This window comes from Populus alba, chromosome 14 (assembly GCF_005239225.2).
Source record: "Populus alba chromosome 14, ASM523922v2, whole genome shotgun sequence".
NCBI lineage: Eukaryota > Viridiplantae > Streptophyta > Magnoliopsida > Malpighiales > Salicaceae > Populus > Populus alba.
The window spans coordinates 16,780,731-16,852,183 of NC_133297.1; the positions used below are offsets into that span (position 1 = coordinate 16,780,731).

Genomic DNA, 71,453 nt, shown 5'->3' on the forward strand with positions numbered 1-71,453 from the left:
TACAATTAAAAAATAATATTAATATTTCACAAATATTTGTATTTGTAAGTTTAAAAACAATGTTTTCACCATAAATGACACCGCTACTTTGGACAACAATTGACTAGATAATTGAAATAGTAGTTCAAAAGAGTATTGTTTGGGGTACTCTTAAACACACAAGTTCAAATTCACACACAAATAACAGCACAAAGCAAATAAAAAAATTAATAAATACATAAAAATGCATGAATGAATAGTAATCATGCATGAATATTAACATATGCATTATTTATATTTATGAATATTAAACTATGCATATCTTTCAGGAAAAGAAAAGGGGAAAAAAAACAGAGAGAGATGGGAGTTGGCCTTAAAGCTTGCTGAAGACGGTGAAGAAGCTGGTATGGTGGCAGATATGGTAGTGTGCTAGTGATGGTATAGTTTTTAAGAGGAAACTTAATGAAAAAATGACTCTAACTTGACGAAAACTCATTAATGTTGTTTTTTTTTTTTTTTAAAATAAATATTTGAATGCACACATATATATAAAAACAAAAGGACCTTGTTTTATAAAATGTATATAACATCAACACAAAGAAAATAATAAAATAAAATAAAAATGCATGAATGAATAGTAATCATGCATGAATAGTAGTAACATTTGCATTATTTATATTTGTGAATAGTAACCATGCATAACTTTCACGAAAAAAAAAATAGGAAATGAGAGCTAACCTTAAGGCTCATTGTAGATGGAGAAGGAGTTGCTAAAATCTTTTTTTTTTTTTCCTCTACCATCTTATGAATTAGGCTAGCTTAACTTCTCTTAACTCAATTTCTGTTTTTCTCTTCTCTCATCATCTTAAAAATTTTCTCTCTCTAAGATGGTTCAACTTGTTTCTTGCTTTGCTACTATATTTATAGGTAAGAATAAAGCTCTTGAAACCTTTCTTGGTGGAATGATCATGAACATTAATTTACTTGGGTCAATCTCAATCCTTTACCATTGTTGTATACTTTGGACAAACATGCATGGGTTGGTTTATTTGCACCGGTTTTGCAATGGTATCAAAGGGTCAAAACATGTATTTTTTTAAAAAAAAGAATTTAGTACACATGTAGAGGAGAGAAATGATTTGTTGTTTAGAAATTTTGAAAAGAGTGGGAGAGAGAAGAAAATGGATGAAGGATTGTCAAAAGCCATGAAAAAAAAAAAATCACAAGCTGTCATACATGGAAGAAGAAGACATTAGTCATCTATGCACCAAAACAATGTATTTTTTGGTGCATTTTTTGTTATTTTGAAGTGTGGAATGGCATTGTTCCACTTAACAACATGAATTCAAAACAACATCATTTAAAGATAAATGAAAGTTCTATTTTTTAAATAGGTCCTATGAAAGTTCTCTTTTTACATGAAAGTTCTCTTTTTCCATTTAAGTCATTGAACTTTTATTTCTTTTATTTTTAGACAATTTCAACTTTGAAATAAATTTTCTCTTTGATTTCATCATTGGTTTATTAAAATGGTTCCTCAATATTGGCTTCTTTTCTAATTAAGTCCATGGCGTTTCAATTTTTAATTATTTATTCAATTTCAACATTTTTTTCCTCTTAATTTCATCATTAATTGTGTTACAAAGGTCATTCTATTTTGCCACATTTTCCAATGTAGTCCTTAATTTTATTTTATTTTAATTACTTAGCTAATTCCAATCATCTTCTCTCAATTTCTTCTCAATTATGTCTCTAATTGCATTTTCTTTTTGTTCTTTTTCTTTTTTTTTCAATTTTTTCCTTGAAATATTTAGTTTTCCTTTTTTATTGAAATACTTTTTTTTAGAGGTGAAAAATTAGATTGTGACAATATTTGTAAATGAAGAAGTAGGATATGAGCACAAAGACGTACTATATATAGATATATCCAAGAGAGTACGTCAAATCTCGATGGCTTCTTCACTTTTGATCACTTATGATGTTTTATAGACTTTTTCTCAGACTTAATTATGATATTTTTTGTTTTTTCTCTTATACACAGAGACATGCTATGTTGGCATTTGCCGCTACTACACTATATAAATGATGTTCAAGGTTAGTTTTTGTATATTGCTAGTTTACTTTTTGCTTTTCTATATAAGGAGTTTTTTTTTTCTTTAGTAATTTTGTTATTAGTGACCTTAGTAGTTCAACATAATAAAGTATATTTTTTTTAGTGTTTATTGTCTCTCAAAGATTTATAGAGAGATGATGACTTAGTGGATTATTACATCATGTTAGGTTTTGGCTTTAAACCTTTCTTATTAAAATACTATTAGATTTACTTAGCTAATTAGTGAACATGATGTCTTGAAATATCTAATCTTTTTATATAAATCAAGCCAATAATACTCATATAGTTCTCTACATTGAGATTTCTTATGATTTTCACAATTTTGTTTATTTTGACCCTGAACAACTCCCAATTTTCTGAGTGCTTAGGATTCAGTCTTTTATAAAATATCAAAGAAAAGGCTACATTTATTACTTATATTAGTGATCATTCATTAAAAGTATTCTAATACACGCCTCTTGATATACTAATATATAAAAGTCATTAATAGCATAACTCACCATTTATTATGTTGTAACTAGTATCTTTTTCATCATGGGAATATACAGAAATTAAACATTTTCAAGTACTACTATAAATATTATATGTCTTAGTTTTTTCTATGAACTTAGATCTTGAGATCTTTAGTCAACTAGATAGGGTTACCATCATTAATAATCTTTTATCTTTAAAGTTTTTAAACTCATTCCCCTCAATAAATTATACATAAGCTCTCTTGACAAACCTTTAGTTAACAGGTCCATAATACTTTTCTTTGACTTTAAATAGTTCATGTAAATAATCTCATTCAAGAGGAAATGTTTAATGGTATTATATCTACAATGTCTATGTTTCGATTTACCATTATACATTGTAATTTGTGTCTTTCCTCTTATTGATTGATTGTCATAAAAGACTCAAATTGTTAAAACTGGTTTTGGCCAACAAGGAATATTCGCTTATAAGTTTTAAAGTTACTCAGCTTTTTTTTTTCTAGCTATATAAAAAGAAATAAACTTTGATTTCATCATGGATCTTTTAATACATATTTTCTTAAAGGATTTTCATGATACAACTGCTTCACCAAGTGTGAGACATATCTATTAGTAAAATTAAATTCTTAGTGTCAAATATTCAATTTGTATCAGCATACTCTTTTAGTACTGTTAGGTTTCCAGTATATTATAGCTCTTAGGATAAGGTGTATCTCAAATATTTTAGTACTTTATTTATTATTTTTCAATTATCCATACTTGGATTACTAGTAAATCTATTTAATTTACTAATTAAGTATGAAATATCTTGACTTTTGCAATTTATAATATACATCAAGCTTCCAATTATTTGAGAATGTTCTAACAAATTTATTCCATTAACTTTAATTTTTTATATAGATGTAAACCTATGTCCATATATTAGTGTTTTGGTAATGCTATTATCATCTTTAGAAAATATGTCAAGAATTTTCTTAACATAATGAGATTGAGACATACTAATTCATTAAATGTCCTGATAATTTTTATTCCTCGTATGACATCTATAACACTTAAGTCTTTCATATCAAATTTATTAGTTAAATTTTTTCTTAATAGATTTGCTCATGTAATAATTGATATCTAAAATTAGCATGTTGTTCATAAAAAGACATATAATGACATATTCATTTTCTATTTTTTCACATAAACACATTTATTAACTTCATTGATTTGAAACTCATTTAACAAAATAACCTTGTCAAATTTTTCATGTCATTGTTTAGGTGTTTGTTTTAAACTATTTAATGACATGATAAGATTATAGACTTTCTTTTCTTATGTTTTAATAACAAACTTCTCAAGTTGTTCCATATAAACCTCTTCACCAAGGTCATTATTTGAAAAAGTTGTTTTATTTTCATTTGATGTATTTCAAGCTCGTTAATCATTATGATTGTTATTAATGTTTATATCAAAGTTATTATTGACACATGTGAATATGTGTCAAAACGGTCAATACCTTCTTATTGTTTGAATTATTTAATAATAAATCTTGTTTAATACTTTTAAAGATCCATTTATGACCTAATGATTTACTTTCATATGAAATAGATATTAGTTCCCATGTGTGATTATTTATAATGGATTTGATTTCATTATTAATTGTCTCATTCTAATAGAAAGTTTAAAGATAGGATAATGCCTTAAAGTAGCTCTAAGGTGTATTTTTTTTAAAAAAAAAAAAAAAAAAGGTATGTTAGAAAATAATGACCAAATATTTTGGTCACTTTCCCCCTTTTTACTCATTCTTGGTTCAACTTTATCCCATTTTTAGTGAGCACAAATTTTTCACTCTCAAATACTATCTTAAAACTATTTTTGCTCAACAATGAGTCATATACTAAGTTCTTCCTAATATCAATAACACAAAGTATATTGTTAAAGGTGAGAAATTATTCAAAAATATTCTTCAGAACCTTTCTACCACTAAGTACCTTGCAGATTGTTGAATTCCGTATGCACAAGTGTATATCATCCAGTTCTTTGTAAGTGAAAAACATCATATTCTTAATGTATACATGTCTTGTTATATCAGTGTCAACCTTGTTGATAAGATAAATTTATTTTTGAAATTTCATTTATAAGGTGATTCACCTTGGTGATATTGCCTTGAAAAATCTTTTATTGTTTTAGGGTTTCCTTATTAAGTTTTATTTCCACAATTCTTGGTTTGGCATCCAATATATATATAAGGACCACATGTATGAAGCTAGTGCTTACTTACGCTTCAAATGATGATCCAAACGCACTTGTGCTTGCAATGCTAAGTCTAAAAGGAAAAAACTTAGGCACACCTAAGCTTGGAAAGGCAGGCTCACACGTCTTCTTTTTTTTTTTTTTTAAAAAAAAAATGAGTAGATGACAAGTTGTCCACTAAAGTTTTTATAATTTAGATGAATGATGTGTTGTCTTTCTAGTGACTAAAGAAACCAGGGTTCTTGTTTTTGAATATTCAAAACATAAAATTTCTACTTTTTTTACCAAAAAACACAACAAAATTCTAAGAACCTCAATAACCCCATTTTTAACCTTTAAAACACCTTTTAGTCCATCTAAATGTCAATAATAAAACCAAAAAAAAAAAACTTATAGGCCCAAATCTTCATGTTTTTTTTTTTGTATAGTTAAAGAGCAAAACCACCTTCATTTAACTTTCCTCTCCAAGATAAATCCATTGACATAAATACGAATCATTCTTTATATCTAAAATGTGATTGGTCAAAATCATTCTCTCACGTCTCTTTTTTGGTGACTTTTTCTCTCAACTCTCAATATCCAGGGACTTAAATGTGATGAAAATGAAGTTTTATAATCAAAACATAAATAAGTAAAATTACAAGGATAAAAAAATGTTAAAATAAAATACTTTAGGGACCAAATTGAACTTCTACATAAACTTCAATGATCAAAATAAACTTTTTCACAACATCAAGTGAGGAAAATGAATTCCTAAGATAAAAAATAAATACTCAAAACCACAAGGAAAACAAAAAAAAACACTTAAGGACTAAATTGAAATTCTTTTAAAAATACCAAAGATCAAATTGAACTTTTTCGCAATATTAAGGACTAAATGTGAGAAAAATAAAGTTTTATAGCTAACATAAAAACAACTAAAACTAGGGTATTTATGAGATGCTTCACTATTTATATAAACAGAAAAGCACCTTAAGCTTCTTCTTTTTTCTTCATTTTAAAACTGTTTTTTTCTTGTAATTGAGTTGTTTTAAGTTAAAAGATAAAGGACTCGAAAGTAAACTAATAGAGAAATACATGGCTCACTCAAAATTTTTGACTTTTTTTTATTCCATAAGTTTATTTGTTTATTTTCTAGTTCATTCGTTTAAGAGAAGAGAAAGAAAGTCACTGAAAAATGATGAAAAAAAGAAAGTCATAATTTTAGCAACAAAAATAGCCAAACATAATGTTAAAAGGTTTCATTCGACAAAAGAAGTTTAGTGGTAATAAATTTTTCCTATTAAAATAACGGAAATGACAAATCATGTTCGTTCTTAATTGTTGGGATTCAATTGATTTTTTGTTTTGTTCTTTGCATGATTTTAAGGATTTTTTTTAAGGTTTGGGGTTGGTTTATATTTGCTTTTTAGGGGGGTTTTAGATGAAAATAACTTGAAAATTAGAATTTTGAAAAGTCAGTGGTGCCTCATTTAGAAATGTCAAGTGACAAGTCACCTACTTCATTAAAAAATATAGGAGCACAAGATGCTTTTAAGGAATAAACAAGCCCCTGCATGGGCCTAGGCTTTAAGGCCTAGGCATGCCAAGGCTTCTTAATCCAAGTCAGGCTCGCGTATCTTATTTTTTTAATTTAATTAATTTAAATTTATTTTTTAAAAAATAATTAATACATAATATTTACAAGAAATTAATTTATTAAATTCCCAAATTAATTAAGAATAGATCTTATATGTTATTTTATAAAATACCATTCAATTTTTCCTTTATTTTTGAAAAAAGAGAATAAGAGTTGTTTTATAATATTATAAGGGTTTTATTCACAATGCATTATTATTATTTTTAAAAAAAATTAGGTTGTTTTTTAGAGTATATTTTTATTTTTATATAATTTAAATAAAAATTTAATGATTTTTAAAATTTTGATTTAAGTAATTATTACCTAGGGTTAATCGTTGTTTAATCAAAGATATCATTTAAAAAAAAAAAAAAACACAACCTATTTGACCAACCTTATAATCCAAGGTGGAATGTTGCCCTATGTAAATATAAAATTCCTTATAATTTCGGGTTGAATTTTCTAAAAAATAGTCATTGAAGAGAAGAGAAAGAAACAAGAAAATGATGAGGATGAGGTTGGCGTGGTTCAAGAGCATCTCTAATAGGAAGATACTATATTAAAGAGCCAATTATATTTTAATATATTTTATGTTAAACTAATTTTAATATAATTATATAACTAATTTAGCTATTTTATATATAATATAATCATGATGTTATTAATTATATAGTTAATATGAGTAATTTATAAAATTAAATATAAAATTAATAAATTAACATGAAAGTTAAAAGATATAATTTTAAGTTCAAATTTAAAAATTTTAAATTTTAAATTTATTTATATAAATATTTCAAGTTTTCAGTTTTATATATTACTGCTAAAATTGTTGATTTTTTAAAAGTAAATTCAAATTTAAACTTTGAAAAAAATCCGCCAACATTTTAAATTTTGATTTTTCAAATATTTTTTTTAAATCAAACTTTGAAAAAATGACCACCAACATTTTAAATTTTAAGATTTTAAATTTTGAAAAAATAACCGCCAACATTCTAAGATTTCAAATTTTGGAAAAAAAATCCATCTATAAATATTCTCATATATCTAAACATTTTTTCTCATCATTTTCTTCTCACCAATCTTTATTATATTTCATTAAAATTAATCATGAATTATTATAATTTTAACTTTTATGATATTTTTTATTTTGATGATGGCACTCCCATGTTCGCCTTTCAAGTTGCTATCGCAATGGTTGTTGAAGAAGAATCGAATAATCAAGGGTGGAGAATAGAGTAACGTAGCTCTATTCTTGGTCACAATTTTGTCAATCGTAATAGAAAGGAAGGTGAGTTAAGCTTATATAATGATTATTTTGCTGAAAATCCTAAATTCACTGGAAGTCAATTTCGAAGAAAATTTAGGATGAGTTGTCGTCTTTTTCTTCATATCGCAAATGCAAGTGGAAGCTTCACAATCCATATTTCAAACAAAAGACAGATGCTCTAGATGTTCTTGGTTTATCTTGCCTTCAAAAAGTAATTGTAGCTTACAGGATACCTATATATGGTATCCCTGCAGATCTTACTGATGAATATCTTTGAATTGGGAAAACCACTGCAATAGAAAGTCTTAAAACTTTCATTCATAGAAAGTTGTTGGTATCTAAAGGCACCAAACAAGACTGATATTTGTCAATTATTATCAATTGGAGAGTAGTGTAGATTTTCATGGATGTTAAGGAGCATTGACTATATGCATTGGAAATGGAAGAAATGTCAAACTGCATAGCATAGGATGTATATTGGTCATTATTGTGAACCAACTATAATTCTAAAGGCGGTGGCTTCACAAGATCTTTGGATATGACATACCTTTTTTTTTCGAATGCCTGGATCACTAAATGATATTAATGTTCTTGATCAGTCACTCGTCTTCACTACACTTACTAAAAGTCGTACTACTCATGTCAATTATACAATCAATGGGCATGAATATACAATAGGATACTATTTAGCAGAAGAGATTTATCCTAATTAGTCAGCCTTGTTTAGACAATCCCAAGGCCATTAGGAGCGAAGAGAAAATATTTTGCAAGTAAGCAAAAGTCTGCAAGAAAGGATATGGAGCATGCATTTGGGGTGCTGTAATCTTGTTTTGCAATCGTACACGGATCTGTGCAATACTGGGATGAAGAAACGCTTACAAATATTGTGAAAGCTTGCATAATAATGCATAGCATGATTATTAAGGATAAAGGAGCAATGAACCTTGGATTTGATCATGAATGTGAAGTCAATTTCTTTATATCAATGTCACATGGTGAAATACCAGAACTATATAATTTTCTTCGAATTCATAATCGAATCAGGGATAGAACAACTAGCTCTCAACTCCAAGAAGATTTGATTGAATATTTGTGGGAACAATATGGCAACGAGTAGAATCATTAGATTTGAGCTTCTTATGTTATCATAATTTTCAAGTATTTTATGTTTTTTATTCATTATAGTTGTTATCTTTTAAGTTAATTAATCCTAATTATTGCTATTAAGTGTTAGAAGAACTTGAAAAAAGTATTATGAATTGATATCAATTTATAATAATATATTTAAAATAACCAATAAATTTCTACATATTTAATTAAAAATACATTACATTAAACAATAAATCAATCAAGTTAATTAAAAATTAAAACCTCTCTTTTACATAATTTCTAACTTTCTATTCTAAAAATACACTGCAGAAATTGGATTCAAATTAGAAATATTCATTTTCATAATTTATTCTTCTTTCTCAATCCTGTCCAATTCTTGTTTCTCTTGACTTTGTTGAATCATCATAGCTTGTTGCTCTAACATAATTTTCTTATCTTGTTTCTTCTAATCCTCAATTTCAAACTAGAGTATCTCTAAATTATTGTAAGAGATTTGCTACAGTTATTTCCCCAACTTTATCTTTTTCTTGTCTACATTTAAGTCGTTCATTTGCAGCCTTCTAACCAATTGGTCTATCTTGATAAATCAACGGTTCACTATCTTTTTTTAAACTAACAGAATCAGGGGTAGATGGAGCTAATGAAGCCAGACTTGCATTAACATGACTTTTTTGTTTTTTATTTGACCTTTGATGTTGTCTTACATGCTCAAATTGCCATTTAGATTCTTTTTTTTAAGATAACCAAACAATGTTCTAGTTGAAATATTTCCTAACATAATAAGCATATATTTGTCGAGCATCATTAATCTGGTAAAAAATTAGAGAAATTCAATAATGTTAAAATATGTGTTAAACAATTAAACATAGAAATGAATATTAAAATTACCCTTGATTCTTCGGTCATTCAATTTTACTGGTGATTTTCAATTTGAATAACAAATCCAACAAATTTACCAACTTCTCTATTTATTTATTTCCATCTACTTGAGATGCTTATTTGGGAATGATTATTCAAGTTTCCTTCATTCTTTACAAAGTAAGCATGTACTCGAACCCAGAATTATTTTGTTTGTTGTTCAACTCCTGTAATTAGACTTTGCTTGTATTTAACTATGCAAACACAAGTAAACAATCTTCTTCTAGTGAGAAGTTTTAGTGAATTTTTTTATTGTATGGACATTTAAATTCGAGTATATTAAGTCATCAATTAATTGATTAAAATCACTTGGTTAAGAGAGAATATCTTCTGACTCACTTATAAGAAAGTTGGTAAAAAAACTTGAAAATTTTAAATCCATCTACATTAAAAAAAAAATAGAAAAAAAAACTCAAGTCAAAACCTCATAAGAGGATGTAAAGGAAGCTCACATTCAATGTCTATCAATTTTTTAGTTTTCATACATATGAATTAATAATAATAGATGCCTTCTATTTATTTTGACATTAATCTAATCATGCAACCATTATAATTTGGCTATTTTGGGAACTAAAAGAGGATTGATATATTGGTTTGGTTGTATTTTCAACAAGACAATTTAATTGACCTCAAATTAAAACAGACAATCAAAAATAAATTTAAGACATTCCACTTCATGTTTTTATAAACCAGCTACCATCATTGCTTCTTTTCAATTGTGTTAAAGACAACAACATAAATGAAAATTATTTTCCTTAACCCATATCAAAAGCATAAAATAACAAAGAAAAAAAATCATCACAAATAGCAAATTAACATCAAAAGATCAAGAGATAGAAAAAGAAGATAGAAAAAGTCTTTAAGCAAGAATACCTTTTGGTTTCAGATAATTAACACAATTGATGTTATTAATTAACTGGAAGACAACTGATTCTTGTTTTTCTAAATCACAAAGAAGGTGAGGCACAAGGCAAAGCTTTGAAATTTGCAGGTTTGTTTTCTTCTTTTTGTTCTGTTTATAAAAAGGGAAAAAAAGTTGGCCAAACATATACAAAACAAAGAAAAAGGATGCTAGCCAACGAATACATGTCATTTCATTTACTTTTAGCTTCTTTACATAGAAATGTAAAAATAGCTTTTCAAAACAAGAATAAGCAACATATAGCTTATCCATTAGAATGGTTAAAACTAAAAATAAAAGGTAAAAGTATATTTATTTTTTTTGCTCTTCTTTAAGCTTTGCATTGGAGATAAAATAAAAATTATATAATCCAAATTTGACTTATAAAAAAAATACATTAGCAATTCAGAGCTAAACATGAACAATAACTCTAATTTTTAAACTAAGTAGGGCTTTATACAAAAATACCGTTTAAACTTATTTTATTTTATTTTTAAAATTCACCTTTCAAATCAAAACATTTAACAAAAAAAAAAAAATACAAGTTAAAAAAATAAAAATCACACCTCTTTTACCGACCCTAAATTCCAAGGGGGGAATGTTGCCCCTCTGTAAAAATAAAATCCTTATAATTTCGGGTTGAATTTGCTAAAAAATAGTCGCCGAAGAGAAGAGAAAGAAACAAGAAAAATGGTGAGGACGAGGTTGGCATGGTTCACAGTGGGATTTTCGGTATCAGCAGCTGCAATTTCACAATTCGCTTGGAGAGACCTTTTCAAGCAAAGATATGCCCTTTCTTATCAAGTATAATGCCTTCCTCCTTTTCCTTTCCTTGTCCTTTTTTTTCATAATTGGTTTTCTCCATCTTTATTTATTCTTCTTTTTTTTTTTTTTTTTTGTTAAACAGATGAACCAGCAATTTGAGGACCTTGAAGCTAGAGTCCTGAATCTGGAGTCTTTTTCTCCCCAGAACTCTAATCAGACTACCCAGGTTTGTTTATGCTTCTATCTTAGTTTTCTTTTATTCTAATTAATTTGTCAAATGGATTTTTTGACAAACTAAATAATTATTACCCTCTTGTAAAGAGCAAATTGATGGGCTTTCTCTGTGTGTTCTTGTGAAGTATGATGAAGTGAAAAATGTGTTGATTACATAACTAATAGTAGTAATTTGGGATTACAAAGATGCTAAAACACTGGTTATTTGTAGCATGATATACGCATCAATAATGCAATTATCTTGAGTAGTTAAGAGCTTTGAGAAATACACATGCTTTACCAATAGCTTAATGGGAATACAGTGGAAGCCCACCTCACGGATCAGGTTTGGGTTTAATTTAAGAGCATATACAATATTCCTACCGATACTGATAGCAAGTAGAAAGGATGATGATGATGATGATGATGATGATTTTGATGTCGATGGAAGGAAATTTGATTAAGCTGAACTGTTTTGTGTTGTCTAGACTCTCCATTCAGTTCAGTGGTTCAGTTGCGAGCTAGATTTTCTATGAGATTTTGCAATGCTAGATAGATCATTCTTTATGGCCTTAGCCCATATCATTTTCAGTCAACCCTCAACCTAAAAAAGAAAGCGAATCAAATCTTGATGGTCTCTTTCTCCGCCTGATATCCCATAGTATGTTGTACGTATCCAAACCATCTTTAAAAACTCAAATTTGAGGTTGTCCTCGGCAGGAGCCCCCTCCGCCTTCTCATGGGTGGTCTTGTTTCTTATCTAGTCATTTCTTCTGTTAACAAACTTCCATTTTAACCTTCCCACCTATGATACACTCTATGCTTATGCCTGTTTCCACTGCACAACACTCACTACCATGATACCATGAAGCATGGTTTGCCTAACCACGCTTACATAATATTTACCAACCTACTGTAGAGTTTTTATCGTATAACAGACTAATTTTGCTTCCCCATTTCAACCACTCTGCCTTGGTTCTATGGGTAATATGTTCCTCAGTGTTCCCTTCTTTTCAATGATAAGACCTAAGTATCGGAAATGGTCGCAGTCTAGACCTTCTACTTTGTCAATGCTAACAATGTATTCGTGTTATTGATTTTACAATGCATATACCTTATCATGTAATGCTTTGTGTTGTTTATCCTTGACATTACTCTGTCGATATGAGCATCATTTAGCAATAAAAAAAAATCCTTAAGTTCATGTTATTGCTTTGTGTTGCCCTACTTTTCCATATCCGCATTTTCACCTGCAATATCTTAAAGGGGAAGAAGAATTTATAGTTGATTGGCTAAGGTTGCTCTTTCTATTTTACTATAGGGAAAAGTACCAATAAATTCATTTTAAAAAAATAAATGACTATTAAATTCTATGACTCTTGTAAACCAATAAGTTCATTTCTATAATTTATCTACCAAGAAAGTTCCTATTTAATTATAATACCTATATTACCCTCCACATGTATCTAAAAAAATTAACATTCAAGTGGTTCTTATTTCTTCTTTTTTTTAGGTTGCTTAATAAAACTTTTATAATGATTTTTTTCAGATATTTAATTTTGTTCACATGTAGAATAGTTTATTACTAGTCAGGTGTTTGCGCTTTGTTGCAGACCGGATCAAAAGTTTTTTTTCAAAGAAAAAAAACTTTTAAGCACGATCAATGTGTTTGTAATTTTAATCATTTTCTTAGATTTTTATTATTGTATTTAAAAAAATTCAAATGTTAGTGATTGTAAAAGTAAAAAAGAATGATAATCATTTGTTTGGCATTGCGTTTCGGAAGCGTTTTTAAAAAAAATTGAAAATTTTTTTATTTTTTTATTTTTGCTTTAAATTAATATGTTTTTTATGTTTTCAGATCATTTTGTTATGTTGATGTCAAAAATGATTTAAAAAAAAAAATTATTTTAATGTGTTTTGAAATGAAAAGTACTTTGAAAAGCAACCGCTACCACACTCCTAAACACTCGTTTGGATGTTTGGAAGAAAAGCATGAAAAATGTACTTATTGGTCTTGAAAAAGTATATCATAGACTTGTTGGTCTTTTGTTTCATAAAAGTGAATGTATTTATACTATTTTTCATTATTAGATGTTATTTGCACTTCACTTTTGATTAGAGTTGTTTATTGATTGCATTCCACTTTTTTATCCATGGCAGGTTGACAGTTAGATTTTGCCATGATCTCGTGGATTAGAGACCTTTTTCGTGTTGCCGTTAATTGCTTTGAGTTTTCTGTTGTCATTCCTTGCTTTCAAGAGTGAGAGCTTCTGTTGATGGCTTGGACTTCTTGCAAAAGGTTCAACTTCGAGATATTATACTTTGATTCCCAACTTTTCTGCAATTTTATGTAGCTGTAATGTTTTCTTTAATAAAGGAATTATCAAAGCATGGACTAAAAGCAGTCGCGGTTGAGAGATTTGCATCATTCCAGATCAGTCAAGGTTGTGGAGGAAAAATGGCTGTAGCGTGCAAGAGAAACGAAGAACTCTATGCAATGTGTCTATGTTCAGGCCTTTTGTTTTACATTTAAAAAAAAAAAATTAAATTTTTTTTATTAATTTAAAATTAATATATTTTTAATGTGATTACTAATACCAAAAATAATTAAAAAAAAAAAAAAACATGCAATAAGCATCTATACCGCTAAACAAGTATTAGCCAATAGCAAAAGCAGTTCCAGATTCGGAAAAAGCCCTAGATCCAAACCTTTTCTTCTTATAAATGGTGTCAGAAACATAATTGAGCTTCTTCATAAATAAGCTGCTGCTGTATCTGTGATAGCTAAAATTACTTTTCTGGGAGAAAAAAGATATCATCCCCAGAAAATGAACCTGCGAGGAAACTGGTTTTTCAATAATTTGTACTGTCAGAATCCTCCTACGCAGCTAGCCATTCGTTTGTCTGTTGGGGGGCAACGGGCTTCTCTAACATAATCGAAACAGTCAACCTAAATTACAGAAAGTCACTAATACATTCAGACCAGACTGAAAGATCTATACTCGAGGGCAGCAACCAGAGAGCGAGCTCATGAATCAAGGTTTCATTGATGGGATGATGGGGGGAGGAGGATGTTGCTGGCAAGCTCTTCGTTCATCTTCACTGGAAGCGGGGGCATCTGCCTCATTGTCTCTGGCATGTCATTTAAGCTGCACAACTTGCTAAAATTAGAAGCACGAATTACGCTATATTGTTGTAGAATTGAGACCAACTTACTTGCATGTCCACACACACACACCCCTACGAAGCTACTTGAAGCGAGGGCTCTATGCTCCCTCGATTCAAATTAACAAATTTCACCGGTAACCGATCATTAAAAACTACCTCGAAGCCTTTCGCGGTGATAAAAACCACCACCAGATACTTTGAAATTTTACCATGGAAGTCCCAAGAAATAATAACAGCTATAAACGATAAGAAAATAGGTTGACCAACCACTATGCTGCATTATGAAGTGCACTTGTTAGAAGATACCAGATGGTCAAGATGTGATTGCATGCACAAGGTAATGAAGCTATGCCATATAGCAGAATAATCTGTGTCAGATGATAAATTAAGGAGGTAAGAGCATACTCATTCAAGAGAGCAAGGATATTCTCCCGACTTTTTCCTAAAAGATTGATATTATCATGTACCTGCAAAAAAAAAAAGATCGAGATTGGATATTATCATGTATCAGGAAACAATTAAATGAAGAATGCTGGCATTAATCATCCACTTTTGATTTTAAATAAGATGTTGCAACAGGTGAATATTTATCTTATAATGTGATAACATTGTGTAACAAAGCAATTTTGGTTCTGATCCAACAGAACAACAATCATTTATGCACAATGACCTCTATAGATGACAAGTTATCCCTCCCAATTTTCACAATTGCACTACAAAGATGCAAAATGTGCCTAATAAAAAACAATCCACTGCAACATTCACAGGATCTGAATGATCAACTGTAGCAAAATGGACAACTTTCAACATAAATAGAAATTAGATTCTCTCAAAATTCAACATTGTCATCACAGAAGCAAGTCACCAGGGAACACTTTGATGTTGACCACAAAGACTATTACTTCAAGTACAAACGCTATGCAGAAAAGTTTGAACTGAAACAATTTCAAATGACAAACACCCTACTGATCTCATGCTCTTTTACACTGCAATTCATGTTGCACAGGCGTGTGGTAAAAAAAAAGAATAAAAAGCGAAAAAAAGTACTAAAACAAAAGAAGTAAATAACAGCAATGGTTGTTGAGAACACAACTAGACACAATGCTGAAAATCTCATGCAATGCCAACTGGTTGGCACTGATTTGGTGTCAAGTTTCTATGTATCACCTGAAAGGATGAAAAATTTGAAGAAATTTGACTCAAGATTTGAGCATTTTTCTCGAGAAGTTCTCCTGTTGCACCGCCAATATCTGCAAATGACACGCTATCAGTAAGGAGAAAAAAAAGTGATGAACATAAATAGAAAAAAGAACATAGCTAATAACAATGTAATAGTGCATGCTCATCATTCATGTCTTTAAGCTCTGCAAATTCAACCACTACTCGGACAGAAGTATAATCAAGACCTATAAATTTCTGTACCATACAGGATTAGCATTGGTTGGGAAAGCAAAGTCTTATTCTGTAATTATTAAACCCTATTTATGTTGTTACAGCTACACTAAGATAACATAGGCTTTCTGGTTGCATTATGTCGCAATTTATGTCCCAGGAAGCATGTAACTAAGGGAGGAGGTAAACTTGCCTAAATCCTCCAACCTTGTGACATAAATGAGTGGATGTGAACCATTAGGACAATGGATGCACTTACCTCAAACCAATGCTATCAGTGTTCTTTTATTATGATTGTTTGAGGAAATCATTGTTTTCCCATCCTGAAAATTATTTCCTGTAGCTAGTGGTATTAGAGAAACCTGCAAAGAGTGTTGGCTCTAGCTTGAAGGCTTTTTAACAAACTGACAACCAACCAATTGCTAATTCCTATTGGTAGGGCATTCACTATCTTGAACTCTTTTTTCATTTCAGAGAATTCAAGATCATATGTATGCAGAAAGAAAATCTTGATTTTGAAAAATATCATTCAGCTGATTGGATACTGTACATAGCAGTTTTAGAAATTTGAGGACCTTATAGAAATTGGTTGATGACTCCTACCAACAATGACGTTAATTAGAGGAAAAAACAGAAGGCTAAATTTCTTTTACACCAATAGCCAACAGGATAAGGAGTGAATGGTACAACCAAATGAGGAAACAGCCAAATAAAGCAACTGAGGTTCCACGTGCATCTGCGTTCCACTTTTTTGCCAAAATTTACTCAACATTAATAACTGGAACAACTAAAGAGGCAGCTTACAGTTTCAGGAAAATATCTCAACACATCCAAATTAGTGTGTGCATTTCCAATAATGAAATCTCCTTGATTTTGTGATCATAATTGGTCATTATGGGGAAATATCAAATTCCAAAATTAGTAGTACTCAGAAAAATTGTACTGGACAATAAAATAATGAGCTATCCTAACTAGCACCATCAGTTTGGAAAAGCATAACGCATGAATATGAATCGTATTTGTATGTCGCGTACTTTTCTATGTTCCTAATTTGTCCAAAACCAAACCAACCTTTGTAAGAAACCCCATCATCATTGTCTATGGGGATCATTGGAGCATATGAAGGACCATTGGGACGAGTTGTCAGGTGAGATGATGACTTCGTTGAAGAATCCGTTGCCTTTTCCTGCGAAACATATGTCAATGTTACATGGGCTTCTGAATAATAAAAACACAGAATAATCTACATAAATAAAATTAATAAAACAATAATTGGTAAAAATCATTCATCATGTTGAGGGGGCAAGATGGAAGACAACCAGAAGCTTTATATAAAATACACAAAACAGCCCCATCACCATCCCATGACAAGGAAACAATAGAATACACTATTGCAGATCATAAAGCAGTCCTGACTCTTTTTATGACTATAATTCCACATACACACGTTAAATAAATGACCATTGATCATCTCAAACCCAAGCCAAAGGCTGAAACTTTTCCAACAATCAAAACTCCAGGTACATGTTTTATGCAGGCATTCAACAAATGGGTGCTCCAAAATACTTGTGGCTAAATGCGTGCAACATAAGATGTGGCTATATAAATTTATCTACATGAGTACCACTAAACTTTTGGTCTCTATAGGAATCATCATCGTAGCTCCCGACCTAAGGGGTAATTCTCTTTTTTTTTGAATGAAAGAAAGAGAGAGGTACTCCCTTCACTTGCAAGCCTGAACGCCTGCTATATTATTACTAATGGCCTTGACAATTTTATCCTTGGTGGCAGAGAATAACATAGCAAGCCAAGGAGCTCGCAATTTGCATTAGACTGGTAAGGTAGACCTACGAACGAACTTTTCTAACTACCAGGAATGGTATAAAAATGTCAACAAATTGACTCAAGAGCTCTTTCTCTACCCACCCAAATCAGGTCTTAAGATAATCAGGCAGATTTCTTTTGGCTTTTGGTGGAATTACAAGTTAAGGAATCAATCCCATCCTTGCATGCTCTTGAGTGACCAAATGGCTGAATCTGCTACACAGAACAAATCATGTGACTAGAAAATATACCGTGTTACCATGCTACCACATAGTTCTGTTGAGCTTGATGAAATATGTAACTTCGTCAATCTTTAATGTGCTTGTTTGTTTATGTAAATATGCTGCTATGCATGAACACAAATGTAATGTTTGTTCCGGTGTTTCAGTTATGCTGTCCACAAATTTTCTAGCCAGTACGTTTATATCTGCTGTATTCCAATGCCAGCATTGCTAGTTAATTAAAAACTGCACAAAATTGTATTTGAAGGTTAGAACATACCTTTCTATCCTTATTTTTCCTTGCCGAATGATCTTCTTTCCTTCTCTTCCCATTTTCCTTTTTCTGAAAATGCAAATATAGCCAGTTAGACTACTTAATACACATGGCATTCTAAATGTAGCATTTTTCTATGCTTGCATGAATCTACTTTGGCCATCAATATGTTAAAAAAAAAAAAAAAAGAGTCATAGATATATATACCTTTTTAAAGCAAAAACAACTTTGGAAAAGAAAAGAGAAAAATAAAAAAAAGGATAAGCCATCATTCAAGATAGGTTACAAAACAAACACGGGGCAATGCCATGAAACAAATATCAACCATGAATGACAATTTCCTTAATAAACCTCTCACAGAGATCCCATGCTTCTCATCATTCACACATCAATCCATCATATAAAGATTCAAACTCTTTCCAGGTAATCCATCCCACAATTTTATTTGTCAAACCATGTTTCTATTTAGGGATGTCTGAAAGTTTTGTCCATTTTCGAAAAGCAGCACAAGGAAAGATATGATTTTCCAATCTTAAACTAAATTATTTAATTAATTACAGATCTATTTCAAAATATATCGACTTCTATATTTTCCAAAGTTTTTGCACAGCAGACAATGCAATAATGATAATTTGATAAATAGTTAAAAATTCAATAGTGGACGAACATGGATGTGGGTATATGTTTTTTAGTATCGAACTGGAAAAAAAAAAGAAGAAGAAGAAGAAATTGCACAATGTGTAACATCATAGAAAATTACAATGAAAAATCAGTATGTTGAATATTCCATAACTATTATGTGATATATACAGTTTCTACAGGTGCAAGTCACTAAAACCCTTGAGACCATGTAAGTGATGCGGATATCCTCTAACTGCTTCTTCTTTTATTCTTTTTTTTATTCTTTCATTCATTTGTTTAGTTGTATTCAAGAGCCCTCGAGGGTTAACCACTAACTTGACCCACCATCCTTGAAACAGAATCCACTTGGATTGCAACCTATTTGAAAAATGGAACCCGTTAACCGAAAACAGGAGCCTAACCACACATCCCAGGTACACTCCCTTTCTTCTGGACCAACAGCCAAAAATCACCTCATATAGATTTCTTCCAATTAAAATAGTTTTAACTCTTTAATCTCCCATAAATAAAGAGATCCTACCTCTGTAATACCCCTCCCACTCCAGTAAGGCAAGAGTGCATCTAAGTATATTGCATCATTTCTAGAATACCTCCAATAACATCAGGCACCAGATTCCCAAAGAGTTCTTTTCAAAAATCATTTCTCTATTATTGCTGACTCAACATTCATGTAAGTTTTTTGCAATGAGAACAAATTATTCATCATTGAATATTATGCAAACAAGATCCCAGAAAAAGGCACACACAATTTCAAATTAATTGAATGCGTCCTTCTTTTTGCCAGATATTTTGTTATCTTTCAACCTATTAAGCGGACCTAACCACAGCAAAAATAGCAAACTCATTAAAACTCCATCTTCCCTAAACTAGAAAAGCTACCTCAGGTATCCTAGAGGTAGAAGCTAACATCAAAGGTCAATTTTACTCCCTAAAATACCCAAATGCACGCAATACTTTTTCTCCTGCCAACTTAAATCATTGTATTAAAGATATTAAATAAAATATAATAATAATAATGCACCTTCATGGGAAAAACAAGAAACCTCTCTTGCTGGTTTACCAGAACCTGTCACAACTTCACTCATTTTCTCTTCATCAATACAAAACTAATAATTTTCATTTTATTCAATTACACCTCAGCATTATAGGAAAACTAATCATTTCCCATTAGAGGTGAAACTAACTAGATGGGGTTTATCCAGTTCCAATGGGGTTTATCCAGGTCCAATTTGTTGACGGGAGTTTGCATGTAATCATTTGATATATTAAACTGGTAGTTTTTTAAGCCACCCATGCTAAATCCAAACCCTTAAATGTTAAGCTCCTCGCAAATTGATTGGTACAGGTAATATGCCTTTCTGAGTCGAGCCATTGACATTCATTGTCTTGATATTATTGCCAACCTAACGGTTGGTCCAACACGATTACTTTACCAATCAAAGACTATTATTATGTTTAAAGCAGGGATCTGGTTTAGCCAGCATCTCTAAATTAATATGGTGGGCAGGTGTTTTGACTCGAAAACAGGACATCAGCATTAGATTGTTGATATAATCAACCTTTAAAATTCAAATCAGTTCTAAACATCTAACATTTAAGTTGGAAATAATCAACCATTCGAAACCACACAATGGCACTTACGGTCATCCACCTGCAACGCAGCGCCACGTCTCGAACCGTTTTGTCCTTTAACTTCATCGCAATCTTAGCATATCGGACTAAGTTTGATTCTGATGCATACCTGCAAAAAAAAAAAAAAAAAAATTATAGCACCACTCTCATTTAAACTAATAATTAAATTTAAAATAAATAATAAAACAAAAAAATTATAGAAAGAAAGCTTACTTGGAGAGCAAATCGTCCAGAATGGACTGTTCATCGGGACTCCATTCGACGGAAATACCAGGATCGTGCTTCAAAGACGACAGCGTTTTGGAATTCACGGCGTCTCCGGTTGAAAGGTTGTTAGAATTACTATGACTAGCCCCGTTGTTGGTCGAATTCACAGGAACGCCATTCGCCGTTGACGGAGGTTTCTGAGACGCCGTGGCTTCCTGATTATTGCTGTCGTTATTGTTATCATCATTAGTATTATTACTTGCACTAACAGCCATCACCATTAACAACCAATCGAAGAAACAAACTGATAACACAAAAACCACTGCCTCTGCTTCTCTCTCTGTGCCTGTGTCTCTATCTCTATTTCTATGCCATTTATGCACACAGGGTGACACGCAGTCTCTCTACAAAGACAATTGGCTATGAATTAGCATGCAGGTGGTGGTAGACCAGATGAATGGAATAGTGGTGCTGATTATTATTATTATTATTGGGGGATTATTTGATTGATAGAAAATGGAATCTCTCTGGATTTTGGGCATTCAACGCTTCAAGCAGAACAGTTGCTGCTGTTTTTTTCATTTTATAGCTTGGATAATGATGATGATGATAAGGATAAATAAAAATTTATTTTGAAGTGCCGTAATACTTTGTCTTTCTCATTTTAAAAATTATATTTTATTTTATTAATACTAAATTTAAATCTTCATAAAAAAAAATATAATTTTTTTTACCTTTTTCTTTTTTAATTTCCCCACCCGCTTCTTTCTCCTCTCCCCAGGACATCTCCTGGACTTTCTTGGGAAAAAAAAAATGTAGTATGTGGCTTAGATTTTTCTTTAGAATAACTAGGAAAGAAAAACCATTTTTTTTATTATTATTAATATAAATGTTTGGTAATATAAGTGTTTGGTGCAGTTTGTTTGCACTTACTAATTATAAGTCCTAAAAAAACTATTATCGAATTGATAAGAAATAATATTTTCTTTTTAAGAGTTTGACTTTTTTTAATATAAGTTATTAATCTCGTATATTCTTTTTTTTTTATTTTTTATTTAAAAAGTTTTTCTATTTTTTAGTTTTGTATTTTTAAAATTTACTTTGATCCTTATATGATATTTTTTTTAATAAAAAATTATTGAATTAAAAATATTTTTATCATCATGTTTTACAATGAATATAATTTAATCTCATTTTTTTTTTCAATTAAGTTTCTACGTATCAAATTATAAGCTTTGTGGAAATCTTAGATATATATTATAAGAAATAAAAATTTAATAAAATAACAAATTTATCAATCACAATTGTAAAAACACATCAACACTTAATTAATCTAATCATATAAAATTTATGAAGAAGTTTTGGGATTAAGTTGTTATTTTGAGATTCAATTCATTTCCATGATATCATATAACTATTATGAATCTTTTTCCTTCTTCTCCTTTTTATTTTTAGTCTAAATTTTTTTAGTTTAAATCAGGAAAATAATTAGAGAAATAAAAATATGTTATTATATATATGCAATATTATATGAAAAATAATATTTTTTAAAAAAATATACTGATTTAAATTCACTTAAATTTTGCTTTCTACATCAACCTATTTAAATTATTTTGTTTAATTTCGACTAAGTTTATAACTTGATATATAGAGATTTAAATTAAAAAAAAATAGGAACTAAATTATAGTTTTTATACAATATGATGGTAAAAAAATATATGATTAGAGATTTTTTTATGAAAAAATAAAATGCAAGAACCAAAGTATTTAAAAAAAAACTATGGACCAAATGATTATCAATGAAGATTTCACGTTGTTGTAACATGACATGTATGTCAGTTTTTAATAATGTTAATAATAATATCAACTAATAAAAAATGTAATAATGGCCAAAAATATAGCATAAAAAAATACAATATAAAAAAAATAATAGAGGGGTCTTTTAAGTAGAATGTTCAAAAAGCTCTAACTGGGATGTGGAATCTTCGGTCTTTATCCATAAAACCCTCTACAAATATCAAATTAAGACATTATTTATAGATATAAAAACTAGATAAAATAAGATTTTTTTCCATAAAAAATTAAAAAAAAATATAAATTAAGTAGGGATAGTATTGTATATATAATGGATTGTAATAATGAATTTATGATTTTTCCCTTAAAAAAATCATAAAAAAAAAAAATTGTTTTCTAAATTATATAATGATCTTTTCACTTGAGCTCCATCTGTTTACAGGAAATTTGTTTATTTTTGGAAAGTGGTTTTCTTGAAAAGTGAATTTTAGAAAAGTAAATTATTTTTCAATATTTGATATTGTCATGGAAAGCAAGTATGAAAATATTTTCCAGTATTTAGTTATATTATGGAAAATAGCTTATTAATGTTTTTTTTTCAAGTTTTTTAAAATAATAAGAAACAAATCTTACAAATTTAAAAATTGAATAAGAATGGAATTGAAAAAAATCTAATTTTATAAATTATCTCAAATAAAATAAATAGTAATCAAAATAATAGAGATCGAATCTAACAGATAAAAAAATTGAAAGATAATGAAATTAAAATAATTATAATTATAATTTTATAAATTATTTTAAATAAAATAAGTAACCATAAAAAAAATAAGGAGCAAATTTGATAGATAAAAAATTTCAATTTAAAAAATGATAAAAGAAAAGTAAATAACAATCATAAAAATCAAGACCAAAGTTAATATAAAAATTAAATTAAATCAAATTTTAAGGGATGAATTTCAAAAAAAAAAATATTCAAACAAAATATATAGCAATCAAAAGTTTGAAAACCAAATTTAACATAATCAGCAAATAATATGATATTTTTAAATTTTTCACAACTTTTGAAAAGTGTTTTCCATCCAAAATAAAAGAAAAACACTTTCTTGAAAATAAAGCCAAATTTTTCTTTGACAGAAAAGTGTTTTCCGTTGATCAACTTTTCTTATGAAAAATCACTTTCTAAAAAATAAACTCATTCTTGGTTTATTTGTCATTCTATAAATGTTACTATCCAAAATCTATTAGTAGTGTTTTAATTAAAAAACTAAAGGTCAGGGAAATTTTATTGTAGTTTTTTATTTAGTGAAATTGTATAATTATGATATCATCTTCAAACAAGAAAATTCTTTGAACTAGATATTGGGGGCAAGGCAGTATTTTTACCATGATACAATTGTCTTTTTTAAATTGTATGAGGTTAATTGGTAATTTTGCTTTATTTTGTACGATAAAAATATTCATTTAACCCTATAATAAAATAATCTAATACTTACTAAGGAAGGGACATATTTCTATTTTCAATTTTTTTAGAATAATATAATTATTGTGATGTCCTTAAAGACAAAATCAATTGAACTCTCACTTAAAGGGTTTTTTTTTTTGTCATTTTACATTGATTTTATTGTAATTTTCAAGGGTGCTTGGGGGTATTAATGTAAATTATATTTATTAAATATAATTAAAAAAAACTTGTTGGGACATGCACGGCACACGCCACCATGTGGACAATCCCGTGTTGTTCGGGCGGCCCATAAGACTCGTTTAGCCATTGAAATAGTGTTTGAAAAGTCTCAACACCTTAAACTAAATGAGGTGGTGTGTGATCTATGATGCATGGAGGTTTGGCAGTGGCAAGCCATTTCTTTCCCCCTTTCTTTTCTCTCTTTCACCTTAGATTTTCATGTACCCTTTAAAAATTCAAGAACAGCATGTTATTTATTGGTTATTCAGATATGGTTCTTTGTTATTGTGATTTTTTTATCTTAAATAATTTATTGAATTTGATCCATATTCTTTTAATTGTTATTTTTTTGTTTGGTTTCAATTGATTATGTTTTACAATTTCACTCTCTTTTGCTTTTTTTTTTTCCTATTAAATTTAATCTTTATTCTTTTTAATACCAATTTTTTAGGCTTGACAAGTTTTTTATTTTAAATCATAAATTATTTTACAATTTTAACCTCCTTTGCTTTTTTAATCAAATTTAATCCTTATCCTTTTTATTGCTATTTTTTTTTATTTTTTTGCTTTGACAAGTTTTTAAAATTGATATTTTTAAATTGACTTGTAATAAACATAGACCTGGTTACGTAGCTTCACAAGTTGCAAGTTTTTAAAATTTAACCAAATTTATGATATTTTTTCAAGCTTATTTGGTTTTTACAAATATTTTTCAATTTCATCCTTTATAATTTGTTTTTATATTTAGACTTGTGTCCTCGTTCATTTAATTGTTGTTTATTTTATATGGCATCATTTTTAATTTTTTTTTAATGAACCCTCCTTGGATTTTTTATATAAAGTTTACCTTTATTATTTTTGTTGCTTTTATAGGTTTTTATTTAAATGTTTTTTTTTATGATGTCATCTTTCAAAATTAAATTGATAAAGAATTAGGCTTTTTAATTAATTTTGGCTAAAACATTTCATAGATTGTGACTTTTAGAAATTAGACAATGTTTAAGAGGCTCACCGGGTTCGCTTGTTTTTTTTTCTCCTTTTTCTAAACTTATGTTTTCTTTTTTTTTTCCTCTTTTTTTTTTTGGTTTTTTTTTATTCTATTGACTTAGCCCTCAATAATTTCTTGTTATTTCACCCCCTATCATTTTTTAATCTATAAATAATCTATCAAGTTAAAAATATATTTTTTTTCACCTCCTATTATTTTTAATCTTTCAAATTTAATCTTTGTTCTTTTAATTGCAATTTATTTTATTTAAGTTTATTTTAAAAAAATCAAATTTTATCCTCCTTGGGGTTTTTCTGTCAAATTTTATCCCTATTATTTTGTTGTTGTTTTTTTTTTTTTTGCAAATTTTTTTATTAATGTTTTTTTTAATGATTTCATGATACAAAATTAAATTTGTTAAGAGTTAATTTTCTTGAAAGATTTCACAAGTTATAAATTTTAGAGATTAGACTATATTTAGGAGGTTCGTCCGAGTTTGCTTGGTTTTTTTATTTTTTTTTTTTTTTTTGGTTCTATTGGGTTAGCCCTTTATATTTTTTTCAATTTCACCTCTTACCATTTTTTTTAATCTATAAATAATCTATTAAATTATAAATATTTTTCAATTTCATCCCCTATGATTTTTTAATCTTTCAAATTTGATGCTCATTTTTTTAATTGCTATTTATTTTGTTTGGGATTTTTTTTTTCAAATTTCATTCTCCTTAGGCTTTTTTTCTCAGATTTTATCTTTTTTCTTTTTGTTACTTTTGACAGTTTTTTATTAATGTTTTTTTAATGATTTCACCCTTTAAAATTAATTTGGTTGATAGTTAAGCTGCTTGATTGAACTCAAGTCAATAATTTAACGAGTTGCGAGTTTTTAAGATTAAACTAAGTTCAAGAGGTTCGTTTGAATTTTCTTGGTTTCTTATTTTTTCTTTAAGCTGATGTTTTTTTTTTTTTTGAATTTTTACATTTTTCTTTTTATTATTTTTTTTATTAGGTTAGCATTGAGTTGTTTGATAATTTAGATAAACTTAAGTATGGTATTTTTTTATTGTTTATTCATTTTATTTATCATTGTTGTATTTTAATATTATTTAAATTACTCTAATGACTCAATACTTTAATTTTTTAACCTAAAAAGTGTTTTTATATAAAAAATTTGCTCTGCTCGCTGAGCACCTACGTCCCTTCTCCGACGACAATTCAAGGGCTCCAATCCTGAGGCCTTCTGGTTTCGGTCATTTTCACAACGTGTTTTGGGGAGATTTTTAGATCATGAGACATTGTCTTGGTTTCTTGGGTGGCTAAGATTTTTTTGATTTGATGTCAAAGTTATAATATTTAGCATTAGAGCTTTTTCGTGAGTTGAAATATAATGATAATTTTGTAAATAATTCATTTTTTTTATTAATTTTTTTGACAAACATGAATAATGATATAAAATGTTATGAATTTATAAACTTTACAATGCAAACTATAATTTTTGAAGAAATAGAGGTAAAGAAAAAAAAAAAAAAAAACTGAACTACATAAGGGTAAAAGTAATTCTCTCTATTTTTTTTACTTATATTAAATTTTTATTCAAAAAACCATGCTGATGATAGGAAAAAATATGCTTTTGTTTATATATAAAAAAAACATGAGTGAGAAAGAGAAATTTCAACTCATAAAATATATTTTTATTGATTGATTTTTATTGATATTTATTTTAATAACCACAAGATATATATATATATAAAAAGTCTTAAAAGATCTTAAGTTCTTATTGAAATGGTGAATATATATGTTTTCAAGTTTTTTTTTTTTAAAGAATAGTTGGGAAATAAATTTATAGCAAGGTTAATTTATCTTCCTTCGACTTTTCTAGTTAAAATTATAGTTTTTTAGACCTGGTTGATTCAAGATCCAGGTTTCGGTTTTTGATTGGATCACCGAGTTGCTTAGGTCAATTTTTTTTTTTTCTAAAAAAAATAATAACGACTTCATTTTAATAAAAGAAAAAAAAAAAGACAACGGGTTACAACTGAGTTTTGCTCAAGTCTTGCCTGTTCAACTGGGTCGCCGGGACAACCCGCATGCCCATATTGAGTTTTTTCTTTTCTTATTTTTTCTTCAACCCTGCTCGATTTCAGCCTTGGATCATTCAGGTCCCGGATCGACCCGTTAGCTCAGACCGGATTTTAAAACTATAGTTAAAATATCAAGGCCCACATTCATTGAAATTTAATTTTATAGTTGTATCAAATTGGTGTGATAATGTATTATTAACTAAAAAAATATGTGGAGGAGACTTAACCTCCACTCGACCTTAATATATTTAGAAATTAAGTAGCTTTTTATCTAATCTTTAAAAATACATATGAAATGATTTGTTTTAAGACAAAACAGACAATTAAAAAAAATTAGATCAAAGTTGATGAGAGAAGTATGTCTTTCCTTGCTTTTTGCAAATTGGTTTGAAAATAAAAACCATTAATATATATATACTAAAAAAAGAATATATAAATATATATATATATATATATCATTTAGTTCTTCACTATTTTTCTAAAATTAATTTTTAATTAATATCCTCTCTCTCATTTTTAAAATTTTTTAGTTTAATTTTTTAGATAATAATTCTTCTTTTAAGTATTTCTATAATTTCATAAGATATTATTGTAATTTATCTTAATTGTTTTCTTGTTAAATTTTTGATAGATGAGTTGTTCTTCCATGATGTACTTATAAGAACATAAATCATGTGTGTCTAGCAATCAAAATTAACCTCTAAAATAAATAATATAAAATTAAAAGAAAAAATAACATAAAACATTTATATATACATTTTTCTTTTAAAGAAAAAATATTTTTTTTACATTAGTTTTTACTTAATATTAACAATTTTTTTACAATTTATTAGTTTATATATTTATTTTATTTTATTATGATATAATTTGAATTGAAATTTTTATAATTTTAAAAAATGCACCGTTCCAATGACTTTGAGTTAAAAATTAATTTAAAATCCCATTAGCAGCTTATCACGAAGCATTTTCTAGTAATAACATGAAGACAGAAGGCACGTGGATAGAGGCAAAATCAGCACGCACCTTTTCTGTTAATAATTACATGTTTGGAGTCTTGAGAGAATATTTTTGAACTTGTAATTTGTTTGGAAATGTTGTAATATAATATTTTTTTTAAAAAAATATTTTTAATATTAATAAATTAAAATAATTAAAAAACATTAAAATATTAATTTAAAACAAAAAAAAAACGACCAAAAGGGATTTACGCGGTTTTAGTTTTGGTAATTGTTTGATTCATCTTTGTACTCTTCCCATTTTCTTATTAGAGCACCTTTACTCTTACTTTTTTAATGGGGTCCTTCAACTCTCTGCTTTTTCTTAATGTGACCCTTCCGATGACATCCCGGTCAATTTCCCGGTCACGAGTGGCTTGTGGCATGACATGTTAGCCAAAATCAAAATGTGGAAAAAAAAAATTTATCGTGGTGCTGCTTTATTTACTCTACTAATATTATAATTATTAAAAATTATCTCAATTCAATAATTTATATTGTTAAGGTAAGGTTAAATATATATTTTAATATTCTTAAATAAAAGCTCTTTGAATTTGAAACTTGCACAAGTATATATTACCTTGTATTTGATCTTTATCAAATTAAATGGAGATGGTGAGATTCGAACTCGTAACCGTTCGGTTATCAAGGAATCTAATACCATGTTAAAAAATCATCTCAATATAATTTAAACTATTAAAAAAATTTCAAAATATAATTTATATTATTTTTTTAACAATAACCACTAACCATGTCCACTTTCCTTTTATTGCAATTCATGGCTAGCATTACCAATCGCTCCTTTTACTCTCCTTATTGCCACAATCAAGTGCACTTCTGACTTCCTCTCCCTTATGTCGCCATTATCATCATTATTCGAGACCTTCATCATCTTGCTCAAAGTCTAATCGTGGATGATTATTATGGTAAAGGATTCAATGAAGTTTTAAAAAAAAAACACCAAGATTTTAATTGAAAAAAATGTTTCTTTATTTTATTTTGAAATGCAATCGAGAGAGATCTGGACAAAGGGATTTGGACTGTTATTGAGAATTTAAACAATACTTATAGCCGAGAAATTAACTGGAATCATCGAAGGGGTCAAATTAAGAAAATGAAGAGAGTAGAGGGACTCTATAAATACAAAAAAGAGTAGAGGGATCACATTAAGAAAATATAGAAGTACCTAAAATTAGAAGACCCTCCGAGCCCAAGGCGGGCGGCTATAAATGACAATATTGGATAGAAGAGCTCAATAGTTTTTTGTTCGGTCATGGACTCCAATTCCCAACAACCAGGTTCCATCTTTTTCCTTTATTTTCTCCATTTCATGACCGTAAGAATCACAGCTTTGAATTGGAGGATCAAGACAAGAATAACCCTTTATTTATCTGTTTAATTTTCTTCTAGAGGAATTTTTTCAATTGATGAATTTCTTTTTTTATATAGATTTGGAGAATCTGTAACTCTTGATTTACTTGCTGTTTTTTCTTTTCATGTCATCGGTCGTTTGTAATCTGTAATTCTTGTTGCAGGTAGCAGCCCTCCTCCTAAACCGTGGGAACGAGCGGGAACATCATCATCCGGCCCAACACCTTTTAAACCGCCATCCCCTGGAAGCACGAGTGACGTGGTTGAGGCATCTGGAACAACGAAACCGGGAGAAATTGTTCCTGCTACTGGTGGGAATACAGTTGCCACCGCAAATTCTCTTGGGAGACCTGTTCCCGCTAGGCCCTGGGAGCAACAGAACGCCGGAACCATGTATTCGGGTATTTCGCCTTTCTTTCCTATGTTTGTAAGTGTGTGCAAATGGTAAACAAGGAATCTGTGATTTATGTAAAATTCACAACAAATGATGTTGAATTCATGTGGGCCGTTGATTGAATCACAACGATGTACTTAATGGGAGTAATTGGGTCTTGGTATACTGAAGATTAAAATTAAAAGCTATATGATACCGATTAAAGGTGACTGCTGGGTTGGATAATAGCTTTGCTGCTTTATTTGACTAGTTTCATGTGTGGATATTGTTATTTTTGTGCAGGTTATAATAATGGGTACGGTACGGGAATGTATGGAAATTCCTATGGTGGAATGTATGGCTCTTCGTATGGTGGAGCTGGAGGGTATAGTGGTGGGATGTATGGGAACAGTTCATATAGAGGAGGTTACGGGGGGATGTATGGTGGAGGCATGTATGGTGGCGGTCTTGGTGGTGGTCTTGGTGGCGGTCTTGGTGGTCCAATGGGTGGTTATGGAGTGGGCATGGGTCCTTGCGGTGATCAAGATCCAAATAATCCCTTTGGTGCTCCACCGTCACCTCCAAGCTTTTGGGTTTCTTTTCTTCAAGTTGTAAGGGATCTCTCCTTTTTCTTGTTGTTGTTTTGGCTTTGATTTATGACCACAGACTACCACCAGATCAATACCTGTTCGTTTTGTAGAGAGGAAAAAGTTTGCTCTCAATAGCATTTATATGTTTCTTCTGGGGTCAATCCTTCAACTTAGCTTGTGATAGGCTGTTTGATGGAATCTGCTCTCATTATTTGATACCTCCAATGCCAAACGGTGGCTGTTAGAGCATGTTGCCCATAAAATAGTGGTTTACTTTATAACTTTGTCTCATTCACTATGCATTTATAAACATTTTTTCATTCTAAGGAATGGCGTTTGGCTTTCATAGATCTATAAAATGGCCCTTCACTGTGCTCCTATTCCTGGCCACGGTTGTAGAATAGAATTACAAGCCATTAAAATCCACAGGGATTGTTTGGTGCTATGGAAGTTTGTACAAAATGCATGTCTACAATTCTTAATCTAACACTTGCAGAGTATTTCATCGAGAACCATCAGATGGACCATGATTGGTGTCTCTTAGTATTTGAAGGGAAATATTCAATGTCTCCTTTTGTGCTCTCTTACAATACCAGCTTGACCAAGTCTTTTACTCATAAACTATCTGGGATGCAAGAGTAGCTTTTTAGGTTAAATAGAAAGAAGTAAATGCACCTGTTATATTGAACTTAACATCTGATTTGTTATGTAAATTAGCAATGGCAACTTTATAGATATATAATCATTTCTTAACCTGCTATACCTTTCCATTGCAAGGTTCAATTGTTTGATGTTTTGTTAATTTGAACTGTATGACAGATGCAAGGTGTTGTGAATGTTTTTGGCCGGATATCATTCTTGATTGACCAGAACACCCAGGCATTCCATATGTTCATGTCTGCCCTTCTTCAGGTTAAGCTCGTTAAATGTCCACTTTTCCTTTCTCTGAAAATAGACTTGATATTACAAAGTGAGCCCTCATGTACCTTCATTTTAGTTGTGCTTCATGACAATGTCCTTGCACAATGATTCATGAAATTGTCGCTTGCAGCTCTTTGATCGCACGGGGCTATTGTATGGAGAGTTGGCTAGATTTGCTTTGAGATTGTTGGGAATCAAATCAAAGCCTCGGAAGGTTCAAGGGCCAGGACCTGATGGATTCCCTGCTCCCCACAACCCCCGTGGGAATCAGAACTACATTGAGGGGCCAAAGGCTGCTCCAAGTGGTGCATGGGATAATGTATGGGGAGACCGTACTAGCAACTGAGCTTATTAAATCTATATCTGTTTTTCTTGAGAAATCACAAGATTCTAGAGCTGTATGATGGAGCAGTTCAGATGGACGACATACCACTCCTGCCTTTCTAGTTCCGGCCTGCTATGATGAAAATGCCGCTCGTACTTTTCCAGGTTGGGTTTGCTACGCGTCTTTCGTTTGCTTGAAATAATCCTCTCTGGAAGAACCAATTGTGTCCTCCACAAAACATATATCATGGTCTTGCTGTATGTGCTCATTTTGTACCATAAAACCTTAAGTTAAACTGAGAAGATATGGATACCACCCCCATGATGTTAGAAAGAGATGGCTGATAATTTGTCCTGGTATCTTCAACTTTTCATTAATGCAATTTGAAAAATGAATATTATCTGCTCCTCTTTGCGTCATATACTTTGCAGTGAATCATGTGACAATTATAAATGGATGATGATTTCCCAAAGCCAGAAGCTTCTTTTCCATGACATGCTATTGCAACGCCATCCTCTGCTTGTCCAAGACTTTCCAGGGAAATATGTAGATTGTTTACTTCTGCTAACCTCCAAGTCGGATAAATTTATTTTTAGCATAAAAATAATGTTCAAGCGTTGTCAACTTGTTTTTCAGGAACAAAATATTTTTATTATTATTTTAAAATTTAATGAATATTTTTTAAAAAAAAAATTTAAAACATTAACATAACTTTTTTTAAAAATATTCAGATGAACAATTTTAGATTGATACTTGTTAAATCTATAATATAAATTATGAGATTATAATAATCTTATTAAAAATAAATTAAAACATTATAAAATTAATTTCCAATCACTAAATGCTAGAAGGATGAATTTTTTTTCTAATAAAAAAACATTTAATTAAAAAAAATCACTCACAAAAGATTTTAGTTAAGTTAGGTTAACATCCAAATTGATCATGAGAACAACAAGATTGGTTAACTTTTCAAACTGGTCATGAGAATAAAATGATCTTACGTAAAGTAAATGAAAAAGACAATTACAAAGCTCAAGTTTCCAACAAATTTAATATTTAATAATAAAATTGAAAAAATTACAACAAAAAAATTCGAGTAAAAAATAAGTTACTCGTCAAATTTACGAGATTTGTTATGAGACTGAGATAAACTCAAAAAAATAAATTGAAAAAAAAAATAAAATTCATTTCCCAACCAATTTAATATTGAGGATGAAAATAAAAAAAAAAAGTCAATTAAAAAATTACCTTAAAAAAAACCCAAGTCAAGCTAAGTTAATCTCTCAAACTCACGATCCAGGTCATGTACCCACAAAAAACTAATCAGAAAAAAATAATGAAATCTAATTCATAACCAACCTAATATTCCTAATTTTAAAAGGGTGATTTTTTTTTTTTAAATCAATTTAAAACAAGGATAAAAAAAAAAAAAAACTCAATTCAGTTCAGGTTAATATGCCAAATCCACAATTTGAATCATGATACTAAGATAACCTTATAAAAAGCAAGCTGAAAGAAATTATGAAGCTTAATTTTAAACTAACTCATTTTTAAAGGAATCAATTAAAAAAAAAAAGAATTATATTCAAAGAATGATGATCAAAATTGATATTTATAGATAAATGACAATCCACTTTTGTTTTTTTGTTTTTTTTTTTTTTTTGAGAGTTAGGCATGAAAATCAAGGATAAGAAAGAACAAAAAAGAAAGAAAAGAAGAATGGGTTGCACTATTGCACTAACATCATCACGCGCCACCTTGAAAGGAAGAATTGTCAAGATGATTCAAACGGCATAAAGGAAGGACATCTCCGAAGTTTGGTGGCCATTGCATGCGATGCCCAATTGCAGCGGCCCTTCTCATATGCTGGCACATTTTATTTTCAATTTTGGTCCTTAAACCCTCAATTGTTCTAAATTAATGAAATCTAATTTTATTTTGCCAAATGAGCATAAATTGAGAGCCAACATTTTTCTTTGATGCCACGATAACCTATATAAAGTCAACTAAAACAAATCATGAAGTTTAATCCTAAATTAACCCAATTTAAAAGGATAAAATTGAAAAAAAAAAAAACTTTTGGCACTCATTACAATCCAATATTTTTGTTCCTTGATCTATCGTGAAATCTAAAATAATCACCAGCTTCGTTTGTTTGTTGAAAAATAATTTCTTTTAAAAAGTGATTTTTATGAAAAGTAAATTTTAGGAAGGTGAATTATTTCTTAATATTTGACAATGTTATGAAAAATAAATTAAAAAATAGTTTCCAGTGTTTAGTTATATCGTGAAAGATGAGTTAGAGAATAACTTATAAATATTTTAATTTTTTTTCAAGTTTATCTAATATATATAACATTGAATATATCTATTTGACCACTTACAATAAAAGAATAAAATATAAAAAATATAATTATGAATTTTTTTATTATATTATATATATATATATATATATATATATATAACCATGTTAAATATTTTTAAAGTAAATTTCATTTTTAAAATCACAAAATATTTTTTTTAATTAATGAAAAATCTAAATGACAAAAGCTTTTTATTTTTTATTAAACTACAAGGTGTACTATGGAACATGTTCGAAAGTATTCATAACAAGTTTTAACGTGTATTTGGAAATGTGGTACAAACTATGTTTCTTTTAAATTTTGAATTTTTTTTGCTTAAATTAATTTTTTTTTTAAGTTTTCAGATTTTTTTTATATGCTAATGTCAAAAATAATTTTTTTAAAAATAAAAAAAACTTTATTTTGATGCATTTCTAAACAAAAAAACATTTTGAATTATCATTGCTACCACAATTTCAAATACACCCTTAATAATGGTGTAATAAAGCAGATGCTGGCAGCAAACACATACGCAACCCTTGTTTGCTATTGTAATTTATACATGGTTAGGTAAGTTTTGGAATTTTTTTTTTTGTTTAAATTATTTTTTTTTGTTTTTGAATTAAATGTGTTGATATCAAAATTATTTTTTTTAAAAAATATATATTATTTTGATATATTTATAAATAAATAAAAATACTTTTAAAACAAAAAACATTTTAAAAATCAATAGCAATTAACAATTATAAAAGAAATCCAATTGTGTGTGATCCGAAACAGTGACGTGACAGGCAACATGTATTTTCTGTAAAAGAATCATTTCAACCTAATAGTTTAAACTGTTAGGATGGAGACTCCAAGATATGATTTATATTATTCTTTAATACAACCCCTCAAGTGAAAATCTTTTAAGACTTGAAACTTACACAAACTCATATTACTTTGTGCTTAATTTTTATCAAATAAAGATGATGAAATGAGTTTTAATTTTTATCAAATAAAAATGATAAAATTAAAACTCATGACCACTTAATTATTAAAGCTTTGATACCATAAAAAAATTATATTAATTTAAGAATTAAATTGATAGGTTAAATCCTAAAATATAATTTATAATTCTCTAACGCTTTCTCGATTCCCCTAGGCTATGGGTTCACCCTTCTTGTCCTGAATACGCACTTCCTCAGTTCCACACGGCCAACCTCGTGTCTAATTCAGGTTTGTATCTCAGAAACACTACAAAATATTTGCTAAATATTGCTATTTATAGTTTTGGATTTGCTCATTTTTGCATTTCAAAATCACTTAGCAGCATTAAGCTCTCTCTTCCCTTTTTCCAAATGCATTCGTCTTGGACTCATAGTTTCATCAAGTCCACTGATGGTGTGATCCCCAGTCCCCATAGCACATTCCCGATCCGTATTGTGACTGTAGATAAAAAATGAAACTAACAGCCATATGGTTGCAGGACACAAGAACACCGAATTCACATCGAGTTTAAAAGCCAAGGCATGCCCTTTTGCATGTAAATCTTCTAGTCACAGAGATAATTTAACTATCAAAATAAGCAGCTAACCCACACTAAATGGCACCCAATGGTTTTCTCAAAAGAGTGCCATCCATTTCGTTGATCATCATGACAAAAGTTGCTGGCATCAGCCCTAATCAATCCGAAATAAAATTGGAAAATAACTATTCCTCATCTTACTAAAAAAACCCGCCAAAGTCTTAGTTTTGGATAAGCATTAAATTCCTTCTGAATTTACTCATCATCTTCATCATCGTCAGCAGCAGAATTGAGAGCCTTCAACCTTTCAACCAACTTGGCCTTTCTTTCCTCGTACGTCAGCTTCTTCAGGTTGTATCTGCAGAAAAAAATCAAGACTGTAAACAACAAATCATGTTGAACAAAATTCATCAGTAGAGATATCCAGAATGGTCTTCATGAAAAGTTGTCACTAAAATACAGTCAACTAAAAGGAACATTGCCAATGAGCCGCAGCTCAATTAGCATGTCACTGTCCCCATCCCTATAAGTCTCCTAGTAAGCAACCAAAAAAATAAACTCATGGGTATTTCAAATTGGGTATCATGATTAATACAAGCAACACATTTTTTCCAAGAGTTTGTGCTAAAAAAGGGGGGGGGGGGTTGAGGGGGGAATCACACCTCTTGTGCTCCTTTGGAAGTTGCTTCTCACTCTTCTTTGCAGTAGGATCTGCACGTATAGCGGCATGAACCTTCTTGTACAACTCCTCCATGTTATCAGGTTCAATGCCTCTCTTAATGTACTCACTGAAATGAGACTGGTATTTCTCTGGCTCATCTTCCATCAGATTCTGCATTACCAATAAAATTAAAAGGAGAACAAATAGTCACAGAGATGTGTCCTGCCTGTAATTAAGTTGCAGCAAAATCATACAACCTCCCTAAGTTAGCAGACAAAGAGGAAACTTACCCTCATATACGCAGCAACATGACCGCCATAAATGTACTTGCGGTGAACCTCAGCATCAAGCTGTTTTCCATCCTTGTTGAATCCAGCAAACCTCTTGTCGCTATGAGGAATATCAAGTCCACCATCCAAAGCTCCCTAAATTTGAAAAGAATGCCAACGTCCCATTATTATTTGGTTTGCATCCTCAAGGCAACACAAGTAACAAGATCTCCACGTTTGCACACAAGTTCATAAATTATTTGGACAGACATGACCAAGAATATAAGGACCCAGATGAAATTGTCTACTAAATTTTGTTTTCGTGGCTACAGATTTCATTAAAGAGTTGACCCATTTTTTCACAATTACAACTGATAGAAGAGCATTACTGATCTGTGAGGGGAAAAAAGTTCGCAAAATATAAGGAAGAGTGGGGAGTGCCCAAAACAGATATTTGAATGACTTTGTTTTCCTCTGACTTTGCTTTAAGCTGAACTACATGACAAGAATACTGCATACCTTAAGAGCACCAAAAACACGGTTCCCAGTTGTTGTCCTCACGAGACCAACATCAAGGAGAGCACGGAAAGGCCTTCTGCTATCTCCTGGTTCAACAGAATAATCTTCTCCCGTTGCCTGTGCACAAGAAGAATACATATCTTACAATCCACCCAAGTAGAATAGAACGATTTTCATATTGATAAACCACTGTGAATCGGCCATATACCTCAACATTTCCTTCATACTCCTCATCCATCTCAAGCTTTTTCAGAACTCGACGGGCTAAGAGAAGCCCGGTACAGTAAGCTGGAATGTAGCAGAAGCAATTAGAGCACCTGATTGTGCGAAACAAAGGCCTCAAGTATTATGAGACAGATTGTTATACCTGCTGCATAATTTGTGAGACCCACTTCAAGGCCATAGCGGGGTAGCTCATGGGAATAGGCAGCTGCAACAACAATATCACCGGCCATGCTAGCATGTATGATTTGTGCAGTTACATCTTTATTAGTCTAATATGGGTGTTAAGGTGAAAACATTAGAAAGGGGAATAAATAAATAACCTATTAGAACAACATATCCAACAGAAATAGCAAAAAAAGAAAAACCAAAAACAAATTGATAATGTAAAATTAGAAACTGGATACAAATCGCATAACAAAACGGTATTTTGGAGTGTTGTATTTGTTTTTGTCCTGGTTAATAAGACGTATCCTCGCCCTGTAGTCTGTCTTGCCCTCTGCACAATTCAAACAGATGTTTATGTCAAGAAAGAAGCAGCCAAAAGATGAAAATCCATCTGAAATAAGTGAAAAAACCACCTCGTCTTCTCTTGAATTTCACTTGAAAACGCTTGTAGTAAGCTCTCGACTTTTGGGCTTTGGCAAATGCCTGTTATAAGCATTCAACATTATCACAGCCAATACTTGATTACTTAACAAGCACTCAAAAACATTCTATTACATATATGTTTATATTGGTACACCATCGTTAAGAAAAGTTTCATGGTATCATCACAGCAGTCGAGTAGGGAGAAGAATCTCAAAAGGAACAAAACTGAGCTCAACATGAATCAAATATAGAAAAACTTTACTATCTCGTTGTCAATAATTCATACACCGTCCCCTAAAATACGACTTGAAAAGCTTGTTTGCCAAACTTCAACTCGTTATACAATAACAACAATCACTCAACTGGGCCTAAGCCAATCATTTCACTCCATCAGTTCAGTTTTTCTAGTACATGAAACCAGAGCAAGAAGCCATGCTAAGCAAGAATAAATAGCAAACGATCTAAGATGAAAGAATAAAGAAAAAGCAAAACCGAGAATGAAATCTTTAGATAACAGCAAGGAAAGCAAGAAGAACGCTAAGATAGGTTGATAAATCAAGGCATTGACTTACCATTGTTGATGCTCAGTGTAGCAGCAGAGCCTGCTTCAGAGGGGAAAAAAAACGAGGGAGCAGGAGAAAGGTGCTGCTATTAAAATACTAGTAAAACCCTAGTGTCTCAACGATGCAAATCAACGGCCACGATTTGTTTGTGATAAATCGGGTACGGCTTAGGGTTTCCAGTTTATTGAAAACAACAAATCAATCCCTTGTTTATCACTTTATTTTCAACCGGGTTCCGAACTACAATTAAGGTCATATTTATTTTTGTATTTTAAAAAATTTTAAATTTTATTTTATTTTAAATTAATATTTTTTAATGTTTTCAAATAATTTTAATGTGCTAATATTAAAAATAAATTTTTAAAAATAAAATAATATTATTTTAATACATTTCAATTAATATTTTTTTTTAAAAACAACTGTAATTATATACTCTCAAATAGTAACAAGAAAACCTTTCATCATTATTATTAATTAATTATTAAAAGTCTGTATATTGGTTGAAACTTATTATTATTAGTACTACTGAAAATGAAAAATGAAGGATAAAAAGATTTTGATGGTTTGTCTTATAGTTTGTGTTTGAGTGATTAATTTTGTTATTAAATTCTCAATATTTCATAGAGTTAATATTATTGACGAAGATCTAACATTGTAATGAATACTCAATAATTTTAATAATTGAATTTTTTTAAAAATATTATTTATATTTTGATATAAATAAATATTTTATTTTTTCATCTTGAGGGTGTTGTCTATTTTTTATTAATTTATCTTTGTTTAGAGAAAACAAAAATTAAAGTTATTAAATTGAATGGAATGCAAGAATAAACACAACAATAATAAAAATATTTTCACATTTATTATTAATAAAATTTGATTGTATTGTATTAATTAAGATACAAAATAATAATAATTGATTAGCTTCATCTACTAAATTCCATCATATTATTTGAAATTATTCCAACCGTTAATTTCAAGTTTAATACAAGCAACATATACAAACCAATCAAGAACACCATCATCCTCTACTATTTTATTTTTTTTATACAAGTTTCTCTTCATTTCATTGCTTCATTAGTGTACCAATAAAGTTGTACAAACTTCACATATAAATGGGCTTTTAGGGGCCACGTTATAGACTATGGTGGGTTGGAGCTTAAATGTCTTTAGGTTTGATGGCATCCTACCAAACTAATCCCTTGTCAAAACAGATAATATTTTAGTGCATTATAAATTGTGTAGAAAAGAATAGTATGAGAGTATAGAAGAAATTGTGTGTTCTATTTATGAATGAACTTGTTGTGTGACTTGAATTTGTTATAGGTTTGAGTTCACCTAGAGTTTTTTACCTGGTGACCAACATGTTTTATAGACTTTGATCATGTTGTCTCACCTTGTGAAGTGTAGCATCATAGGTAACTCATGGTGAGCGAAAAGTGGTGCTGCGGGTATCTTGATGTGTAGAATTATAAGTGTCTCATGGTGAGTGAGTGGAGAAAAATGAATGTTATTAGTGCAAAGGTTAGTACTTTTCATTGGTTTATAGTGTTCGTTGTGCATTGGTAAAGAAGTGTGTCGGCAAAAAAACAATCATTAAGTCAGAAAAAATGATATTTGATAACAACGAATGCTTCAACACTAATGTGCTCAGGAGCTCATGGAAAGTTAGGTGATTGTGGATGGATCATTTAGTGTTTCTTTTGGTTGCCCTAGGCCTATTAAAAGATCGACGACAATTGAGAAATTTTTCTCTCTATGGATGGAAACAAGGGTGTTTTAATCTAGTCATGTTCATTTTCTCTATTCAAGTATGTTTTTTAATCACCTATTTTATATTAAAAAGAGTCCGATTAGGGAGACTATACAATCATTCTTATAAAAAATAGTTATAGACCCCACTAGTTAGGGCTTCAATGACAATGAGTTCAAGCAATTTTTTCATGTTGAGTATTTTCTCGTTAAACCTTCAAAGATTTACTTTGATACTTTCATCTTCTTGTTATGTGAGGAAAGAGCTTAGTGACACTTTTTTTTACTGGTATGCTTATACTAAAATGAGAAATGAGTTTAACACATAAATCATGAAGGCCAATGATAAAGCTAACCTTAAGTTTATAATACCATATCCGAGTATATCTATAAAATATTGTCGGGAGAATTTAACACATAGCATCACTATTTTGTGTTACAAGCTCTAAAATATTTATCAAGTTTTATATGTACACTTTTAGGTCTATAAGACTATTATAGTTTTTCATGTTAGCCTTTGTGGAGACACAATCTTTTTGCTAATAATATACAAATATTAATGATAACGTGTAGAATTTCCTACTTGGTGGAGGTGGTGATATTCATTTTTAGAAGCTTGTGTAGTTACTAACATCGTCTTATGTCTAAGTATTTTTTTTTATTAAAAGCATACAAGTGAGATTCAAAATGAGATTGATAGTGTTAACCATTTATTAAGGAGCATTCCTTATATCAATAATGAATTTTTAGGAGAGTTGGAAGTATGAATGTTCTTATACCTACTTGTTAGCACATTGATATGTTATGTTCTTTCAAGAAATTTGAGTTGTCTTTGTGCATTCAGTGATGCATATAATGGAGCTATCGCGTGTTTTCATCAAGGAAATAAAAGAGTGTGGAGTTGTTTTATGTATAACTAAAATAATATTGTTAAGTATGTTCACTTGATGAGCAAGTTGGTGAAAATCTAGAAAAGCTAGAGACTTGTATTGAATTGAATGTATTTAAATATCCATTGATCATTGATTATTATACTTTTTTTGAAGAGATTTTTAGTTTTGAACACGATGAAATTGAAGAAAAACTCATACAAATTTAAAGGCTTTAGGACTTCATTGCTTTTCTAGTATATCTAAATTACAAGTTTAATAAATTAATCCATGTTAATTTAATATATTATTATTTTAATAATTTTTTAAAAACTTATCTTAAAATTTTTTTATGTTTTTTTTTTTAGTATGATTGGGTAACAGGAGAATTAACCAAGTTAATTACTATTCCATACTGAACAAAGTTAAAAGTATTGAAGCCGAAGGAGGGAAAGGACTTTTACCCTTTTAACCTTTTTAACCTTCAAAAAAACAAGAGAGAAAGAGAGAGAAGGAGCTGAATTGACAAAGCCATGGAAATAGATGAAGACAATAAGCACAAACGAGACAAGATAAAACATGAAATAATAATAAAATTATATTTGGTAGTGGTATATAATATATATAAATATATATGTATTACCTAATTGATAAAAAATAAAAAAAATAAAACATGAATATTTTTATATATTATTATTAAACTTATATATTAAAAAATAATAATTAAATATTTTTTTTAGTTTATATTAAATTAAAATTAATAATATATAATAAATTTAGTTATAAAATCCAGACCGGACTTTATGAATCATTCAAAATCCAATTATATTTGGATGTGGTTGATTTGAGTCTAAATCAATTTAGATTTTAAAAAATACAACAAAGTTAAGTTAATATAACTTGGTTAAGAACTTGGATTCATATGTAATATGATTAACCAAGGTAAAAGTCTAATAAAGAATTTATTGAATGTTTTAAACATTTTTTTATTAAAATAAAATCAATTTAGTATTTTTAAAATTTATTTACTAACCCACCCTATTATCAATGCCCTGTTTGTTTGTTGGAAAGTAGTTTTTTTTTAGAAAGTGAACTCTGGAAAGTGAATTATTTTCTGATGTTTGGTAGTGTAATGAAAAATAAAATGAAAAATACTTTTTTAGTGTTTGGTTATACAATAAAAAATAAGATGGAAAATAATTTATTAATGTTTTTATTTTTTTTAAGTTTATTAAAATAACGAGGAACAAATCTTATAAATTAAAAAGTTGAATGAGAATGAAATTAAAAAAAATTTCATAAATTATTTTAAATAAAATAAATAATAATCAAAATAATAGATATCAAATTCTTAAAAAAATAAAAGATGAAGAAATTAAAATAATAATAATTAATATTTCATAAATTATTTCAAATAAAATAAGTAACAATAAAAAGAATGAAGATCAAATTTGATAGATAAAAAAATTTTAATAAAAAAAATGATAAAAAAAATCAAATAACAATTATAAAAATAAGGATTAAAGTTAATATAAAAATAAATTTTAAGAGATGAAATTGAAAAAATAAATATTCAAAACAAAATATATATATATAACAATTAAAAATTTAAGGATCAAATTTGATATAATCAGTAAATAATATGATATTTCTAAATTTTTCACAACTTCTAGAAAGTATTTTCTGTCCAATTTTTCAGGAAAATACTTTTCTGGAAACCAAGTTAAATTTTTCTTTAATTGAAAAAATTTTTCAATTGACTAATATATTTTAATAATAAATAAACATAAAATAATTTAAAAAATAATTTTCCGAAAACCAAACAACCATAGTATTTGTTATTTCAACCATTTTGGAATGATAAGCTTTACCTCCTTGGAAATACAAAATGTCCCCCTTTTTTTTTTTTTTTTTTTTGTCCCTGGGTTGAATCTACTGAGCAGCTTACCAGTCACCAACGCCCAAAGTCAATAGTGTTTGCAACAAAAGAAACAGAGGAGAGGAGAGGAGCTTCTGATTTCTTGGATCAAAACCTCTCCATCCATCCCATGAATCTTAACTAACTGAACAACAACGATAACAAGATCCATTACCACAACTGCCAACGCTGCTGCTGCTCCTCCTCAAGTTGTCAGATAATCAAAATGGGATTCCACGAATGATAAAATTATGATAATCAAACCGAGGATATGTCTCAATCTGACATCTCTTACAGGTAACTAAATCCCTCACTTCCTTCAATTTTCTCCTCTCCGCTCTTTTCCTCTATTATCAATCCTGGTTCATGTTTTTGTTGACTTTTTTTTTTAAATGAAATTTCAGTGTGTTTTACGTGCTTTGCATTAATCAAAAGAATTGATTTGATTTGACCACTGAATACTACAAAGAATAATCACCAACGTTTTGTTCATAAAAAATGTTGAAATGACAAAAGAATTTACTGGGGGTGGTCCTTTCAATCAACCAGATCCTGCTAAAGGGGAGTATAACATATGTTCTATATGTATGTTTCATTGATTCTGTTTTTCGATTATTGGTCGGTGAAGGAAGCGAGGGCATATGATTGGATTTATTTATTGACTTGCTTGGCATTTTTGTTAATACAACTCTTTTGAAAAATTAAGGTCTTGGGTTGTTGGGTTTGCATTAGATGATTAGCGAAATAACGACGTTGATCCGAGAATTGTCTGTCGGTTTTCTAGGCGTAAAACAAGGCAATCTGCAAGAACTAAGCTTCTGTGTTGAGCTGCAAAGTTGAATATCGTTAATGGTAACAATACAACAATACGGTGGTTTTTTCTTAGTCATATGGCGTGTGGACCAAGTTGGGGCTTTGTGTTGGGATCTTTGTTTGGGTTAATCCCCAATAAATTGCGTGTTCTTTTGTATAGTTTGAGGAATGTTAGTCAAGAAATGTTGTTTAAAGAAGTTGTGCAGTGGTGAGTTATCTTGCTCAAATTTCATGTTGTTTGAGGGACTCGCTCAGTTAAATTGCTGTTTTAATCCCTTGCATCTCTTTTGTTATTTCATATCCTAAAAACACAAACCCTCCTAATCATTCTTCAAGAGCATCAATATTAGTTTAGTTACTGGTCAAGAAGGCAGCAGCTATTCAATTTAGTCATGCTTAGCTGTCCTTTTTTTCTCTTTCACTTGACAATTTTTGGAATACTTATTAATTTCTTTGATTCAATGTTAATGATATCTAGCAGACTCCTTTTCAAGGGTTGGATCTGGCATGGCTTTTTCTTTATCCAATAGCTTTTCTACCCACATTCTAGGCCTTGCCCCTCAATGCTGAAATCCCCAGCAGACCTCTTTTCTGACACTCTACATGTCATTCTTAAAATTTTGATGGATAAACTCAGCACTTGGGTTATCAGACATGTCAAGAAAATTGTGACAAAAATATGCCAACTAAAATGCATTTGAGAGTCAACATGTATTCTTTCTCTGTTGAATTCCTTCACTGTTCAATCTGCTTGGGGTCATAACTTGTTTCTCGTTATTTTTCCAGTCGTGAAATTCCTTTCAACGGTGCTTCCACTGATCCCCACCATCATCTCTCTTAGCCATTTGTACTTGCTGATATTCCAGACTGCCAGGACTCATAACTTTTTGTCCACCGATGTTCTTTTGTATCTTTGCTGTCTTTTATCCTTTTAAAGCCTCTAGCCCTGCAAATTTGCTCTCTTAAGTGTTATATCTTCTCTTTTTGTACAAATCCTGTTCTATCCAAAAAGCCAAAATGGTGTAGAATGTTAAAAATCTGAGCCTAATTGCTTGAGATATAAACAGCTTAGCAAATCAGCATTCTTATCTATCCTAGCCTTCTCCTCCTCTTCATCAGTTTGGTGTTTGTTTATGTAGTGAATATTGTGATTTTATGTTTCTCTTATGGTGCATTTATTGATGGTTTTTCTCCTTTGCAGCTGTGGCTCTTGTGGATACCCCTTGAATTTAACATCTTCCAATCGAATCACCTCCAACATAGGTTCTGGATATCAGAAATCTATAAAGAAAGGTTATATCTCCTTCGTTTCTGTTGATCTTAGTCGATTCACACAGGTTGATGAGGTAAACTGTCTTCCTGTGTCTTGGGGTCGTTATCATTCAAAAAGTAAACTTCTTTGTCGTAAATGTGGGGTTCACGTAGGATATGGATATGGAGATTCGCCCACTCTATGTGGTTTTGACTCTCCCAACTCATCAAGCTCAGCTTATAAAAAATTTACCATAAAGATCCGAGTCTCTACAGCCTTCAGAAGAGTGCTAACAAAGTCATCATGGAAGAACCTTTTAGTTGTCTTCTTACCCCCATCATGCACCTGCCCAATGATTACCTGTCTATTGTTTTTCAGTTGCTTGGCTGTAGTTCTGATCGTGAATCATTTGGTTTGACTTGTCATTACTGGTTTAATATTCAAAATACACACCGTAGGTCCTTACAATTTCATTGTTTGTTGGCCTTCCCCAACGTTTTCTTCTTTATCTCAGAGTAGGCTTGTTACTAGGTCCTTCCAACTTCACTGGCTGCTAACCCGCTTCAGCATTTACAGTATTTGTCCTCATCTGGTTGCTCTGAGATGCCTGATTCATGCCTAAGCTTTTTGCAATCCTATGCTTTGAAGTTTCTTTCTCTTAACCTGGACTGCTGTTTTGGAATCACTGACAATGGACTTTCACTGGTTGCCGCTAGTTGCTCCTCCCTAGAGGTTATTAGTCAATATCAATCCTAAATTACCGATTCTTGGTTACAACTTTAGCTAATGGTTGTTCAGCCTTGAAGCACGTCAATCTCTCTTACTGCCCACTTGTTTCTGACTCTGGGAGAGCCCGTATTCAATCTTGCTGTCAGCTGGAGGCAGTTAACGTATCTCATTGCAGAGGAGTAAATGGTTCTGGGCTTGGAGGGTTTTCGCCAACTTCAACTCATATAGATGCTGATTCTTGTAAGCTTGAGCCAGAAGGCATTATCGGGATTGTAAGTGGAGGTGGAGGTGGAGTTGAGCATCTTGAATGTTTCTCGTATGAAATGGTGGAGCAATTAGGTGGCAGTTTGCACTTGGCTTAAAAAATTTCTTAACCTTTGGCTGTGCAGGACTGATGAGATGAGTCCATTGCGGCACTAGCAAGGATGCCTGTGCTTGAGAATGAAATTTGGCTGCGTCATGGGGTCGGGATTGCAGGACTGCAAGATGTTGGGATCGGTTGCAATAAATTGGAGAAGCTTCATGTCAATCTGTGTGATCTCGGGTTGCAAGCTTTGAAGAGGTGCAAAGCTCTTGGTTTTGTACATTGACGCACTTGGAAATATTGCTACCTCTGTAGAGTTGTTTAAATTACAGAGAGGTAAGATAAGTGAATAAAGTTAATAGGTAGATGATAAGCGAGATGGAATACTCGGGAAATATCATATCGTGCATGCCAGTAGTTGACTAGGAAGAACTTTCCATATGGCTTCAAAATTTTTTAGCTATGATGGGCTTTTTGTACATTGTGGTGCTGCAAACATCTTTTAGCTGTAACTAGATATTTGGTCCGCCTTTGTAACGAATTATTCCTCTTCTAAATTTAAAAGAAATATATTAAGAGTGGGAGATTATATTATATATATATATATATATATATATATATATAATATCATTAAATTTAATGAAGTAGTTTGATTTTGAAAATATTTCAATTTTTCTCAAACTTGAGTTCTGAATTAAACTATGAAAGATTAATCCAAAATATATTTAATTTAATAAGTTTAAAGACAACTTAGATGACTGGTAAAAATAAATATGATTTTTTAAAAAATATTTTAAGAACAACAACTTTTTTATATACTGAGACGATATTGTATCGATTTTGGTCACCCTGTTGATCTGGGTTATGGGTTATGGACTTCAGTAGACTGTTGTGTTTTTTAAAAAAAAAATTATTTTGTTTAATTTTATAATAACATTAGATACTGTTTAAAATTAAGCATTAATCCTAAAAAAATATTTATTTGAGATTGTGAAACCCTATAGAAAGTGAAAAAATAATAAACCATGAATTTTATTTTCAATTAATCTAATATTAAATAAGAGTGAAATAAAAAAAATAAAAAATTAAAAGACCAGAAAAAAAAAAAAACATAGCAGCTATCAACTTCATTATGATTAATAGCTTTTTTTTTTTAAAAAAAACTATCATTTATTAATTACATGATAACAAAATAAACAATCACAAAATAAAGCATCAAAACCAATACGAGACTTTTTAAAAAAACTATGATAAATTTATAGAAAGTAAAATGAAACAAATTATAAAATTCAATTTCAATCAATCCAATATTAAATAATGAAATCATCAAAAATGAATTTATAAAAAAAAAAAGTTATGCTCGTACACAAGCCCATGGATTTTCTAAATTTTAATAACAAGTTATTTTTTTCCTTAAACTATATTTTTTAACGTATATGATAAAAATAAAAATAAACAATACATAATCGAGTCCAATTGAAAAAAAGAAGTACCCTGCTAAACTTGCAAATAAGGTTCATTGACTTTACGAAGTTTATTTAACCTTTTTTAATTATTTTTTTATTTAACTAAAACTTTTTTTAAAAAAATAGATTATAACACGATGTTGAGATATTTTTCTGATACTGGAATAACCATATAAATGTAAATTAAAATAAATTATCAACTCTAAACCCTCTAAACATATCATATAAGGACTAAATAAAAAAAAATCAATAACCAAAGGAAAAAAAAGGGTTAAAATGCAAAAAAACAAAATATAGATTATTATTGTAATCCACAATGATAATGATAATGAGTGTGGGAAACAATATTTTCCTCACAACCTTTTTAGTTTTATTTATAATACTTATTTCGCCCATTACTCACAACGAGTTAAGATTTTTTTTTCTAAATATGTTTTTGTATATAAAAAACAATTCTAAATGTAAATCGAAAAAATTTTAAAAATGCATATAATCAAATAAATTGAGAATCATTTGTGTAATAAATGTAAAAAATAATTAATGATAAATAAATAGAAAAAAAATAGAAAATTAAGAGCCATAATATAAATTTAAGATATGTGACCTCACAACACGAGCTTTTTGACTGGTTATGTTTTAATAGATTTGTTACCAAACTAATATTTTTTCTAATGAAAATAATAGAAATAGACATACATGAAATTGATTAAATAAAATGAAAGAGAAAAAATGTTATGTAAGGTTACACATTAGAAATATTATCAGAAATAATATTTTTTATTTGTAAAAACTAAATCCATTTATATAAAAACATAGAGAAACTATAGAAGAATTAGAATAATCTCTTCAAAAATTGAATGCATACAAAATAAAATAAAAAATCATTGTTATTTAAAATAGGTTAAATAAACAAAATAAAAGAGAGAAGGAGTATTTAATATAAATATAAATTAAAAAATATTTCAAAAAAATACATATAAAAAAGGCATTAATTAAAAAAAATAAAATTTTGAGGAAAAAGAAAAAAAAGAAAAATGCCAGCATTGTTGGCTTAACAAGTCAAGCCAGTGTAATCTAGCCCATTTAGTAAGGCCCATGTGTTTGGGCATTTAATTGTTTTAGGCAATTTCAAGACAAGAAAAAAAAAACACTTAGTTTGAACTCTCCTAAATTAAATAGAACATTTGATATAAAAATAAACATATTTAGTGGTCAGAATTGAGTATCAACAATAATTATCTCTCCAATTGTCTGAATCCAACACTTTTCTCTCTCCCCTCTCACAATAGGAACTAAAAAAAAAATAAGTTTTGGAAAAAAAATAATATTTTTGAGACTTTAAGAACTAGAGGGACCAAGTTTTTAATAATTTGTAAAGAAAAGGACTAAAGGTTGAGCATACACAAAAAAACAATTCTGAAACACCAATCGATCTTCTTCCACGTGTTTCATTTTAGTTCTCTATCTTCCTTTCTTTTTCATTTTTTAATAATTTTAGCTAAATTAAACCTCAAATTAAGCTCTTATAGGGAAAAATAAAAAAAAAAAAAAACCGGCAAAAAAAAAAAACTCATGGACATAGTGAATCCACAATGCCATGAGTGTGAATATATTGCGTGAGGGAATATTATTTCTCCCAAGCCTTTTAGTCTTTTACTAGCTATTTGACATGCACTTCGCTGCTGGCTAAATATTTTGGTTCCAAAAACAAAAAAACAAATTGAACATGTAAGCTTTTTCAATATTTTTCTTACATAACAAACATCAAGTATAAATTGAAAATTTTATACATGCATTTAATTAAAATAAATTGAGAATAATCCGTGTCATATAAATGAAAAAAAAAATTCATTATTGAAGATTTTTTATTAAATTAATTTTTTATGTAATCAAATAATAGCAAAAATAGATATTACACATAAAATTGATTGAATAAAATCAAAGGAAAAAAAATATATATCGCAAAGGTGCTTCTTATTAGAAATACCATTAAAAATAAAAGAAATTATTATTTAAAAATAAAATTTCAATTGTATAAAACATAAAAAAAAATTATAGATGAAGTATAGAATGATCTCTTTTAAAAGCTAAATACAACACAAAATAATGAAAAAACAACAACCACTATTTAAAAAAGGATAAATACAAACAATAAAATCATAGAAAGAAGGGGTATTAATTCTAAATAAATTAAAAAAATTATTTAAAAAAAATAATATGTTATTTTAAAAAAAAAAACCAAACAAAAGATATAAAAAATATCAAAACACTATTAGGCTTGGGTAGCCAAGCCAGCACTTGGATGTAATTTAGCCAGACAACACGTCATCTGTCTCATTATTTTGTTTTAATAAAAAAAAAACTGCCATATGGTATCCCTAGTTTTGGCTAACTATGATGGCCGAAAAAACAGTTCTATGTGTTTTTTTAACATAAAAACTTGGTTTTTAAGCCCTCAAAATACCTAAAAAAGAGCTTAAATACCTTGAAAAACCTGTAAACAACCTTAGAAAAAAAAAACTACAAAAAAACTAAAATCAAACCCTAAATCAAAAATTTATTAAGCTCAAATCTAGTTTTTTTAAGGAACAAAAACATATAAGTGAATTTATTATTGTAATCCACAATGCTAATTAGTATGGGGAAACAATGTTTTTCCTTACACATTTTAGTTTTATTTATAATAGCTATTTCACCTATTTACTCGCAACGAGTTGGATATTTTTTTATAATGTGTTTTTGTATATAAAAAAAATTCTAAATGTAAATCGATAAAATTTAAGGAATGCATATAATCAAATAAATTGAGAATGATTTGTGTAGAAAATGTAAAATTAATAATCAATGATAAATAAATATAAAAATTAAAAAAAATTAGAGTCATATATTAAATTAAGATATTTGAATTGCGGCAACATGAGCTTTTGACTTTATTGTGTTTAATGGCTTTGTTTACTAAATTAATAACTTTTATCTAATCAAATAATGAATAGAAATAGACACACAATGAAAATTATTAAATAAAATAAAAGAGAAAAATGTTATGTAAGGTTACAACATTATAAATATTATCAAAAATAAATATTTTTTATTTGTAAAAACTAAATCTATTTCATATAAAACATAGAGAAATTAATAAGAAGAATTAGAATAATCTCTTCAAAAATTGAATGCATACAAATATAAATAAAAGAATAATTGTTATTTAAAATAGGTTAAATAAAAAAAAATAAAAGAGAGGGAGTATTAAATATAAATATAAATTAAAAAATATTTCAAAAAAATACATATAAAAAAGAAATCAATTAAAAAAATAAATTTTGAAAAAAAGAGAGGAAAAGGTCATGCGTTATTAGGCTTAACAAGTCAGGCCAACGTGTCTAGCCCATTTAGTAAGGCCCATGTGTTTGGTCATTTAATTGTTTTAGGCAATTTCAAGATAAGAAAAAAAAAACACATAGTTTTGAACTCTCCTAATAACTATAATAGAACATTTGAATAACGAATCTCTAGACTAATTTGATGGTCATAAATGAGTATCAATGAATAATTATTTTTTCTTAATTTGTCAGAATCCGACACTTTTCTCTTTCCTCTCATATTGGAACTAAAAAAAATAAAGTTTGGACATAAACAAAAATTATTTTTTTTTAGTCTCCAAAAACTAGAGGACCAAGTTGTTTATGATGGTAAAGAATAAGGACTAAGTTGAATATATCACAAAAAAAAATCTGACAACACCATTGATCTTCTCCACGTGTTTCATTTTAGTTCTCTATCTTTCAATTTGTTTTCATTCTTAATTTTAATTTTAGCTAAATTAGCCTTCAAATGAAGCTCTTATAGGGAAAAGTTTTTTTAAAAAACAATACGAGAAAAAAAAAACTATAGACATAATAACCCACAATGCCATGGAGTGTGAATCTATATTGCGTGAGGGAATAATATTCTCCCCCAAACGCCTTTTAGTCCTTTTACTAGCTATTGAAATATGCACTTCACTATCGGCTAAAATATTTTGGTTCAAAAACAAAAAAAATAAACATGTAGGCTTTTTCAATTCTTTCTTACATAAAAAATATCAAGTATAATAAATTGAAAAATCTTAATGCACGCATCCTAATTTAAAATAAATTGAGAATCACACTGCATGTCAATAAATGAAAAAAAAATTCATTATTGAGATTTTTTATTAAATTAATTTTATTAATTAAAATAATAGCAAAAATAGATACACACATAAAATTGATTGAATAAAATCAAGGGAAAAAAATATCTCGCAAGGGTTGCACTTATTAGAAATACCGATTAAAAATAAAAGAATTAGTATTAAAAATTAAATTTTCAATTGTATAAAACATAAAAAAAAAAATTATAGATGAAAGTAGAATAATTTTTTAAAAACTTTAAAACAAACAAATTAATGAAAAAACAACCACTATTTTAAAAAAGAGTAATACAAACAAAAAATCATAGAGAAAGGGTATTAATTTAATATAAATTTAAAAGTTATTTAAAAAAATACCATGTTTATTTTTTTAAAAAATAAGCAAACAAAAGATATAAAAAATGCTAAACACTATGAGGCATGGCTAGCTAGAAAGCTCTTGGCCCATCTAAGAAGGAGTTTCACGTGCTGGTTCGTTATTTTTTTTCTAATAATGTAATTTAAGGTTAGGCAACATGTTATCTTGTCCTATTATTTTTTTTTAAAAAAGGCTGCAATGTATTATTATTCCCTAGTTTTTGGCTATTATGTGGATCGAAAAAACAGTTCTATTTTTTTGATATAAAAACCTGTTTTTTTCCTGCAACACCTAGAAAAGAGCTTAAACACCTTGAAAACCTTTAAATAGCCTTAGAAAAAAAAAAACTACAAAAAACTAAAATCAACCCTAAATCAAAAATCTTATCGAGCTCAAATCTAGTTTTTTTTAGCTGATTCAAGGCACAAAAACATACCTCTAAGTGAACCACCCCCTTCATCAAATATAATCATTGACACCAAAATCGACTATTTTAGTGGTGAAAAATTTGTGTAAAACATCTGTTTTTTTCTCTCTCTATTGCAGGAATTTGAATGAATTCTTTATCTCTCCTATTCTCTTTTAAATTAAGGATTAAAAATAACAAAAATAAAACTTTTTAGCTCGTCACACAAGATTGAATTGAAAAAACGTTGAGGGATTGAACATTGTAAAATTTGTTAAAGTTTAAGAACTAAATTAAACTTTTTATTGTGAACCGTTTGAAAATATTATGTATTATAGTGGGTGCCATTACTCTGTCCCAATGTCTTTTAATCTTATCCTTAACCAAAAAATTGATACAATTGTCCTTTAATTTAGGCAAATAATTGGAAAGATTGAATAGGGTACCTGATGTTAAAACATGAACAATGTGCCACAGAGAAAAGAACCATGTCTTTTTTACATTTTTTAGTGATCAATAAAATATCAATATGTTTATTTATTTATTTTTCTTCTGACGGTGAGGTATTTTTGTGCTAGTTTCCTGAAAAAAGTGCTACAATTAAAAGTACGATGCAACCTTGGTTCTCGTGGTAGTGATGTTTCCGCCATGACTGCTCATCGGTGCATACAAGCTGCCTGTGGAAATCGCCATATGGGCGAGTTAAAACACTGCATGACAGTTTACAGTTGGAGACCAGGACAATTGGAGATGGCTGCAATGGGGAAACATAATGTATCTGCGTGGAGGTTGGAACTGTTGAGCAGTCAACTTGAGAATCGGGATGCAAATTTATAACAGTAAACGTTTGATCATGTTAAATGGAAGGATTAGGGTTCGTTTATTCCATGCACAGAGGGCCTTGCATTTAGACTGGAGGATTCTTGACACAGCCCAGCACCCGAATTTTCCATCCCAAATTGTAAATCCAGGAAAGAAAAACTACCGCGTGGAAAGCATTGTTGATCCAAAGAAAAAAAAAACCTGTACCTTTATCTTCCATTGGAGATGGCTGCAATGGGGCAGCATACATTTTCAACGAATAAAATGCATGGCCTTTTCAAGTCCATGGTAAATGTTTAGATTGATAGAACTCGTCTTGTTAAAAGCAACCTGTAACTTTGGCAACCTCAAAACTAAGGGAACACAGGGCACTCAACTTGCCCATCTTTACCAAATCTATCTACACAATGTTTTTCCAGGAATGACTGTGTCGAAGCCAGTACCTTGAGTAACATGATCGAAGACATGCTCAAGCGTTGAAGCTAATCATCAATATCTTCTGGATCAAAATCTTTAACCTTCACATCTGCATCTTCTCCATACTGAATGCAGTTGTCAATCTGGGACAGTATATATTGAATGCTGCGCAATAAAAACACAATTATCTTAACAAGGACGAGACAGCAGTCGAAAACAAAGTTAAAATGGAAAACATGGTAGAGGTCCAGATATCTTTGCCAGCAGCAACATGCTAAACCAAGCAGTGAAAACTTACAAAAGGGTTTCATATCACAGACACAACAATTTGCTCTCCAATTACAGAACTCTTAACATCTATCTTGCCCAAAAAATAATTAATATAACACCTGGAACTTCCAGGTAAATCGTATTTTCTGGCATCAATTATTTCATCTGATGATATTTTCTGAAAATGCTAGCCCATTGAATTGACATTTTGTGATGTTATTTTGAAAGTTCTATTGTAACTATATCTTATCAACCCAAGTTCACTTCAGATAGAAAAATCCAACAGCCTTGGCATCAACCATTCAAATGCCACAAATGGAAGAGAGATGAGAGGAGGGGGTACCTGCTCTCCTTCCTCAAGTCAAGAGGCACAAAACTCACCATGCTATATTGATCAACCTTATACCAAAAGAAAAGTAAAAATTAGTAACAAAGCAAATCAAGCAGACAATGGACACAGATATTAATTTAACCTCATGCTAAACAACAACTGCAGCTTCCAAGTCATGATATCAAATTTCATTTGTTTGCGACCCAATTTACCATGATAAAAAAAGAGAGACAAGGTCAAAGTAACCCAATGCAAAAACTGCGTCATATAAAATGAAGCAACTTTTGTTCCTAGAAACTCACCAGATCAACCAAAGCTTTGTTTAGCTTAAAAAACTGAGGTGCCATGTGTTGATTCAATTCAGACAACAAAACTTGACCCTGTGGGTTCAAGTACCTAAAAAGCAGGGGAAAAACATAGAAAAGATCGGCATATTCAGATTGACATGATAGCACTTTTAACAGAGTCGTGGAGAATTAATGAACTCACTTTCCAATATCCCTTTTGTTGGTTACAAGGTCCATCTTGGAGAGGATATTAACATGAGGCAATTCAAGTTGTACCATAGCAGAAAGAGATGCCATACACCCACTTATGAACTTGGTCACATCAGTGATAAACTGATAAAAATATAATCACAAACTAAGTGAGAGTGTAGTGATTAGTCAAATTTTAAGGTTGGTGCTTGTAAAAGAAAGGCAATAAAGGACAACTTTAACATACCTGTGAATCAAGCAAGTATACAACACAAACATTGAAATTTTTACTCTTCAAATGCTCCACAAAGTTTCGGAGCACTGGCACATGTGAAAAAAGTTCTATTTGGCCTATAAAACATTCACGTTTTATAAGAAGTAATCATAAATATTGTTGTCAAGAAAATAAACAAATGATAAAGTATAACAGGCCCTGACACATTCTCTCTTAAAACATGCGTTAACAAACCATGAAAAACTCTGGTAATTGGGAAAACTAGAAATATCTAATCAAATATTTCACATGCACCATAGCAGAAAGAGATGCCATACACCCACTTATGAACTTGGTCCCATCAGTGATAAACTGATAAACTAATCACTACACTTTCACCATACCAATATCCCTTTTGTAGGTTACAAGGTCCATCTTGGAGAGGATATTACCAATATCCCTTTCACCATACAAATATTTCACATGCACTATCTACTTTAGAATTATTCTTGATGATTCCCTTGAAAAGACAGTTCATTTGCTAAATTATCACAGGAAAAAACATCCTGATGGACAATTATAAGAGTGTGGGTGTGTGGCATCATACTAAAACAGACATGGAAAGATAAGTATGCATACCTGGGCAGTCAAAAACCAGGTAATCATCATCCATGTAATTATCCAACTCGTCAGTCAACCAGTCATCCAGATTGTCTTCCAGTTCTCTAATCATTAGATTAAGGCCCTTCAAATTTGACTCCAAAAATTGAAAGAAGATAGAAAAAAAAAAAAACTGGGTCTTTAAGGAGACCACAGCATGCTAATAGCATAGCCATTTCCAACCATTTGGACCAAATACAGAAGATAGCACATGAAGCAATTACACTAAAATCCATGCCTGTACTCTCAAACTATATGCTGAGAACACATAGACACAATTCCTTAAGCATTTTAACATTAAAGAGTAAAAATTCCCAGTAAACACATGAAGCAGCAAGAGTGTGCAACAAAGGGGAATGAAATAGTTTAATGAATGGAAAAAAAGAATAAAAGGAAACTCAAACATTGGACAAAGCAAAAGGATACTCCATGCAGTACATCAGAGCACCATTAGGACCCAACCCAAGTTCCTCCATAACATCATCCAAACAAATGAGTTCCCTGATATCTGCAAGCAAACAAGACTTGGAGCTAAAGATGTAAAATCAAACATTTTACCTTACTCCAAGACATCAAGCAACAGGTTAACTCGACTCACCCATAGCCACGGGATAGTCAAACTGTTCCGCTGCAGGATCAAGGTTCACAATATTTATTGAACGCCCTGTGGTTTCACAGTGTCGGTACAAACTGGAGCAATATGTTGACTGAATTGAAGCAACAAAAAAGTTCAATTGCATAAACAAGCCAAGGACAAGCAACCACACATGTACACACAAATGAGAAAACCTGAAAGGATTAGCAGGAAACAACATGGATTCAGCGGTAACAAACAGCATAAATAAAGAGTTAGAAGGTAGTAAATCACCTTGCCACTGCCAGCAGGGCCGATAACAAGCTGCGCGTAGCCCATGGTAACCCTTTTGAAACAGTTAGTGCTGGTAATTCACCAGGAACAGAGAGAAGCAAAAACCCGGAGGGACGAGAGAATGGCAACAGAAATATAGGCAGTAAACCAAACACCAACGGCAAATAACAAATTTAGGACATGAGAGGAATCCATAAACACCAGTGAGAGAGAGTCAACATTAGAAAAACCTGATTCATCAAATATAAAACAAAAGAAAAAAAAATACAAAAAAAAATCATAATTTATCCATTTAAATCACCAAAAATACAAACTGAGAAAACAGATTATTGAATAAATAAATACTATTAAGGCTCTGAATAATTTTCAAACCTTTCTAATATAATGATAAAGTTACATTGCGGATTTTTCTACCATAAAAACAGTACTGAAAAAAGAAAAAAAGCAAGCATCTTTTCGGTTACTAGGGTTTGGGGATCAATCACTTACCCGATGAATGTGGGCGAAAGTGGAAGAAGATAATTCTTGATGGAGTAATAATAGCTAGGGTTAGGGTTAGGGTTAGTGAAGGAAGCCAAGACGGATGGAGTGATAAAGGAAAGGAAAGTGCTAGGTACTTGGCTTGGTGCCTGTCTGACTTGTTCTTAAAGCCACAAGATACTGAAGTCTTTTCTTTAGAAATGTGATGCACGTTTTTTAATATATACGAGATGCTCGCTCACGCGCTGCCGCGGTTTTATAAAATAAATATATTTAATAGTGTTATAATTGTGAATTAGCGCTAGATAAGTAATAGAAACTAAAGATATGATGAGGCTAATATTTCATGACGGGAAAAAAAATTGTGTTGGTGATCAAAACTTAGAGACTGAACAAAATGATTTATAGCAATCCATAATGTTTTGGAAGGAAAGATACATTGCTTTCGCCATATGATTTAACTTTTCTGTTAATAAAAAGCAAAAAAAAATTACAAAGCTAAATTTTCTACCAACTTAATATTAAAAAAAAAACAACAAAGATAATTTCGGAAGGAAAAAACCTATAAGAAAAAAATTGTAGCAATTGATAATGTTTTATGAGGAAAACTACAGTATTTTCCCCAATACAATAAAATAAAATAAAAAACCATTTAGATAAATATTGTAGCAATCCTTAGTGTTTTGTAAGAAAAACTATAACGTTTTCCCTATATGATTTAACTTTATTGTAATTATAATTCTTCACCAACTTAATATTTTTTAAAAATGAACAAAGATAATTTTTGGAAAAAATAATTAAAAAAAATCATATGGGAAAAACACTGCAATAATTCATAGTGTTTTAAAGAAAAAAATTATAAAGCTAAATTCTAATCGGCTCAATATTAAAAAAAATATTAAATCGACAAAGATAATTTTAGAAAAAAAAATATTAAAAGAAAACACAAAAAAAAAAGGGGAAAAAATCATGTTGGAAACACTGTGGCAATTTACAGTGTTTTGTGATGAAAGTTATAGTGCTTCCCCACATGATTTAACATTATTTTATAATGATTTTTAATAGTAATTTTCAACAATGTTTTGTGAGGAAATGCTACAGTGCTTTCCTCACATGATTAAAATTTTATTACAAATTTAAATTCTAACCAACTCGATATTAAAAAAAAAATTGAATTTATTTAACTTACAAAAAAGATATTACAAAAAAGAAAAACACAAAAGAAACTGAAAAAAAACCATGTAAGGAAAAATTGTATCAATCCATAGTGTTTTGTGAGGAAAAACTTGTATTTATTTGTAATTGCAATTATTAACCAGCTTAATATTTAAAAAATAAAACTGACAAAGACAATTTTAGAAAAAAAAACATAACAAAACAGAAAAAAAACCAGATGAAAAAAATATCGTAGCAATCCATAGTAATTTGCGAGGAAAGTTACAGTGCTTTCCTCACATATTGTAACTGTAATTTTTAACCAGCTTAATATTAAAAAATAAAATAAAAAAAGATAATTTCAGAGAAAATAAAAACAAAAACAAAGAAAACCATGCAGAGAAACACTGTAACAATCAACAATGTTTTAAAGAAAAAAAAATTACAAAACTAAATTCTTAATCAGCTCAATATAAAAAAATTAATAAATATAATTTTGAAAAAAAATAATAGAAGAACTAATTGGAAAAACACCGTAGCAATCCACAATATTTTAAAAAAAAAAATTACAAAGCAAATTTTTAATCAGTTTAATATTTAAAAAGTAAAATTTAATAAAGAAAACATTTTAAAAGAAAATTAAACAAAAAAAAAAAGAAAAAAAAAAGCAAAGTTGGAAAAAAAAAGGAAAGCAATTTGAAAAAAAAAAGAGAAAAAAACAAAAAAAAGAAGAGGGAAAGTTGAAAAAAAATGAAAAAAAGAAAAAAAGAAAAAAAGAAAAGAGGAAAGCACTGTGGATTACTGTTGTAATCCACAGTGCTTTGTGTGTGGGGAACAGTGATTCCCCCACACCATTTAGATATTGTTAATAATATATATTTTAAATGTGTTAATTTTTATTTTATTTTAAATATTCAAATACATTAAAAAAAATAATAAAAATATTAATAAATATTAAAGCTTTGCTTGTTTCCTAAAAATTATTTCCGTTGTCATTAGAAAAATTAGTTAATGAAAAACACTTTCCGGTCAATAGTTAAAAAAAAAATTTCATTTGATTTTTCAGGAAAGTGTTTTTTCTTTTTATTTTGAGTAAAAAACACTTTCTAGAAATTGTGAAAAAAATTACAAATATATATTATTTGTTGATTATATCAAATTTGGTCCTTAAACTTTTGATTGTTGTATATATTTTATTTTGAATATTTGTTTTTCAATTTCATCCCTTAGAATTTAATTTTTATATTAATTTTGGTCCTTATTTTTATAATTGTTATTTACTTTTTCCTTATCATTTTTTAATTGAAATTTTTTATCTATCAAATTTCATCATCATTCTTTTGATTGTAACTTATTTTATTTGAAATAATTTATGAAATATTAATTATTATTATTATTTTAATTTCTTCATCATTTTATTTTTTTTATTTTTAGATTTGATTTCTATTATTTTGATTATTATTTATTTTATTTGAGATAATTTATGAAATTATATATTTTTTTTTCAATTTCATTCAACTTTTTAATTTGTAAGATTTGTTCTTTATTATTTTAATAAACTTGAAAAAAATTAAACATTAATAAGTTATTTCTAATTTATTTTCCATGATACTACAAAACACTGAAAAATATTTTTCAACTTATTTTTCATTACACTACCATACATCAAAAAATAATTCACTTTTCCAGAATTTATTTTCCAAAAAAAAATTACTTTCCAGCAAACAAACGGAACCTAATATAAAATATTTTCAAAAAAATTTAAAATTTTGAAAAGTTTAAGATTTATAAATTATTTTTTTATTTGAAAATATATTAAAATATTTTTTTTTTATTATTTTTTCAATTTTTTTTTTAATATTAATAGTTTAAAACAAATAATTTAAAATAAAAAAAATAAAAATTTTAAAAAGTACATTTAAACCACAACAATACCTACAAAATCTAAAGAGATGATTTTGCTTTATTAACGCGTCAGTTTCAGGGCTTTGCTTATTAATAAAGAACAAGAGGCTCTTCAGTCTCACAGTCACACCCTTGTTTTATTCCACGCGTCGTTAAGAAGATAAAACATGATTTAATAAATAATGAATATTACACACTGTTAATTATAATTTAGCCCTGAAACGAATTAGTTAGATTCCATGTGATTTTTTATAATTGTTTCGGAGTGTGTTTATAACTATTTTGAGTACTTTTTAAAATTAATTTTAATTTTTTAAAAAATATTAAATTAATATTTTTTTTATAATTTTGATATATTAATACCAAAAACTTCAAAACAATTATTTAAAAATATTATACACTACATTATTAAATATACAAATCGTTTGTTTATTCAACTTTAGAATGTTGAGGTATTTTCAATCTAATAAATTTTTAATCTAATAAATATTAAATACCAAATGTTTTTGATATTGATTTAAAAATATATTAAAATATAAAAAAATAAAATATTTTTAAAATACAAAAATAATATACCAAAAAAAAAAATTAAAAAAAACATTCGAGGGAAAAAAAATACCAATCCCACAACCTTAACAATCTCAAGGGACGAATTAATTAGAATTGTTAAACCATAAGAACCGAGCAACATGTCACTCAACTACTTACCCTAATAACCGACAAGCCGTTTTCTCCTCTCCCCCTAATCCGCACACGAGTCACGAAGAAGCAGATAGAGAGAAGAAGATAAAAAACCATACCGGAATTCCGTCGCCGTCGAAAGATTTCGGTATTTCAAATGGTTCAGTTGTTCTTAAGAGAAGAACCTAAGAGGAAAGAAGACGTGCGTGAGGAAGATAGTGAACGTGCAAAGCGAATGATACGTCTTTTGAAGGAACTAGAATCAGTTATTTGGTCACTGATTACTCGATCAGAAGCACGTTTATGGCTTTACAACACTATATCATGCATCACCTCCCTTACTCCTTACCAAAAAAGAGAGGTTTTTGTGAGCTTATTGAGGAAGACGAGCAAGAAAGCTTTAGCTTCCCAGCTCTGGCAATTGATTTTTCAGAAGAGACCGCACGAAGCAGGAACACTTTTGGCCGAGAGAAGTTATGTGCTTGAGAAATTCTTTCAAGGCAAGTTTTTTTTTTACCTCTCATTTGTTTTCGCTAATTGTGTTTGGCCTTTTTAATTAGGGTTTGATTAGTGAAATTGTTAATTTCGTGAATATTAAAAGGTGATTGATTGATTTGATTGTGAATTAATTTTTCTTTGTTCTTTTATTTGATTTTATTTACTCGTGCAGGAAATCAAACCCGTATATTGCAATGGTTTTCCAACTTCTCCAGTACTGGATTAAGGCATAAAAAAGGTGCCAAAGCGCTTTCCCAATTCGCGTTTGTGCATCGAAATATATGTTGGGATGAGCTTGAGTGGAAGGGTAAACATGGGCAATCCCCTGCTGTGGTTGCAACCAAGCCACATTACTTTCTTGAGTTGGATATCCTACGAACGGTGGAAAATTTTCTTGAAAATGTGCCTGACTTTTGGACTTCTAGAGAGTTTGCTGACTCGTTAAGAGACGGTGATATTTTTTTTGTCGAGACGAAATTCTTTGTAGATTTTTTTGTGGGGTTGATGTATGAAGAGGATTCAAGAGATGTATGGGAAGTCATTAATGAGTTTCTTATGGAGGAGTCTTTCTCTGTTTTGTGTCAGCATCTCCTTATCACACTTGAAGAGCAGGAGTTCTGTTCTTTTCTTGAATCGCTTTGTAAATATTTGAATCGGAGAATGGAACCGAATGATTTTGGGGATTCTTCTTGCCTGCTTGAGTTTGTGCTCTCTAAATTCAGTGGTTATGAATCTATTGATCAGTTGCTTCTGTTGAATGCGGTTATTTATCGAGGACGTCAACTTCTAAAGCTTTTGCATGATGAAGAATCCCAGGAGGAACAGGCAAAAATTAATGATATTGTGTCTAATATCTGCTCAATTTCAAGCAGTACTAACAGCTTTGTCCCTATACTGAATGAGTGCCTAAAGATGAGAACCACTGGAGGAATCAAGATCTTGGGGCTGCAGTCATGGGCCTTTCATTATGCATTATCAGAGAAATGCCAGAGTGCAGAGGCCTGGGAATCCTTATTTTCAAATAATGGTATAAGTTTCCGCAAATCTGATAGATTCGCGCTGCTGCATGGTGATGAATTGTTGGAAGAAAATGACTCTGAAATGGATGATAGAGCGTCAACTAAAAGAAAGAGCAGGAAGAAAAAGAAAAGTAAAAAGAAAAGGAAAAGGAACTCCGATGACGACGACAGCTATGACCATGGTCTGCTGGATTTAGACACATCAAATAGTAAACTAGGTTTGCAAGCTAGGGATGGGAGTTGGTTGCTCTCAACAGATGGGTTTTCTGCATCATGGACTAACGTGAGTTGCATTGTTCATGCTCTATATGAAACATCTAGATTATTTTACTAGTATGGAATTTTTTTCTGTTGATATTGCGTTCTTGCAAATCTTCATGCTACAAGTGAGGAATGCCTGTCGTGTGATCTTTCATGCTATGATATGATGTGCTGCCGTCCTTTATGGCCTTGTTAGCAATACATGTTGCATTAGACATTTCTATATAGCTAAAGCTTGTCAAATCACCTGGCAATAAATCCTGGTGTGGTCTTTTTAAAATCTCAAGTCTGCCCTCTACTTTATCTTTACATTACCTTTGACATAGGTGCTAAGAGATAAGAAACTGTCTTTAATGTGAAAACACATCAAATATTTTTGTTTTTTTTTTTTCCGATCCTCTTGAATTGCTCTTACGAGTCATTCTTTCTTATCTTCCACATAGCTTTCATATATTAAGATTTCTTCTTAGTTTAGGTGACAGATAAAAGACCAACAGTGTGTTTTACTAACCATCTGGTCATTGTGATTTTCTGCAGGCAGATCTCCCGGAACACCTCTCAAAGTTTTGCTTTTCCACGTGGATGAAGTGGGCATTTGCTAAGTGGAGGAACGCGGCTTAATTTTGTGCGGCTTAGCTATTAGCCATTTCTCCTAGGGTATTGTGTAGAGGTGCAGGGGAAGGAAGGGAGAGGTCTCCTTTCTTTAGGTTTCATCTCTTTGATAGCTGATGATTCCCATTCTTTTCAGTGGGTCAAGAATTGACTCGGAGCAAATCCAGATGAATGTCAAGCATTTCTGCTTTTGATGAATAAACTAGGAGATCTCATGACTGCATTTGGGCATCTCATTAGGCGTGGACTTGCTGCCAGACTAAGCTATAGGGTTAAAAGTTTGCCAGAAAAACATTCATCTGCCATCAGCAATGCTGCAAGGTTTGAGCCCCAAGCTTCTGTCATGCAACAGAATTGCATCTCTTCGGACTACATGTTTTCTAGGGTAACATCACCCCATTATACCAGCAGCATTTAATTTCTTAGCTCGATTGGGCCAATCGGGGCCTGGTCCAATCTCCATCAGAGCAGCATTTAATTTCTTAGCTCGATTGGGCCAATCGGGGCCTGGTCCAATCTCCATCAGGGGTATAAGATCAGTTTTTGGAAGCAAGACAAGACTGTAACTTTTGGTTTCCAAGGATGGTGGCAAATTTCTTCACCAGGAAACTTTTCATGTCCATACAACTTGGTGCTAAAATTTGGTCCTTGCTGACCTAGCAAGTTTCTAATACCATCGACTTGTACACCGCTGCATGCATGAGCTTACAGGAGTTTCTCTTCCATTTCCTACCAATTTGACATGCATGCAATGGTCAATCTAGATGAAGCATGGCTCGGATATTGGGATTGCAGGACTGAAACTTCGACTCCTGATTAATTCGCCAAAAAATAACCAAATTATAACCATTTTTCAAGTACTTATTTCTTCTCGTCTGTAAGATGTTTATTGTCGTAATATATAACCATTGTTGTAAACTTAAAAAGAAATCAAATATAATTATGATTATAAAGTGAAGAAAGCAATTATTCATGTTTGCAAATATCAGGTTCAAAAACACAAACATCAAACTCTTAAATGTATCGTTTGATTAAAATGGGAAATATATTTGGAAGAAGTGTTTGAAAAGTGAGGTTATCGGATTTAAAATCGATCATTTATTTGTCAAAAATAAACTTCTGTTTGCGATTCTCTCTAGATCTTAGGCGGTGGGTTTCGAATAAACCTAACTTGGACCAATCAACCGAGCTTTTGGCTACTGCAGGAGCCTTTTTCGCATGGCAAGCAAGCTCGAATGCTCCAAACTCAAATTCACTAAAAACAAACGAATTACAAGTAGAACTTGGGTGGCGTGCGGATCATTTGAAGGGTCGTAATCTGAAAAGCTCACAATATGAACTAAAAGCCGATCACATCGAGCTTCTTGTAGGAAGCATTATCCACTGACAATATGCAAGAAATTGTGGGTCCGATACGCATGTGGCGGCACCTTGAATATGATTTTCCAAACATTTCTTGCCAAGGCTATTAAGTGGATCAGATTTCAGCAACACTTTATTTTAATCTACACGTCAGGTACAATAAACAGCAATTGTTCACAACTCAAACAATGACACGTCAATCACTTTCACACCAGTTTCTCATGCTGTGAATCACATACAGCACGGATGTCGACATATCTCAAAGAGCCTCATCACCTTCATTATCAGGCACCCACGAGACTTCTGTTCCAGCTCCGTCAAGCCCTACGGATAAAGAAACGGACACAAAAGTTAGCCAGAATCTGGTAAAACATTCTTTAGAACAACATTCAGTGGTGTAAATGCGAGTCGGATACACACAAATCACATTGTACTTGAATGAATAAAGGTGCGCAGAGAGAAATGGATAAAAAGGAAAATGGAAACGCATTGCCATTCATCTTGTTAAGGTAGACCTAAAATGCGGAACAAAACAAAAGTAGACATAGAACTGTGCATAAATCTAGAGGCAAATTCCATCATTTATGGGGGCTTGAATACCAATATTAGTAAAATTGTCTGTAATAAGTTCGCGTTTCTAGAGCATGCGTTCAGGCACTAACACACACGAAAATAATGAAACTTATAAAAAGAGCAAGGGGAAAGGTGACTTGTAGAATCTTACAAACTCATTTTTTTTCCAATAGAAATGATGAGTCAAAATTCTTTTTAGTTTATCATCCATCTTTCACAGTTTCTGTTCTTAGAGTTCCTTGACCAATGGAATGCTGCTTTAATAATTCCTAATCCACAACTGTCTCATTACAGCAAATGAGCGCTAGAACCAACAATACCACTTGTACCCTTCAACTCAAGCCATGGTTTCCCTCTTTTCCTTCCCACTGCCCTACCCGAAAACTAGTTTCCAGAACATATTTGCTAACAAGACTGCTCAATTGATATGGTGCAAGTGATTGACTGAAATTGTGTTCCCACTTTAATAACATATAGAACAGTCTAATACACAAGACAAGTCCTGAAGACCAGAAATGACAATACTACTGACTAAACATCCCACAACTATAGCAGAAATCCAAAAAGAGAAGTGCAAGCAAAACAAGGATAAATTCAGTGGCACATTGATATTAGATACAGAAACTTAAGTCTTGGGAGTGGTCTAGAGCTGTGATTTTTGAGAAACAAAATCAAAAAATTCCATCTCTCAAAAAATGAATGATGTTGCCACAAGGACATTGTGTTATATAATTAAAAACACTAGCATTTGTAAATTGGGAATTGATAATGGCACTCCATCAATTCATAACAGCACTTCACTTTAGCTAATATTCAAATACATTTATTTCACAACTTGTGAAGTGCCACTATGAATTGATGGAGAGGCATCATCATCAACCTGGTAAAACTATTGCAATGACACCCAGCAAAGACTTCTAGAAACAAGAGTTTCTGAAACCTTAGAAAGAAAAGAAAAAAACAATGGCCATGGGTTTAGTTACAGAAAAGCATCAGTGAGAAAAAAAGCAAGAATAAAAATCAATCTCACACCCTTGTCCATCTTGTGGGTCCTACATGAAACCTACGCCATGAGTCAGTATAATCAGCAAAAACTTCCACCCCCATGTGAACAATCCACAAGTTATTCTCCAACCACCAGTTTTTGGTTATTCAAATCAGCATCGCAGTAAACCACTGATTAGTTAGAGGCAAGCAAGCTGCTAGAAACTTGTGCCATCATACAACTTGACCGTAATGCAAGGAGATAAGGATTGTTATGGTAATAGAATCTATTATCATGATAGCATAGGAAACTTACCCAATGAAACATATGCTGGCAAGCTAACATACTTCGGACATGAGCTCTTTGAAGTGTACATGTCATTTTGAATTACACAGTCCCGAGGCTGTAAAAGAAAGAGTCAAAACACAAAGCAATTTTCTTCATGAAAAAGGAGGAACAATTTGAAATATAAAATTTTACAACAATGGATGTTCTGCAGACACAAAAGCACGTGAATTATGCCAGACTAAGGGGCTTCATTTAGAATACTAACATCATAATTTCCTCATCTGATCCATCAATAATACATAGGAAAACAGGATAAAAATTTTGGTAATCAGAAGAACTGTTAGGATTAAATTATTGTGACTTTTTGCAGTTTAAAGTCAAAGATAAAGAACAGACAAACAGCAGTGGGCCTCTAACCTCTTAACATCATTCGTGTACAAAGTTACCGCCATAATACCTGTTTGCTTGTTGCTCTAAAAACAATGAATACCTGAATGTTCTTCTCTAAGCAGTTTAACTAGGACTGAAATGTACACCATGAGAAGCATAAAGAACAAAGTCTAACCTTGAAATCCTTATAGAAGCATAAACGAAGTTCCTCCAAATCCCCCTTTGAGCAAACCAGTTGCGGGGTTGCATGGAAAGCATTCTCGATAGCAGATACAATGCCTCCAAGAGGATATTTCTCACTATTTGAAGGAACATATCCTGCTTCATTCAGTACTTTCTGGCATCAAGAATTGAAAAAGATAGTTATTGGTCAAATCAATGAGCAAAATAATTTCACATACAAATTGTTCCCCAATATATTTTAATTTTCAACACAAAATCATGTATAAGAGCATAAAATGATTGACAACTGACATACACGATCATAAATTCTGAAACTGAAGATTGACAGTTTATTGAATAGAATTTCAACTACATTATTAGTAAATGGAGGCAACACAAGGTGGATTAGTTAGCAAAACAAAATTATAGGAACGTGCACAAATTAGATGCTTATCTAGATGGTATTTATAATCATGATATAAAAGAGTGTTTAATATTTGACTATATTACATGTGTTCAATAAAATTAGATCAAAACCAACACCTGCATAATACATATAATCTTCCTCTAATACACACACACACAGCCACATATAATCTTCCTTTTTATCTATAATATTGTTCAAGATTCTTGTCTATGTTAAAAGTAGTTTACTAGACATTAAAAGTTCATTAATCATCACAAAACTCCTGACCACTTACTGTAACATTATATTTAAAGTAGACATTGAGGGTTGTTGAGAAGTAACTATATTCATCATGAACAACTGGAGAGGAGCAAGTTCCATGCTTCTCTGCAAGAACAGAGAAAAAGGGTAAGTAGAGAATTTTGCATACAAAACATATGCAAAATTCATTCCAGAGACATCCATAATTTTATGCCTTCTAGACCCTCCAACTGAAGGTTAATGCCACGGAAAAACTCGTATGAAAATTCACATTCAATTACTGGTTAACATACTCAATAGGAAGCAAAGCTCACATGCAAAGGCGTTCAGCAAATTTTTGTATTTGATATCTTCTAATGCCAAATACCATTCAAAATAACAAATGGCATTTTATTTTCATCAGTAGAGAAACAAATAAATACATAAAAGAAATTTGAGAGCATTGAAGATCATCATATCTTTCATCTGTGAGTACAGCATCGCAATCCAATGTCAACTTTTTTTTTTTTTTTTTTTGACAAATACATTCAAATGTCATCCATCATCATACAGTAACAAAATATCATCAACCTTTGTATCAAATGTTCTTATTCGGTCCCCAAACATGATACAGAATGTTTTTCCTGTGACACATAGCTTCCATGGGCTGCCACTTCTTGACCTGTCTAGCTTGTGGTTTGTCTTACACTTAACTGTCCCCAAGTCAGCAGTTAACAAAAAAACCTTGAATTAAAATTTTATGTCTTTCACTAAATTAGTCAAAGAGCTGGACATTAGCATTGCACATGGCCTCTGAATATCTACCACCATATCTTATTATTTGTGATATATGCATAATAGAGAAAGCTTTGCATCCATCATGAGAAAGTACTAGGTATCTGAAAGTGTAACACAGGCGCCCATCATCTAAAAATGTTAGCTAGAGTTGCTTTGGCTATTATAAGGCCCAAGTTATGTAACAAGGATCTCTCAATACACTACCAGGCATTGGATATGGGTCTACATGTTACCACTCCCTTTCTGTTTAAATCTAAAAGACAGCGAACTACGATGCAATCATATCATTTAAGAGAGCAAAAGTTGAAGACAGTTACCCCACTGCCAATGTGTTTCCCCCATTTTCGCCATCACATAGCATGAAAAACAAAGTATTGTCAGTTTGGAATCATAGAAAACGATAATTTAGCCACAAACAGAGTCAGAAGTTGAAACCACCTCATGTGCCCAAAAGGATCCTTTTGTACCACGGCAAGATGATGGTGAACCACAACTAAGAGATGGCCAATACTTCTCTAGAGCATCATGCAATGTGGAGATCTGCATGTTACAAAAATAGTTTGGGTACTTGGGAAATAAAAGTAGCATGGAAACAGAGCTGATGTTTTAAACACAGGAGTTAACCAAAATACATGCTTGAAGATATACATGCAAACACACCCCTATTCTATGTGTATGCATGTTATGGTTGGTTAAAATCTTCTGAAAAGGTCTGAAGAGAAATTGCAGCCTGTAAGAAAAGATAAGATCCAAAAGGCTTACTTACATGAAATAGGTAATTGCATCATAAATACATATAAGAGCATGAAATGCACCCATATCAGCTGACCATGCTATACAGCTTCCCATTAAGAATACAAAAATGGTTGCCAGAACTTAAAAAAAAAATTAAATGTGGAAAACCTCACATACCCTGGTACTAATACCTTATTATTCATGTCTAGAAAAAGGCATATAGCATAGCTATCAGACCCAATTCCTTGCATTACGAGACCGAATGATGCTTTTCTGTTCTCTATAGGAATATTGCATAACGTGCAAGCATTTTCATAATTTTGGCAGTGATTCTACAACTTAATTTGTCCAAAAAATACAAAGTCAAGATCACTTTTAGTGCAAACTATTTTCTATCACTTAAAACTCCATTGCAAAGGCATTATCTCATACGCGTGAGTAAGATTCAAATGCAGCATATGGAGGAGCAAGAGAAAGATACCTCCTTTTCATTGAAATCGGATTGAGTACAACACGCAGGCCACGTTCCATCATTATAGTCAGGCCAGAGACCATCTATCCACACAAGAATAGTAAACACATTAGCATGATAACAATCAGGTTCCAAAAATGCAAGTAAAAAAGGAGACCCAACCACCAGCCTTTTTAGTCCTTAGATTCACCAAATTGAGATTTGTAACATAAAGAATTCTACTTACGGATTGTAAATTCAGTCGGAGCATTTGCGCTGGGCACAAAAAAAAAAACATAAACACACGACAGATGCTATGTTAGTTCCACTGCCAGGTTTTCTTTCCATTACAAAAACAAAAAAATATAAAAAAAATAGAATAAAAGAATTCCTTCAGGCACAAGCTAAATCACACAAACTTTATTGAATCAGAAACCGTTAAGTTCAGAATCGGAAAAGTAATTAGAAGCCAGAATAGAAGGGCAGAGCAAAAATACCCTCGGCAACAAGCATTTTTGGAGCAGCAATGGCGGGTGTGGCGGCAGTAGGTGCCAGGCCATTGCAGAGACAAGGCGAAGTAATCGAATTCCCTCTGTCCTTCTACTGCACTCGCTTCCTCGATCATGCAATACGATGCCGTTACGAAGACGAGCAGCACGAACAGCGTTTGGACAGAGAGAGATGCCATCATTGAGAGAGATGCTGTTTTTAGTAGTTGCTTGTTGAAGCGTTTACCACCACATGTTGCGGTTTCTTTTTATTATTATAGAGAGAGAAGGATTCGCGCAGTTATCAACCAGGGGTAGAACTGTCATTCAGGTAGCAGTTTAGGAAAACGATGCCCTGTGGGCCAGTGGGATATGCGTGCATTAGGCAAAATTGATTCCGAAGCTAGTGGAAGCTAACACTTTTTTTTTTTTATTTTTTTCTTTCACTTTTATCATTTCATATTTGAGATATTCATCTTTAATTACTATTACTAATCATCTATTACCAATCACTAATTACTATTAATAAACTAAAAAAATACAACAAAACACACTTTTTTTCCATGTACTTTTAGTTTTAGTTGTTTATTTTCTTTCATAAAACTTTTTTTTCCGCATGTTTTACTTTCTTTATGTTATGAAAAATTTACTTTGAATCTTCAAGTTTTTTAAAAAGTTTAATTTAACTTTTAAAGTTTTTTTTTCATATTTAATTCTTATTGTTTTATGTATTTTTATTTTAATTGTATAATTTTTTTTTTTATTTAGTCATGAGATGTTGCAAAAAGTTAGTTTGTTTGTAGGAGTTTTCATAGAGGTTTATTTTGGTTCCTAAAGGTTTTTATTTTTATATTTTAAGCCCTTTTAGTTTTAGGTATTCTACATTTGGGTCCTAGAAATTCAATTTTCTCATGTTTAGGTTCCTAGATGTTGAGAGAGGGGAGAAAAAGTCATCGAAAAAAAAAAAGGAGATAAGTGAGAAAGATTTTTATTGGCTATTTTCTAACCATAAAAAATACATGTTTTCATCAAATAAAAAAAATGAATAAAGAAAAGAGGATTTTGACTCCAAAATATATATTTTTTCTCATGATTTTAAATTATTAGAATTCTTGAAAATATT

At 30.3% G+C, this 71,453-nt stretch overlaps 6 protein-coding genes across 8 annotated transcripts; 2 read left to right on the forward strand and 4 right to left on the reverse strand.

Annotated features, from left to right (window-relative positions):
* Positions 1–14,296: 14,296 nt before the first annotated feature.
* Positions 14,297–21,544, reverse strand: LOC118041226 (uncharacterized). Its single transcript, XM_035048470.2, has 7 exons — positions 20,965–21,544; positions 20,761–20,860; positions 18,484–18,546; positions 17,230–17,344; positions 15,934–16,016; positions 15,172–15,233; positions 14,297–14,747 (listed from the first exon to the last, which is right to left on the reverse strand). The coding sequence occupies exons 1-7, from the start codon at positions 21,237–21,239 to the stop codon at positions 14,642–14,644; spliced, it is 804 nt and encodes a 267-aa protein (XP_034904361.1). The 5' UTR covers positions 21,240–21,544; the 3' UTR covers positions 14,297–14,641.
* Positions 21,545–29,676: 8,132 nt separating this feature from the next.
* LOC118041217 (peroxisomal membrane protein 13) lies at positions 29,677–32,478 on the forward strand. The gene is made up of 5 exons (XM_035048458.2): positions 29,677–29,792; positions 30,030–30,266; positions 30,542–30,849; positions 31,648–31,740; positions 31,880–32,478. The coding sequence occupies exons 1-5, from the start codon at positions 29,768–29,770 to the stop codon at positions 32,093–32,095; spliced, it is 879 nt and encodes a 292-aa protein (XP_034904349.1). The 5' UTR covers positions 29,677–29,767; the 3' UTR covers positions 32,096–32,478.
* A 3,400-nt stretch (positions 32,479–35,878) lies between these two features.
* On the reverse strand, positions 35,879–38,906 carry LOC118041208 (large ribosomal subunit protein uL18). The gene is made up of 9 exons (XM_035048444.2): positions 38,758–38,906; positions 38,176–38,245; positions 38,002–38,093; positions 37,740–37,866; positions 37,581–37,660; positions 37,373–37,489; positions 36,875–37,009; positions 36,586–36,755; positions 35,879–36,281 (listed from the first exon to the last, which is right to left on the reverse strand). Exons 1-9 carry the CDS (start codon positions 38,758–38,760, stop codon positions 36,179–36,181), a joined length of 897 nt encoding a protein of 298 aa, XP_034904335.1. The 5' UTR covers positions 38,761–38,906; the 3' UTR covers positions 35,879–36,178.
* Positions 38,907–53,794: 14,888 nt separating this feature from the next.
* Positions 53,795–57,495, reverse strand: LOC118041183 (GPN-loop GTPase 3). Of its 3 annotated transcripts, none has more exons than XM_035048405.2 (10): positions 57,331–57,495; positions 56,842–56,911; positions 56,572–56,680; positions 56,400–56,481; positions 55,953–56,038; positions 55,347–55,450; positions 55,113–55,243; positions 54,926–55,019; positions 54,636–54,691; positions 53,795–54,187 (listed from the first exon to the last, which is right to left on the reverse strand). In XM_035048405.2, exons 2-10 carry the CDS (start codon positions 56,884–56,886, stop codon positions 54,088–54,090), a joined length of 807 nt encoding a protein of 268 aa, XP_034904296.1. In that variant the 5' UTR covers positions 56,887–56,911; positions 57,331–57,495; the 3' UTR covers positions 53,795–54,087. The 3 variants fall into 3 exon arrangements, with proteins under 3 accessions (XP_034904296.1, XP_034904287.1, XP_073260324.1); XM_035048396.2 differs by having other exon boundaries at positions 56,842–57,071; positions 57,331–57,494; XM_073404223.1 differs by having other exon boundaries at positions 56,572–56,762; positions 56,842–57,071; positions 57,331–57,493.
* A 3,570-nt stretch (positions 57,496–61,065) lies between these two features.
* On the forward strand, positions 61,066–64,418 carry LOC118041175 (uncharacterized). The gene is made up of 3 exons (XM_035048383.2): positions 61,066–61,562; positions 61,733–62,862; positions 63,378–64,418. Exons 1-3 carry the CDS (start codon positions 61,220–61,222, stop codon positions 63,459–63,461), a joined length of 1,557 nt encoding a protein of 518 aa, XP_034904274.1. The 5' UTR covers positions 61,066–61,219; the 3' UTR covers positions 63,462–64,418.
* Positions 64,419–64,925: 507 nt separating this feature from the next.
* On the reverse strand, positions 64,926–70,585 carry LOC118041172 (ribonuclease 2). The gene is made up of 9 exons (XM_035048368.2): positions 70,340–70,585; positions 70,090–70,118; positions 69,873–69,946; positions 69,095–69,196; positions 68,974–68,977; positions 67,914–68,005; positions 67,226–67,387; positions 66,688–66,775; positions 64,926–65,138 (listed from the first exon to the last, which is right to left on the reverse strand). The coding sequence occupies exons 1-9, from the start codon at positions 70,531–70,533 to the stop codon at positions 65,074–65,076; spliced, it is 810 nt and encodes a 269-aa protein (XP_034904259.1). The 5' UTR covers positions 70,534–70,585; the 3' UTR covers positions 64,926–65,073.
* Between the last annotated feature and the right edge of the window lie 868 nt (positions 70,586–71,453).

What these genes read in the sequence shown, in the direction of transcription:
- LOC118041217 (XM_035048458.2), top strand. Translation starts at nt 29,768, where the DNA reads ATGGACTCCAATTCCCAACAACCAG. An exon ending in GGGTTTCTTTTCTTCAAGTT is followed by an intron (nt 30,850 to 31,647) that starts GTAAGGGATCTC and finishes ACTGTATGACAG; the next exon opens with ATGCAAGGTGTTGTGAATGT. An exon ending in TCATGTCTGCCCTTCTTCAG is followed by an intron (nt 31,741 to 31,879) that starts GTTAAGCTCGTT and finishes TGTCGCTTGCAG; the next exon opens with CTCTTTGATCGCACGGGGCT.
- LOC118041183 (XM_035048405.2), bottom strand. Translation starts at nt 56,886, where the DNA reads ATGGGCTACGCGCAGCTTGTTATCGGCCCTGCTGGCAGTGGCAAG. An exon ending in GCCCTGCTGGCAGTGGCAAG is followed by an intron (nt 56,681 to 56,841) that starts GTGATTTACTAC and finishes GCTTCAATTCAG; the next exon opens with TCAACATATTGCTCCAGTTT. An exon ending in CCTGGTTTTTGACTGCCCAG is followed by an intron (nt 55,451 to 55,952) that starts GTATGCATACTT and finishes AATGTTTTATAG; the next exon opens with GCCAAATAGAACTTTTTTCA.
- LOC118041208 (XM_035048444.2), bottom strand. An exon ending in TCTCACAAATTATGCAGCAG is followed by an intron (nt 37,661 to 37,739) that starts GTATAACAATCT and finishes GCTACATTCCAG; the next exon opens with CTTACTGTACCGGGCTTCTC. An exon ending in CTTCCAAAGGAGCACAAGAG is followed by an intron (nt 36,282 to 36,585) that starts GTGTGATTCCCC and finishes TTTTTTCTGCAG; the next exon opens with ATACAACCTGAAGAAGCTGA.
- LOC118041226 (XM_035048470.2), bottom strand. Translation starts at nt 21,239, where the DNA reads ATGGTGATGGCTGTTAGTGCAAGTAATAATACTAATGATGATAACAAT. An exon ending in TGCGTTGCAGGTGGATGACC is followed by an intron (nt 18,547 to 20,760) that starts GTAAGTGCCATT and finishes TTGCATTTTCAG; the next exon opens with AAAAAGGAAAATGGGAAGAG. An exon ending in TGATGGGGTTTCTTACAAAG is followed by an intron (nt 16,017 to 17,229) that starts GTTGGTTTGGTT and finishes TGTCATTTGCAG; the next exon opens with ATATTGGCGGTGCAACAGGA.
- LOC118041175 (XM_035048383.2), top strand. Translation starts at nt 61,220, where the DNA reads ATGGTTCAGTTGTTCTTAAGAGAAGAACCTAAGAGGAAAGAAGACGTG. An exon ending in GCTTGAGAAATTCTTTCAAG is followed by an intron (nt 61,563 to 61,732) that starts GCAAGTTTTTTT and finishes TTACTCGTGCAG; the next exon opens with GAAATCAAACCCGTATATTG. An exon ending in TTTCTGCATCATGGACTAAC is followed by an intron (nt 62,863 to 63,377) that starts GTGAGTTGCATT and finishes GATTTTCTGCAG; the next exon opens with GCAGATCTCCCGGAACACCT.
- LOC118041172 (XM_035048368.2), bottom strand. Translation starts at nt 70,533, where the DNA reads ATGATGGCATCTCTCTCTGTCCAAACGCTGTTCGTGCTGCTCGTCTTC. An exon ending in TCCGACTGAATTTACAATCC is followed by an intron (nt 69,947 to 70,089) that starts GTAAGTAGAATT and finishes TTGTGTGGATAG; the next exon opens with ATGGTCTCTGGCCTGACTAT. An exon ending in CCGATTTCAATGAAAAGGAG is followed by an intron (nt 69,197 to 69,872) that starts GTATCTTTCTCT and finishes TGTAACATGCAG; the next exon opens with ATCTCCACATTGCATGATGC.